This window comes from Vidua chalybeata, chromosome 2 (assembly GCF_026979565.1).
Source record: "Vidua chalybeata isolate OUT-0048 chromosome 2, bVidCha1 merged haplotype, whole genome shotgun sequence".
NCBI lineage: Eukaryota > Metazoa > Chordata > Aves > Passeriformes > Viduidae > Vidua > Vidua chalybeata.
In genome coordinates, this window is record NC_071531.1 from 106,056,009 (window position 1) to 106,128,097 (window position 72,089).

The window sequence follows — 72,089 nt, forward strand, 5'->3', positions numbered from 1 at the left end:
GGAAAGAAGATAGAAGAAACAACATGTCAGGTGAAACAATTACTCTTTTTTTTCAGAATCTAAATTTTCATTCAAATAAAATTTCATTTCTTGTTTCCATTCAGCATTTGCCTAGCCTAAACTTCATACTCAGTATGCCTCTGTATTTTAGAATCTGATTTTAAAAGAAGACCTTGATGACTTCCAAAGTTGTTAATGATTTTTCTTATGCAGGCCATATGGATTTCATTGCCTAGAAAAACTTTTCCTTCCCCAAGTGAATACATTTCTGCTAAACTGATGTGCTAGAACTGTGTCTGGCAAGATCTATACTGAGTGTTTAGGTCTGTCTTGCATGATCCATATTGGCATATGGATCTTAATGCTTTCTGAATTTCTATAAACATATACCATATCTCTTCTTCCTAAATCGGTACTAGTCATCCCATTGGCATGAGGAATTAACGAATTCTGACCCCTGGATTTGCATAATCATGGCAACAACATAAAAATAGGTAGCAACCCATCAGCTGGTGAACAGCAGAGGTGAGAAAAAAGATTTGTAGCTCTGGAATTGGAATGACTGGTGTTTGGGTTTTATTTCGCTTCTACTCCCATGTTTGCTCTGATAATGTTTTACTTCAGTTCCTATCTGTGGCAAACCAGCTTAGCTCTGCTGATTTCACAGGACATAACAGTTTACCCAGTATGGGACTAAAAATGTGTAACACACCTGTATATATGTGTGTTATCTAAATGAGGAATGAATATAATAAAATTATTTAGAAGCTGAAAATCTATTAAATTTTCCTTTGCAGAAAAGTTTTAAATGCAAGGTAAGCATTAAACTTTAGAAAAAGCTCTGAGCTGAGCTTCCCCTGTTGTTTCTATACAATGTCAGGAGTCCTTTTAGATGTTTAGGTTAAAACCAAGGAAAAAATGTATATTCATCACCCTCAAGGCATCAGAGATAAGACAAAGACCCAATGTTTAGGCAGTGCTCAGCTCCAATGTAGGTCAAAATCAAGATGTGGTTTAAAAGGAGAGACAAATGATCTGCTTGTTGGGGGACACACAATTGCATTGGAAACTGGTGCCTGGAAAGTCAGTGTGTCCCAGGTTCCTCCTGCTTCCCCTCAGGGTTTTAGCTGTCTCTGCACTCTTAGTTTGTTCTCATGATTATCTCCTCTCCCAGCTGACAAAATAGTGTCTGAGGAGGAAGGAAAGGAGAAAAGAACTCTTTTTCTTTTGCATCTCTCATTGTCTTTCTCTGATTTCTTTCTCTCATTCTCTAAGTATTGTGGGGAAAGATTATTCTTTGATTTCCTACCATAGTCCTTCCCTTAGTGTGAGGGATCTCTGGCTCTGCCCCTATCCTGCCATGACAGCTTTTGGACTGGCTCCTTGTAAAGGTCCTGGAGGTCATTCCTCAGATATGACAGAGTATGGAGGGGAAAAGGGAATAAGGCCTATGTTTGCTTTAAGTTCCCATAAAATCCCTTAAAACTTTTCCCCATTAACTATTTGCCCCATTTTAGAAGCAAAGTCCTTTTTTTTTTTTGACTTCTCAAAGCATTGGAATATTTTTTTTTTCAGGTGCATGAATGATTAACTATAGGGACTTTGGTCCCTCCAAACTTTAGTATCAGTTTAAGACCTATTGCACTTGCTTTATAAAAAATTCAAGTTTAATGGAATTCTTTTGAATTTTAGTGATTGTTACCTCATGTCTTCACTATCATATATAATCATTGATATAATTCTCTTTTAAGCTTCCAAAATAGTCTGGTTATATCTGTTTTCATTTGCTGCACTACATTATGCACACAAACAAGGAAATGCTGAGAGAACAACATTATGGGGAAGCTCTTTTTCTGCAAAATCAGCACAAATGAGTGTCCTTATGAAGTGCCTGATGCACACAGCATGGGGAACAGACAGGAGGAATTAGAAGTCTGCATGCAATTGCACAACTGCAGCCTCAGGATCACAAAACTAGGTGGGATAGCTCACACAACTCAGCTGTCCCGGAAAGTCCAGGGAATTACAGGCTGCTACTCCCAGGAGTGTGATGGAGCAAAGGGCACAAACTGAGATACAGGAAATTTCACTTAACATAAAGAAGGCACTCTTCTAGTATAAAAGGTGGTGAGACGCTGATGAGCTTCCTAGAGAGGATGTGAGAAGTTCATCTTTGGTGACATTCCTGTCAGGAGATGGACATATGCAACTTGCTCTGGTGGCCAGTTCTGAGCAGGAAGATAAACTAGACAATCCCCAAAAGTGCATTCCTACTTCAGCTGGTCTGAAGTAGTTTGTGATTCTGTGTGCCATGGGAAAGGCAAATTTACAAGCAAGAGTAAATAGCACAGATGAACACCTTAGATTTTTTTTTTCCTCTAGTTGAAGGAAAAAAAATAGAGAAAGCAAATAAGTTTCCCTGAGTGCTTCACAAAAAGCTTTAATCCTTCTCCATTTCCTAAATTGGCATTCATTCATTCCATTCATTCTGTAAATGCTGGAAAATGAGGCTTAAAACAAAAGTACAGGTTGAGGGATATAGCATGAGCACCGCTGCAATAATTGTACCTTACCATAAAAAGTGCCTTTATTTTCTGCATTTATTTTTTGTACCTTTGTTCTTATTTACTCATGTCTAGTAGGGCTCCCTTGATGGCTCGAAGCCTTTGTAGCATATTGGGAAGGATATAAAATACCAAGTAACTCAGTCTTTGGGCTAATACATTTTCAAAAATGTTTCATGCCTCATTTCTCACATAAATTCTTAGGTTGCATTCAACCTTTAACGTGTCATTCATATTCATGAAGGAAAAAGGCCAATGTTCCTCACTTTCCTGCTGAGCTGTAGGCACTGCCAGGCTTGCCCCCTAGGGACTGCAGCAGTGCCCCAGGGAAGGTGTATTCCCCTGGTGCTCCTCTCCTGAGGACACTGTGACCAACAAATGGCTTATGGACAGATAATCAAAGTGTAAATAGTCTTGTCTTAGTTCTCATTTCCTCCACATCGTCTCATTTTCTCCACATTGCTAATCCAGTTCAAATTCACACCCTTGGTGCTCAACATCCCAGGAAAAATGAGGTGAATTAAGCAAGACCCTCAGCTGCTGAGTGAAGTCTTCCCTGGCTTTCCTGTTCACTGAGCAAGGAAAGACAAGATCCAGGATGAGATCCAAGGTTCCTCACTATAATGCACAGCTCTGCCCTGGTACTGCTTTCACTGTGATGTCTCCAAGACGATACTGAGTCCCAGATAACTGAGGAAATCAAGACAGCCAATACCAAAACAATTTCAGTGGGTGGCTGTTGGTGTATGTCAGTATTTTACTTTCATATCCACACAGTGCCAGCCTGAAAAACTGCTGAGCTCTTGTCTATATTTAATTACATGATGCTAATTATGCTTATTCATCTTATGTAAGTTGTAATTTTTTTTAATATTACTTTTGTTACTATCTAGGTGATAAACTATGAGCAATGGATCCCACCACGAGTTCACAATCCAGGTGTGCCTGGTAACAGTGAAATGGTGAGTTGCCATGAAAATTGTTTATTTTTTTTCACCAGCAGCTGGGAATAAGAGACTTGTTTTTCCTGTGTATATGTTCCTTCTCCAAAAGCTGAAAGATCTTTATCCATATCCATGCTATTAATCATGATATCTCTTTGTCTTCTGTAGAATACTTTATTATTGCTCTGCTATTAATCATTGTATTTCTTTATCATCTATCGAATATTGTATTATTGCTGTGATTCCCAGGACAGAATCTGCCTATTATCCTAGGCTGCTTAGTCTGCTTTGCACTCATTTTAAGCTAGTTGGAGTACCAGACCAACATCATGGGAATATTTAAAGGTCAGATAGGGCAGGAGCACATGAAAGTCTGCACAGTGCTTCTCTATACCCTGGCTGACCATGCCTTATTGACATTTTTTAACAGAAAATTTATCCAAATTTGGTGTGTCTTACAGAACTCTTTTAAACAGAGCAAGAAGTTGTCTATCATCACATACTATTTTAATATTAATTATGTGCAGCCATGTTATTACTGAAGCTTCTCAAACATTTTTAAGGTGCCATAACAATTAGCACTGTGGACACAGTAAGCACACACTAGCATTTGTCTTCACAATATTACACTGTACTCTGAATTTAAGTGCACTGGTAGTCATGATTGAATCATTGCACTTCTTTGGGAAAGGCAAAGCAGCTGAAGAAAAATCACAGAGATTAGACTGTGCCAGGACTAAATTCTTTATGCTGAGAGGTGACATGCTGCGCAAGTAGTTTTATTGAAATGAATGCACTTACACCCAGGAAAGAGAGTGCTCAACAGGACTGAGATTGCAGGAATCTGACCAGCAGTGTTTTACACTTAGCTTCCAAACTGCTGTATTGCTGTCACCAGGTTAATCCTCATAACATCTCACTGTGCAAATATTTCTAAGGTATATAAAATACCTTTGTATAAACTGGAAACGGTTTATCAGACACAATTTAGGTCTTTCTTCTGTAATGCATTTTAGAATGAATTTTTAAAATGTATATTTTTTTGTGCTTGATCATTCCTGCACACTTCATGCAAATTATTGGCAACTAAAAGGCAGCCTGTGATTTATTTTTTTATACAATTCATTTTGATTTGTGAGGTGACATGATTTTTTCATCACTAAAACCCATTAAGCAGGGAAATCAATAATATTCTTGGTTCTTGTTCATGCGGGAATTCTTTCCTTATAGATAGCTTTGCTTATAGATTGGGGCAAAGCACAGTTCACCTGATTGTCTGGTTTCTACACCAAAGAATGTTTCGATAGGCAGATAAAAATCCATATTTGAATGCTTAGGTAAGCCAAAATAAAATACTGTAAATTTAAAAGCTGTCTCACCACCAGCTGATACTGCATGAGCTTTTTTCTCTGTGAAAGAGAGTTATTGCATTTATTATTTAAGCACTTATGACTTTTCCTTAACAATAGACTCTATGAAATGAGTGCTTTTAAGGAAAAGAGGATTAGAGTTTGCCATTAATGAAATTATCTGAATAGATTATCTTCCATTTATCTTGATGTCTCCATGATGGAAATCCCAGATCATAAATCAAAGTCATCATGTTGCTTTTGTGTCGTTACTTATAAGTGAACAAATTATTATTGCTACAAGAGATCTAATGTGAGAGCAATATTAGCATTTTAAACCACTGTGATTTATTTTGTAAAGACATCTCATAATGAGAGACTGAAAAAATGCACCTCAGTTTCTCTCATTAGCTAAGGTAAAAATGCACTCCTGCTATCTTGAATTTGGAAGAGGAAAGAAATCTACACACAGGTGAAGGACAGAAAAAGCGCAGCAGAACAGTTGGTGCTGATGAGCTGATGTCTACACTGTGTCCTATGGAGGGTCTACCTGTGCTCACATCCTGTCTGTTGGACACCAACCAGAAGCTGGAGGTCATCAGCTGAACTTCTGGAAAGTGTCTTTTGTTTTAATTTCATCTGTAATGAGTTCAGTTTGTGGCACTTTGAGACTGAAGTGCAGCTTTCAGGGATGGCTGCGAAATTCACCGCAAAACTATGACGCTAATGAAGCCATGACTTACAAGAGACACTGGAGACATGAAAAGGTGTCAGCTCTCTGGCTTCCTGCTCTGCTCCTGTGGTTGATTCCCAGTTTCCAGAACACTGCAGATTTTATGAAATATAGCTTGCTGCTGAGAAGGAGGGAGTCTAAACCCAAGTGCTGTCCACTGTGGGAACTTTTGCATTATTGTGATTAAAGAAGGAGGACTCTTAGGGTCCAATCCTTAAGGAAAGAGCTCAGCATAGGCTCCATCAGCAGCAGTGTGATTTCTATCACCCATGAAGGTAGCCCTGAAAGGTGTATCTAGACACATAATAAAAATAACAACAACATCAATAATAATAACAACAATAATAATATAATAACACAACCAATAATAACATTAATAAATAATAACAATAATAATATTTTACATAACTAAGAGTATATTGTCAGAACAGTGCCTGAAAGAATAAAGCAGTTTCAGATTTTTTGGGGTGTGGGTATATGTTTATTTCACTAGGTCCTGCTTGTATTCAGTAATGCTCAGGTACTCAAGAAAAGTAATATGCAAACAGCAATATGAACACTGGACTAAGCTTGATGTTTCTTGTGACTTGCCTTTTCCCCTTTTTTTACCTATTAGTCCAAAGCAAGGAAAAGCCTAACTTTCAAAACATTGTGTCAGTGATCAGTTCTTTGAATCCAACACTTTGTTATTCTGAAGACAAATATCATGTTGCCCTTAGATTTTATTTTTAGGGTTTGAATGATTTTAATGTCTTTCTTGTTTTGTTTTGGTTTTTTGCGTTTTGTTTTTTTTTTTTTTTTTTTGGCAGGGTACAGAACCAGACAATAAAGCTGAATCCAGGGGAACATTAAAAAGATTGCAGAAATTGGTCCGAACAAAGAAAACAAGTACACAAAGCTTGGAAGATGTCAAGCACGTTCTGGTTCCCCTCAGTAAGTACAGCATCACATCAGCATTCTTTCCAACATTTGGCAAATGACACTGGATTGAACATAACTGTAAACAATCCTGTCCTGGTCTGTCATTCACCACCCACGATTTTCAACCCCCAACTGAGATGTTACTGTGATACCACTCCAGCGCTGACTTCCTCATAGTGTGAAAACCTGTTTCCTGTCACACTAGCTGGAGTTTTGTAACAGTATATCTCGCAAGTGGGGATTCTAGATAAATAAAATTGTATAACAGCAGGGCCTCCGTGCTGGGGACACTTTGGGTTTCCTCGTTTTGTATCACATTGTCAGAAAGGCAAAATTCACAAATGGGAAGATAATTTCCAGCGCTGATCCGTGGGTCAGTAGCATCTGCGAGTGCCGGAAGGTCTGAGGTATGATAAGCAAGTCGGTCTCTCATGGTAGCTGAGTGCCCAGGGCTGTAAGACACAGGAATTCTGAACTGATTCTGGCCTCAGCTGATTTTCTGGACTCTCCTATAGATCTCTGATCTGACTGTGCAACAGCTCTTCCTCTGAGCTTGTTTTGCCAACATTGTTTTAACAGCGTATGCATTGGTTGTACAATGCCCTTGTTTGTATGATTATTTATAATCCATATTAACAAAATGAGTTTAAACTGTGTGTTGAACTACTGCTCTATCTGAATTACTGCTTGGGCAGAAACACATGAAAAAATAGGGATTTTAGCAACTACTTTGTAACTGCAACATACATACGAGGGATGGGAGAGCAATTGTCCAGAAAGCTTCCTGAACTTTTCCAGCTCAACTCATGCTGTCTGAAACTATCAGCAATATGACATTCAGTTTGCAAATTTTCATGGGCAGAACTAATAAAATTTTCCACACCTTTGAGGGAACAAGAGGAATATACCAAATGGAGGATAAATCTCACTTTTGGCTCAGATGCCTGACCCAGTAAAAATTCCTTTCCATCTCCCTAATTATCATAATTATTTGGTTTGTTTTTGTTGGGTTTTTTTTTTTGCTTGTTTGTTTGTTTTTGTTTTTGTTTTGTTTTGGGTTTTTTTTTGTGTGTGTGTGCATGTGTGGGTTTTGTTTGTTTTTTGGTTTGGCTTGGTTTGTTTTTTTATGTGAGCTTTTTTGTTTATAATTTTTTTTAATGGAGTCTTTGGCTTTTTCATTTTATAAAGTGAAAGACAGCTATTAAATTTTAAAAAAAAAGTGCTACTTTCTCTATGAATTGCAACATACTATAACAAGTGTTTGCATTTTTAAAGATACTTTAGAGGATGCTTATCTCTCTGAAGAGGATGAAGAAGTGCTAACTTCTTGCATGAAGCTGACAAAGCCTCAGGAAAAGAAGACATGGAAAGATAACACAAGAAGAAAAGAAGAGACTGAGACCAGGACAGATTTTATTTCTGCGTCTCTGGGCCGCTCATACACTTCCAGACTTAATAACTTAGGAACTATTTCAATTCATTCTGAAACAGAATTTCACTTGTGGAGTGAGTGGAAGCCATTTCCTGACAACCAGCTCTGTCCTTGTGACTTTTTAATTTCAAAAATAGAAGAATGGGAAAACTGTACTTGCTCTTCTCATCAGCCACATCTTACGTATTCCCTAACAGATATGGATCTACAGTACTCCTGGGTAAGTGGAAGTGGTTTCTTTTGTGCTGATATGCATAAAAATTGGAAACTTTTTTGCTCTGATTCAGCATTAAAGAGATACTGTCATTTTCCGTGTGGTTATGAAATGCTATAAACCAAATTTAGATTTCAGGTAAATGGATGTGAATCCATTGCTCAGGCTAACACCAGGGCTTCATATAGCCCTAGGTAGTTCATTTTTAACCATGCAGACATCAGCAGCTTAGAGATGGAAGGCTCTAGGCTATTCTGTTTCTCATCAGCACACTCATGTTTTTTGGCTTTTTTCATCTGTACTATGCTCATTCTTTCAGGCTTAGAAAACTTTCTGGAAGTCTGGGCTAAGTCAGTAAGGGACAATGAAGCCAATGGACTTGGAGCAGGCTCCTAGAGATCACTGCAATACTAGTAAAGGACACTAGAGTTATTTAGGCAAATGTCAGAGGTTGAAGAAGTATCTGTGTTTCTGTCTTGGTCAGCTTAGCTGGGGGAGCCTATTTTTGCAATTACCCATGTGGCAGAAAGAAGATTCTAGGGACAGAAACAAAGAAGCAGAGTTTAATCTTGTTCTGACATTATCTTCCTGGATAGATCTCTGGAGGAGGTTTTCATGTGTTAATTGCAGGGTTTTTTTAAAAAGGGATATTCAAAACTAGAAGAACAAAACCAAGAGAAACTCTTTTTGGTGAGATATACAAAATATAGGCACTGCAACACGGCAGAGCAGGTCTTCTGGCACTCCACATAGGGGTGAGCACATGGAGGGTGACTGGTAGAGTGAAGTACATCAGGGAAGCAGTAAAAAGTAGCCACTTTTCCCTTTCTGCCTGTTCCCTCTACAGTGCTCCAGGGACAGAGCTGTCTCTCACTGTGGAATAAGACCAGCTCCAGGAAAGTACACCTAAAGCACACGAGACACCTGCTGAAACCTGAGCCAGCTGAGTGTTCAAATGTAGGCCTGAGCAACCACAGCCTTAGATCAATGTCCTGCTGAGAGCAGCATGATCTCAGAGTGCCCATATAGCATTAGAAAGGTAATAGATGGGGGTCTGTACAGCAGCCATATTTCTGAATTCATGGAGGAGGTAATTCGGTTCCTTTTCAGACACAGTAGCTGACATACCAAGCAGGACATGAAATGTGGGATTTATCTAGCTGTAGATTTTCCTGGGGTTTGACATAGAAAACAGAGTCTGAAACTTTGACTGATGGATAATTAGAAAAAGAAAGAAAGGAAACTACCCCTAAAAAAAGCTGAGGGAGGTGCAGCATTGAAACCTTGGACAGCCTCAGCCCTGCACACTCCCAGGGAGAGCACCTGCAGACAGATCTGCAGGACAGAGAGTTGGCAGAAATGGGCTGGGAGCCATGAACAAAGGCTGTGGTCTGTCAGGGGAGTCCCCCTGCATGCCAGGAAATAGAAGTCTCTGCAGGAAGTGAATTGTGTCAGGGATGCTGGCCTCCATCATGTGCCTGGCTCCTTTATGCAAGCAGCTGTCAACATCCAAAGTGAAAGCTGAAGTCCCAGGTAAAAACAGTAATAGAGGTGTTGGTCAGATTTATGACAATATAAGTGTCAATTCAAATAATTTTATTTAATTTTGTCACAAACAGGCAGTTAATGTTCCCTTCCCTGATGAGATTTGTCCTACCCATGTTACTATTTAGTGCCAGCAGGGGGTTTAGTGCTTTTTTTTCCTGAATGGTTTATTTTGCCATCTGCCTCCCTGATGGGCTCTCTGACTTTAATGTATCTCTGTGGGCTTAGTGTCTTTAGATTTAGATTACAGCCAATGGCAAGACATCTCATTCTTTGCATCTGCATTCTACCAACTGGCTCAATTGAAGATTACAAAGTCTGGATTTTCAGTTTTGCTGTTTAAGGATCAAAAAGCGGACACTGGTGGTTTTGCTATGAGAGGATCAGACAGAGGGGGTGGTGCAGATGTTCTTTCTGATGTTGATTTACTTATTAGAGTAAAACAAATATATTCCATAATACTCTTCCCTATTCTGTGAGAAAGAAGGTATGGTTTCATTTTCTTGACTTGGTAACTCCTCCATTGCCTGTGCTGCAGCAAGTTGTGGAGGAGATAGCTGAACTATCAAAATGCTTGTTGGTATGTCCCAAATTGAGACTAAAGTGGTAGATGCAAGACAAAAATCCAAGACTCTGCTATTCCAGCAGCAAACTGCTGCTGATCTGGCTTGGGGGACAGACAAATATCTAGATCAGACAAATATTATCCAGACGTATCTCAGCAACGCATGCAAAGCTGATCAGGCCTGGCCTTTATTAAAGCTTCAATGGCAGATAGTGAATTAAGCAGCGCTCTCCTGTAATCACAAGGAAAGACATGGATCTCTCCATGATGGATCGCTCTTTAGAGAGACAAAATATGAGTAATCCTAATTCCCTTCCTCCAATTTCTTCTGTAGACACCTTTCTTCTCTTTACTTCTTCTTCCTTTCTTCTGCCTCAGTACTTTACACAGCCTCCCTTATGGTGCTTCATATTGCCAGTTTTTGTCACCTAAACCAGTAAAAAGGCTGACAGAGTTCATCTGGGCAAGGACTGTGGGAACAGACTCCAAAAACCATATCCATCTGCAGCTCCAACAGGCTCCTCCAACAGCCACTCTTCCTTCAGGCCCCTGCAGTTAAGCCCTCAGTAACCACCTGCATTAGCTGGACAGCCTCTGGCACAGGGATATTGCAGACCACCCACATTTCACCCATGCTGCCATGGTGCCACCATTAGATTCTTTGTGCAGAGTTAACTTTACTACAGGTGTTATATATATATATATATATATATGTTTTATCATTCAGCTTTTTAGAATATAATTAGTGGTTGGCCAAAATTTTGCTAGGGGCAACATAAAGCATTGCTTTTTTTGGTGTGTCAAGTTTACCTTGTGGAATTATTGTTACTGGTATTCTTTCCAGAGACATGTAATTTATAAATATTTCTTCCTTAGAAAGTAGAAGAGTATATTTAAAAAAAAAAAATACAGAGTACTTGGGGGGGGGGGGGGGAAGAAAAATATTCTTGCATGCTTGGATAAAGTAACTACTATGCTGCATATTTTTCTATGATCACAAAGTATATTGAGGATATCTGGGCTGATGTTTGTGATGTTATGAATCAGCTGAAAAGCAGACAGAGGATAGAAGAAAAGATTGTCCAGACACCACTTTAACAACCACTTGACCCCAATGGGAAAGGTCATTGGGTTTTTATACTTCTTTTTATTCCTCGGGCTTAGCCCTGCAGAAAACAGTTAAGCTGTCTGTGTCAGACTAGTTTTTTCTCTTTTTTTTTTTTTTTTTTTTTTTTTTGTGTTTACTAAATGCTGCCCTTCTGTCATTTGTATGTTAAGATACTCACTACCCTAACAAAGTAGTATACTTAGAAGTGCCACATCCATATGACTGACAGAAGCTCTTTCAGCCTTCTGTTGCTTTTTATCAATCTCTGCAATTGCATAAGACTTTTGCAACCTCATAAGGCAGGACAAATCTACAGTCAGAAGGTTGTAAACTACAGGAGCTTGCTAGGCTTGAATGGACCTGAAAGGCACAGTGGAGCACAGTGAGGTCACAGCTGAGGTCCTCTTCACAAAAGGGTTCCCAGACTATCCTGGACAGTCTGAGACAAAGAGAAGACAAGCAGATGAGTCCTTTTCTCCTCTCCCTCAGTGCTTTAACATGCTGCATCACTGACTGACCCATCCACTCTCCCAATATCTGTGAAATATGGAAGATGCATTTGTAGAATCACACAGGCCTCCTTTGCAGGAAAAGTAGAGGAGACAACATCCTCTGTTGGAGACAAACCAGCAGAGAGTTACTGGAAGTGGGTTTCTCTTCTTCACACATTTTAGCAGCATGGTTAAGTTTTACAGAAGAAGGATTTAGTCATTGATACCATGAGAATATTTATCTGGTGCAACCTGTGTTTGGCATTCAGTGACAACGAAGTAAGAGGGACATTTCCCAAGACTAAAAAGACCTGGGATTTTGAGGAGGAGAAAGAAAAAAATCTAAAGGTACTGCAGAGGAAGATACATTTTCTGTCCCATTTTCAGATTAAGAGGAGATTAGAAAGCTTCAAAAGATTGGTTTCTGATATAATGTATTGCATTGTGGTGAATGAACAATAAGTTTGGGGAAACTGCAAAAGACTTTATGCCAGTTCCTGTGTTCATTCTCTCCATATTCCTCTCAGGAAAGTGTTGTGGTCTTATCACAATTATGTTTGCCCTGCTGTTACTTGCCATGGTTCTCTGCCATTTCAGTGACCTTGTGGCTTTTTCCTTTCCTCCTGGTCTGGCTGCTTCCTAATCAGACAAGCCATTTCTCAGCATCTCCCTTTGACCCCTGGGAGACATGGCTAGTTTGGCACTCATTTTTTTGCCGAAGAATCACTCTAATTGTCAACCCTGGTTTTGTACATTTCCTCACTCCAACTTTTCCTGACACATTATGCATAATAGGTTTTGACTACTGCTTGCCCTGTCACAGCCTTGCTTCCTCACTGTGGTTGCTCTTACCCTGCTCTCTGCACCTCCTTGCTGCCCCTTTTTGGTTCTCAAAAACCTGCTGGAGGTTTTTTATTGTCTGGAGGTTTATGCAGGTGTGGGGTGTCTGTGATGCCAGGGACAGACCACTGCTCCCTGGACTAGTGGAGCGGGGAGGAAAGGTACGGACAGCCGGTAATGAACAAATAGGGCAGAGCGTTCTTCTCTAGCAAAATGTGCTCCAAAGCTGAAAGTTGTGTTTGCACTGCCCAGAGAATTGCTGTGGGAAGATTTCTGCTCCATTTCAGCCAGCAGTTTCTGCTACACACCAGAATGCTGTGGGTTTTAATGGACTTTCTGACTGCTCAATTTTCTTAAGCAATTTGACTGTTTTCTGCAGTTTTTCCTTTCTTCAGCTAATGTCTTTTTGTTGAGAGACACCTGAACATGCCTTAGAAGAGCTTTCTCAATTGCATTTTGAATCCTCATTTGGCACAAATATAGCACTAAAAAGAATGCCTGGAAATCCCCAGATTGCTTTTCTAAGACACCAATTTTCAGCTGCTCCGGTCACTCTGGCTGCTTCACTGTCAGTAATAAGTGATCCTTTTAAAAGCTATGGCTCCTGTTCCTATTTCAGTGACAAGGTAGGAAGCCAGATCCTCACCAAGTATAAATCTATTTTATATGGGTGTTAGAGAGTCCTGCTCAGCTGTAGCCAAGCTGAAGCCCGAAGTCTTTGCCCGGGGAAGAGATAAAGAGTAGCTGAAAAGCAGTAAACAAAATCAACCAAAACCATGATATGCATGTTCAGGTGACAAGCTGTGGCTAAGACACGAAAACAGGATTTGTTTCCTAAGATATGAAACTGTCCCCAGCTGCTTCTCTTTCATCTTGTCATATCTTCATTTACAAGGCCCTCAGCAGGTTTCCTGTTGCTTTTTTTAACATTCTAGGTAATTTTTGTGCTCTCCCCATTAGTCCACCAGCTCAGCCCATCTCCCTCTGCATTCAGCACCCCTCTTGAAAGGTAAAGAGACAGCTAGAAACACCCTCATGCTCCCCAGACATGAGATGTACAAGAACTGATAGACAAAAAGGAACAGTGGTACAAAGGCACTCATCTTACCCCCGTTCAAACCCCGTTCCAGAACCTTGTGAAAACTTATTTGAATTTTAAGATTTGTGCATGGGTAGGGATTGAGATTTATGCAAATCTATTGTAGTAAAGTGCTGGTGACTTTTGAATGGCTTTGTTTTTTAAACTGATGAAAAGCCAAGAGCCACAACTAAATTTTCAGTGTTTACTTTTCCTGGAAATATGAAGAAAAATACGGACTCAGAAATAAAAGACACAAATACTAGTGAACTTAAGGACACTCATTTTCTTGAGGCTTCTGAGTCTGTAAAGTTTTACTTTTTCTACTGTCACAGGGACCTTTATTCAAGAAACAGTTACAGCAACAAGTTGGTAAACATTATAGGGCCTGCTTCAGTTAAATACAAAAAGTGAGAGAAAATCACCCCTTAAAGTGCAAGGCTTCTCACAGGTTTTGTGCTGGGAAGACAGGAAACAGGGAGGTGTCCAGCCTCTCTAAAGATGCACCATTGCACTGTGCTGATAGCAAATATCTGCCACTACTATTCCACTTCCTACAGTGATTTTTGCTATTTCTTGCATAGTAATGTGAAAAATTTGGTGTCCTCATCTGTGATGACTTTGACCATGCAGTCTTAAAGCAAGTTTTAAAAAACTGTGAAAAATCTGATGCGGTTATTCTTCACCATGGTAACACTTGTCCTATTTTTTGTTTTTAATACCTGACTAGAATTTTCATACTTCTATAGGGAATGATATAATACTTTCCATTAATCTTAAAGGCATGTATAACTAACTCTACCAAAAAGCTTCCCAGACTTTTTCTGCCACAAACTTCTGGGCTATTTTGTGAAGTTGGATTGCTAGTATTTGCTAGTATATATGAGGCAGAATGATAATGAAGTGAATTTATTTGCACTAAAAGATATTTTAGAATACCACAACATTTTTAATATCATTACAGATAACTGCAGAAGAACATTGCAATTCACCTCAGCAGATTTCATGGGTTTGCTTCTGACATAGCTGCTAGGTCCTGCAGAGCTACAGCTAGAGAGAGAAATGAAAGATTTTGCATGAGTGTCGTGAATGTAGTATGATCATTGAAATTGCAGGGAAAACTCAGCACTTCCTAGACTTATTCTTTGTAAATGGCATGTGACTTCTCAATGGAAAAATAAGAGTGCCACCTCCTTCATGAAACATGATTAAGAGTCAAAATATAATTAAGCTAAGTGAAGTTGTTGGTAACAAACTGTCTAGTGAAAGGATGACTTCCTGCTTGCCTACTTTAGAATTGCCAAAATGATGCACTTTTGCATACTGCAGGAAATAGATTGCATTGCCTGTCTGCTGCTTTATTAACCTACTCTGTCACATACCATCCTTATGTGGATCTGCTATCAGTCCAGTATACAACACATTCTTCTTGTTGTTTTTTATTTAACAAAAAATGTATTTAAGGCTATAATTTCTTCCCATACACCATACAAAGAAAAAAAAAAAAAAAAAAAAAAGCTGAATGAACCAGCTAATACAGGCTGTGTTTTCATGCTGTGTTGTGCTAATGCATTAGCACCTGGCAGGGATATCTTGACCAATGAAACCATCAGGCAACTTTTAAAATTTTTTCAGTGCAGTTTATCTCCTCACACAAAGTAATGCAGTTTTACCTCTGTGTAGATTCACTTTTGGAACATAAGTATTTTCTAGATCTCGTGCTTGTTGATTGGGTGACAAGCTTCCCATTTGTAGCCAAAATGTTTAATCTTCACTGTGCTTGCAGTAGCTCAGTGCACTCTGTGTGTGTGCTCACCTTTATGCAGGAGAACGAGCAAACAGCTTCAGGTTCCCTCAGAATCCTTGATGAAACTAAGATTAAAGGGCTAATTAGTTAAGGATTTTGAGGCTTTGGTAAGGAAGCCACAGCTGAAGATGACTCAAGGATCCTCACTGACCTTAAGTTACAAGAATAGCTAAGTTGTGGCTAGCAGTGAACACCACAATGCCTGATACTCCCTGTCTTCTCCTCTAGCTGATTCAAATGGCTCTTCTTTTGGGGACATCAATTTTCTGGAAGTTCTGAGATGGCTCAGAACCTGGTTATGTTAGCTTGCTTCTTTTGTGAGTGTAGATTAAGCTTGTTATTCTCTTCGGTAAGTCACTTTTGTATACTTTAAAGTGCTCCCTAAAGCCTATTTGTGAAATAAGCCTTTCATAAATCAGAAGAAATTAGTTCTGTTTACATCTCCTTCACACAGAAGTGAAGGGAAAGTCACATGATATCAGTGCTCAGCAATGGCACAAATGGAAGAGTGACGATTTTCAGTGCCAGAAAGGTATGAAGGTTTCCAGGGCTGCAGCATTATTATAATGAATGCGTTTCAAAGCCCTTTAAAGGAAGCATTTCTGTTGTGACATTCTCCAAAAGCAAGGTATGTCTTACATAATTCCAAACTTGTTTTTGGAAACTGAAAATTTAATGTGAAAACTGTGTGTTCATGCAACTTGGAAAAAATACTTGCGGATGAAATTAACAAGAACAGGGCCTGAAAAATAAGACTGGAAATGAAACAATGAACACAGAATGGACACATCTGTAATTCTGCTATTTAAATACTCTCAGATAAATGGACAGATCATTGGAAGACAAAGGCCAAGGCTTTCCAGAAAAAAATGGACGGTGATTTGTATCTGGGTATTCGCTTTTATTTTGAAAGGAATTCACCTATGATAATGAAATTTCTGGACCGCTTTTCTGTAGACATTTAATTGATTGAAGAAGTTCACCTTCCCTAATACATAAGGAAAGCAAATTGGAAACTTGAACTTAACATAATTCTTGCTGGAAGTGCTTACACTCCAATCCATTTGAAAAAATCTGGCTGAATAATTTTTGCAGAAGAACCAAATTAATTAGGTTAAATGACGTGAAACTTCTTGTTCGCTTCTACCTACAACTTACCTTTGGTAGCATAGCACAAGAAATGATGACAAACAGTGTGTGGGAAGTAGGAAAATCAAGAGTTCAGATAGTTTAAGATCATGAGATAGAAACTTTTGCAGATATCTTGAGGGTTTCTATATTTAGTTCTAGATTGTCTAAGTGTTTTAATACCTAGATTTCCTTCTTCACATTTATGCTTCAACATAATTCCCCTAAGAATTATGGCAGTATAGTATTCAGATTTTCCAATCTGAAAGACTGAAATCAAACTCCCCCAACTTTGCTTGCAGCTATATTTGCTCAAATTTTCTGCACACCTAACCACAGGGTCACACCCTGAGAATTACATGCAGTCAATGATCAATTGCAAAGTAAATAACTTTTAACACAATTTCTTAGTGCTCCCCTGAACTAGAAGGCCAAAATAAATCCTTACTCCACTTCCTTATAGCAGCATAGGTTATTTAAACCAATGAATCATGATCCAGTGATTAAGGCTGTAGATAATGCAGATTCAACTCCCTGCACTACTACAGACCTCTTGTGTGAAATTAGACAAATCTCTTCACTTGTCTGCCTCGGGCTTCATTTGCAAAACAGGGATGGTTGTTGCACGAGCAAGGATACACATTCCAGCCTGTGCCCCAGAAGGGCAGCAGTTCAAACACTTTATTTGCAGGTTCTGACACTGTCATTCAGATTCATAGTTTGCACTAAATTAGACAGACACTCAATAGAGAAGGTGTGGTAGATGTTAAAACTGCCTTATTAAAACTGTCCCATGAAACACACATGGGGGTGAGAATCAGGTATCACAGATAGCAATAATTCTGCCCTTCCTTGGCTTCAAAAGTTTGTTTTCTTCCTCTAATGAGTCTGGGTGTGTATTGTATATAAGGGTGCTGATTTTTTAGAGGTTTAGGTATTATTCTTTCCACCTGTAGGGGTGTTTGAACCCAAAGATATTTCAAAGGTTCTTGTGAACTTTCCCCTCACAAACCAGAGGAGCATAATATCAATGTTTCTCTCCACCAGTTTCTACATATATTAAAAAAAAAACCAAAAAACTTGTAAACTAGAAGGCCTAAATCTAGCTTTCAGAGTTTCCTCATAGAATAAGGATCCTCTCCAGTTCGCTGTCTGTAGCTCAGATCATGGAGCTGTTTGCAGGAAAGGCTTTGTTGCCTTTTCATCAACTTCTGCTTTCTGTAGCAGCAGTAAGGCAAGGAAACAGAAACCACACAAAATAATATATGTGATAGAAGAAAAAAGTATCACATAAATGAGAATAGATGGTAAAAAACGTTCTCCAGAGAAGAGGTATGCAAGTTGTGAGTCAAAACCTCATACACTGTGGGAAATGAGAGGGGAAGGAGTTGGATAGTAGAATGGAAAAAGGTAAAGATTGGTGGAAGGAATATGGAAGGAAAGGGGAATGTTTGTGAAGAGGCAAGGCATTACTGTCCTTCTACAAAGCACAGCTTTGGAGACAGCTTTCCATTTCCATTCCCCTGTCTCCCCAAAGACAAGTTACTGACACATAAGTAATTGCCTTGAACATACTGAGCCCTGTGACTGTCCCTGTGACTGTCTTTAGCCTACAGCCCAATATAAAGCATGTTATCTAAAAGCCTTAATGAAATAAATTTATGTGACTGTGCTTCACTTCATCTTGTTGATGGGCTAAGAGCAAGTCCCCACCTGTTAGTGATGCTCAGCTAACCTGGGGCAGCTTAGTCAGTTGTGACCATTCAGCCACAGCCTGAGGCATCCCATGAAATCCTGAGTGAGGTAAGAGGTGCACTGGCCACGACCAGCACAGGGTGCAGCAACCACCTTGCCAGTCCTTGGTGCCAAAATCCAGCAGGAAAAGCATCTCCTGTCTTTGTCAGGGCTTTGTCAGCATGGCTATAGCTTGCCCACCCTCCCTCACTCCTGCCCTGGAGCAAGCAGCTGAGGGATCCAGGTGACTTCCTACACCTGCCAGACCAGCACAGAGCATGAGTCAGGCTGCCCTACACTGAGGTTCAGACCTGGAAGAAAGAGAAAAACCAGCCTCTCAAGTCTCATGCCCAGTGTGTGTGATTTGGCAGGTCTGATGATGGAGCTATTTGGACCCACATCCTGCCAGATTTTGAAGGAATTGCCATTAATGTTAGCACCTGAATTAAGTTTTGCTACAGTAAGACTGCAGCTCTGGTACAGAGCGTGGAGAGGAGAGGAGGGAAGGGAAGATGAAGGTTGCAAATGATTACCTTTTCTCAATGATGGAGACTCTGTGTTTCTGCTACCTATCAATCAGGTATCACATCATTTAAATAGGTAGAAATAGATTTTCAAAACCAATTACAAATAAAACTGTCCTGTTCCTCTCTGTCACTTCCAAATTACAATTTTCACCCACTTTAAACCATGTTAAAGGAGAAAGAACAACGTTTTCCTCTAGAATCAGTATGAAATCCAAGCCCTGTAAGTGAATGGATGGGCAGTGTGCTGTGCTATTCCTTTTCCTGTTAGCCTTTGCATAGCAGTCCTAACACCGTGATGGCACAGCAATGTGACACTCTGACACCAGTGAAGAAATTCAGCAGGAGATGTTTACTGGGAAAAGATGGTTCCAACTGCAGAGTGTTCTGACAGCAGGCTGGCATTAGAGTTAATCAGAATTTACTTCTGTTGATCTTGATTCTAATCAGAGACAGGCTGGCAGACATCATGTACATACCTTGAAAAAATCCCCTGCTGCACTGTCAGTGCTCCTGTGTTAAGCTGGACTTCTAAATACCAAATGAAGCATGTCATGTTTTGTGTATGAGATTAAAACAGAGAGCCTAAATTTATTTTTATATCAGTTTCCTTTATTGAAAATCTCATATCTGAGCTTTTTAAATAGATGTACAAGGCAACTGTCACTATTTATGTGTAAATGCATTTCTGGGAGGCTGAGCTTCAGCTGGATGACTATAAAACAAGTCATCCAAACCTGCAAATTCCACAGGCTAAAATGTCCTTGTAGCTGATTAGTAATCACAGCATTCACTAACGGAATCCACTGAGATGTTCTAGGTATGAGCACTGCAGTGTATTTTAACATTGATTTTAACATTCACTATGAGAAACAGTGTGGCTGCTCCCCTGCATGTCTGAACTCACAGCAGCAGCATCCTGCCAGTTGCTTTCTGCTGCTCATCACAAACTGGAAAGTGCACTCTGCTTGCAGAGTACAGGAATTGTACAGGAAAACCACCAGTGATGCACATTTCTGTAGCAAATTTTACACAGATGCTGGATAAGTCTGTGCCTTCTGCTTTACGAGACATCAACCTTGCTGACTTTGAGTTTTCTCAATAGGAACACCTAGAAGATTTAGACACAACTTTGGCTCTTAGTCTTTGAGCTAATAAGAAAGGGATTTGTTCAATAGGTGAAAGCCAATCTCCTTGAGAATCCTTATGTCACAGTAGTATAGATTTTTATTAGTGTTACGGCTAACCTGACATAGTGTAGGCATGACTGATCTGTTCATCTGCTGCTAATGCAAGAGAATGTGTTGGGATCAAAGCTTGAGATAAGTTCCTGGTACTTCAATTTCCCTTTAGGCCAGGTGGTGTTGGGAACATGCCAAGGACACAGTCTGAGGGCCTGGCAATGAGCCACTTTTTCTTACTCACAGAGCATCAACCACTCTTTTGGACCAGACACCTCTTTCAATTCTGGTAGTGGTGTTCTATAGCCTGTCCCTGCCATAATTCTTCATGACTCCATTGACCTTAAAGGCAAAGGGTTAGCATAAAAGAAGGAAGAATCACAGTATCATTTTTTTCAGGAAGAGAACGAAGCACAATAGTCTGAGAGGCCAAAATCCCATTTCCTGGGACACAGCATGATGAGGGTATTCCTGCTGCTCTGCACCCTTATAGTTGCTTAAACAAGCTTTGACTCCCACTCTTTGTGGTGTCTTATGCCTTTACATTTTATGTATGTCATTAAAGATCCACCCAATGTAAATGACTGAACAACAATTAAGTTTTTGAAGTACAATTTAGGTGTTAGTTATTCCCTTGGCTGCATAGCCAGGTTTCATAACTATTATATTTTGTATGGGATAGGAGTCTTCTTGATATAGGGTCAACACAGCCACAAATCTAAACTGTAAGCTTAAAATATTCTTTAATCATGTCCTGTCTCTCTAAGACTCTGTGGTTCTTTAGCTTCTCCATTTTCTATTCCTGGTGAGAAAAGCACATGGGAGCCTATTCAATAGGAAATCATGAACCTTGTTGTGTGAAGTCCCAAAATATTTTGGACCAATTTTCAATACTAAGTTCTGGATGAGGAGTTTTCAGAGCGTGTGGGAGTCTTAAAGATGGACTTTAAGCATCCAGTTCCATTCCCCAGCATCCCAGTGGAAAATCACAGCCTCGATCTTTGCCATTAAAATTAAAGTGAATATGTTGTTTAAATAATTACAGCCCAGCCCTCAACCTCTGTCTTCTTTCATGGGTTGTCAGTAGAAAGAGGGCTTGATTTCAATTTTCCACACTTTTTCCTTTTAGTTTCTGAAGAGTCTTTGCTGTGGCAGTTTATGGAGAGAGCTCTGCTGAGGATTATCAGTGGCTGTAGCTGTGGCTGGCTCAAATCAGACCAGGAGAGGGAAGTATCTAGCTAAATTCTGGCCCATAATTAATACATTTGAGGAAATTGTGTTCTGCTCACGAACATTCCTTGAGGAAATAAAGATTAAATTTGTTGAGTAAATTATTCACTGCAAATTATTCACTCAGCTTCACTTGCTATTCTGAGATTTCTGCAATATCTAAGTGAGTTAGATGGCACAGGGAGACACATGGCCATAAAATCGCAGGCTGAAGGCAGGATTCCTTTCTTGTTCAAGATATGTCTTCTTTTAATTAAAATAAACAGACTGAGACACTCTGGGCTTGTTTAGTATTAGGGAAAGCAATGTAGAGCCCCAAGGTATCTTTGAGTCTCCAGTTAAACTTGGACCAGTTTTGTCTGACAGACAATGAAAAACGAGTTGCTAATACAGAGAAAGTCTCATTTCATTTGCTTTTTGACAGGTGGCCAGTGTGCTAAACACTTCAATCTACTTCACGCCCTACTTTCTAGTTTTATCAGAATAATCAGGTATTGAAAGGATAAGTTTACTCTTGCAGTTTAGTCTGGAAGTGATCTCTCCTCTCAGGGAAGGTAACTGGATGGAGCCCCTGAGGGAATATGATACCATGTGGGAGGGAGGCACATAAAGCACTTGAACATCCAGGACCATTCATCACGGTCCATTCATTAAAAGTGAGTAATGATAATAATAAGCTGTAAGGGATGTTGCCTTTTATAAATATAATGACAGTGAGAATCATTCTCATGGGGTCATCTTAATTATTTTTAAGTGGATAGCCTTTTTGCCTGTAAGACTTTCCAGATAAAAGAGTGACATTGCCTGGTTGTTTCAGGACAGAGGAGTCAGTCCAAGCCCCATAAAAATTACCTGAAAAACTCCTATTGATTTCACTGGGATTTGGATCAGATTCAAAGTCCAGCAAGGAAATGGAATAACTTACATGCAGTCCTGTCTAACAGAATACTAAGTATAAGAATTTTTCTTTAAATTTTACACAGGTACTCATTCCCCTTTGAAAAATTAGCTTCAAATACAGAGGATATAAGCACAAAGCTTATTATTAATTTTTAATTCAAAAGGGCTCCTTTTGAAACTTAATGGTTAACTAATTTAAATGAACTTAATGTTATATATGTTTGATTTTCTTCACTTTGTTACTTTTTAAAACTGGTGGGTCAACCTTCCAAGGGCAAGAACATAATCAGGTCAGCCCTCAAGCTGCTATAATTTTTCTGATATGTGGATGAGGAAAGGAAATAGATATGGGTGGGTACTATATCTCTTGAAATAGCCTCTTTCTTCCTGTTTAACAATAAATATTCTACAGAAAGGAAGCTCATATATTACTCTTCAGCTGAGTTCCCATTTTATTAATCATGAAGATTTTAACAGTGGCCTGAGACAGGAAATCACAGTCTAATGATCAGCAGAGTCTGATTTAATCCTCACATTTGGATCAGATTAAAAAGAAAACCAATATACTGCAATGTAAATCTATGGAGATAATAATCAAGTTTAATTACTATTAAACATACATGCAGCTTTTGTAACAACTTATGGCCCTACTGAATTGCTAAGGCTGATTAAATATCCATGGTAAAACCTCCTTCTGCTTAGAAACTTAAACTGATGTTTCAGGTGGTCTTTTCAAATACAGAGAAAAAATATCCCTGAGTTAACCACTATTATTAATTAATTAATTATTAACAATCTCAATAATTAGGAACACTAATAGATATGTTATTTCAATAATAAAACCCTCACATTCAACTTTGGTTTAAATTAGTGTTGTTCTGATTAAAATGTGAAGTGAAGCTTCATGGGCTGAAGTTCAAAACATAGTCCACTATCCCAGAGAGTTTTGGGCCTGCATTTGACAGAATTTTGGTACCTTAACCCCAGTTCCTCCTCCCCTTCTTACCAACCCCCATCTTTGAAGGCCTGGAAAGGAAAACCTCATAATACAATTAATGCATAACAATTATTCCTTCATCAGTCAGTCACAGTCTATCCAGCTGCCCATCCATTAGAACCCAAAAAACCCTCCAAAACTTATTTTAAACATTAAAAGAGAAGTCCAAATAGCAAGCCAAAATGGGAATTTGTCTGATGAGCTTGTCTTATCCCTCCTTGGAATATTCATATGGTAGAAGAGAAATAAGAGTATTTTAAAAAGAGCTTTTATTTATGCCAAAATTATGAGTTAAGGCTGCTTAGAAAAAAATAATTTAAAAAATAACAAAATTTTGAAAAAAAAATTACCATTTTTTTTTTCTTGACAGTTCATCCTGAACCTTTTTCTTGCAACTTATTAAGATATTTCTTTTACATATGTAGTAATCTTAAATTAAGATTTAATTGAAGCTCTGTGAGGAGTCTGAAAATTTGGGGGTTGAAATTGAGAATTTGCCTCCATTGCTTAGCAGAATGTTGGGACTATTTCATAGTTTCAAGGTTTGTGGCCTGTGATTCACAACAAATAAATTTTACTTAGGATGCTGAAGACTTTTTTTTTGTTTTGTTTTGTTTTTTTTCTCTAAGATAAAAAAAATCAAGCAAAATGAAGCAGGAATTTAAGCTTTTTTAATGGCTCCACTTTCTTTTACCTTTTGGAATGGTTTTCAAGAGATTGTAGAAGACCTTTGCCATTTCTCTCAGCCTCTTTGTTTAAAGTCTTCTGTAAGACTTGCCTTTTCTCCCAGTGACTTTTTCAGCAAATCAAGGAAAATGGAGGGTTGAAAAGTGCTGTTTCAGGGAGTCCCAGTTCTGTGATGAATGGCAAAAAAAATTATTCCATCATGCAAAATAAAAAGATGGCTTTAGATAATTCCCTTCTCTACCAAACAGCAGCCTTTAATCTCAATGCTTTTATTGCATTGCTGGAGAGCCAAGAGAGGATTGGAAGAGTTAGGGGCCAATTACACCCACAGAGCAGCTCACATCTGATATCAATAATATTTCTTGGTCCTCTGAATATCAGCACGCCTTCTTCACACACAAGTCTCAGCACAGGTGGAAATAAAGGTGCACTTAGCCCCATAAGGCTGAGAGGGAAAAATTGAGAGAGGAAAAGAGAATTATTTTCTTGAGGTTGTCCAAAACCTTACTAAGGCCTGATGGTGACACAGCAGCAAATAAGTTTTAAAGTATTTATATTTCTACTTTGACCCTTGCCCTATTTTTCAACTCATCTCCTTGGTACACCTTTCTCTTTCTTGTCCCCGTCACTTCCTCCCTTCCTTCCTCACCCCTTCCCCAAAGGAAGAATTCAGTTTACTCCCCCATGCCACAAGGCAGCCGTGTGAAGTCACATCCTGATAGAATAAGGAACTGCATAACCCATGCACACGTCCAGAGTGCCCTCCCTTGCACTTAGTTTGGTTACAAATTCACAGCAGTTGCACGTCCAGTGGATTAACCTGAGTTAAACATGCTGAAGAGAAAACCATCTAATGTGTCTGATAAGGAGAAAAGTCAAAAGCCAAAGGTAAGAATGTCTCATTTTTGTCGCCAATTAATAACAACAGGAATTCTTAACAATTTTTAATACGAAGGTTTCCTCTTAAATCCTAGCTGCAGGAGTTTCTTATGTGCTTGCAAGTACCTCGGTGCTATAATCTCAGGAGTCTGTTTGCATATACTCACTTTATAATAGTAAAGATCCAATTCAAGGAATCTCATTGTGAAGCTGCTATAGCTGTGCTAAAGAATTCTGGTGCTGGACTTCGTTGTTTTATGCTCTGCATCAGTCTTTTAGCAGATGAGCACACAGAGTCCCCTTTCTCCATTTCATCTATGATAAACAAATTATGTCCCAGAAAGGAGTGTGAGAATCAGTGAAGAATTAGAAAAGCTATTAAATTTGTTCCTTATTTTAATAAATTTGCTTTTGTATCACCATAACCACAGGAGAAGAGGGTACTTGGCAATAGTGCTTGTCATTTTAATTTCTCTGGGAATCATTAAAATATCAGCCTGAGAGAAATACTCTAAGCAAATTGACTATGTGCTACACTGGACACTTTCCACAATCTGGAATTGTAAGAAAGGAACTGAATTTTGTAAGATGCATAAAGATGCGTCCAATGCTCGAAATTTATTTTCAGTCCCTGCACTGAGTGCAAAATGACCTCTGTGCATTGTATTGTACAAGTATTGTAGAGTATTGCAAGGCTGCAGTGCAACAGCTACTGCTCAGCCTGAGTACTTCAGTGTCCATTTCTGCCTCAGTTTATCAGCACTGAAAATTTAACAAAGAGATTAGAAAAGCCTTTTAGTATTTCTCTGCTCTCAACAACTGGTGTTTCCCAATTTATAGATCCACCTTCTCATTGTTTGGGAATAGAGGTCCCTTAGTGACTTCTGTGTCCTAAGAGATTACTGCAGACACTGTTTCAGCAAGGAGGCCTTCTGATTTACACAGCACTGCCTTTTGTAGATTGTGCTTGCAATTTTAGACCATGACTCATTAACAGTTGAAATTAACGGCTTTTTCCATAGATTTGAAGTGATTTTGATACCATTTTCCCCCACATTTTAATTTTTTTTAAGGATTGCACTGGTTGGTTTGGTATGCATTTTTTTCTGCTCATTTATTATACTGTGTTTTAATGGCAGGGAAGAATTATAATTAATACCTAATTATATTATTGATTAAACAAGAAACGACTATGAAAGACTCTGGGGATAGGCTTTGTTTCCCTGTCTGTATAATATTTTCAAAAGCCAGTTTTGGCCACTCTCTTCTTCCAAAAAAAGTCATTCCTTAACAATTGTCTGATTTTTATTTTTGAAGGCCCACTTTTGTACAGAACTGTGTAAACTTTCCACAAGGGGAATGCCTTTGCTGAATGTGCTGCTCACAGTCAGGGCAGGGAAGCAGACAGCCCCACGTTGCATAGAATAGGAATCTTAGCACGTTTCAAAACTTGTCCCAGGGAAGCAACGTAAATACTCAAGTTGCTTAATGTTGAGTTGGGTAAGATGGGACACAAGTCCTCAACTCTTGGAGAAGTTACAGGATTTCACAACTGACCTCTGTAGGTCATGTCCTGGCTGGCCCTGCTCTGTGCTGGCCACATTTGATACCTCCTCATGCTCACATGGCATGATACCATTGCCACTGGACAGGTCTTGGGCTCCCTCACCTTGCCTTCAGGCCACTCAGACATCCCAGTGTCTCCAACACATCCACACAGACCTGTGAGAGAGCCATAAGGCCTGTTTTTAATTTTAAATGAAAATCAGGTTTGCAGCCTTAGACCCTCAAAGAGGACACCAAAAAGATCTTTTTAGGTAACTGAATCTTAACCATGGTGACGACTTTATCAAACTGTACGAATTTCTGTGTGTTTCTTAGAGTGTTTCACCAATATTTTCTTTTTAACCCTTTTGGTTTTATTACTTTCTAATGTGAAGAATACTGGCATGAATTGATGCCTTTGGATAAAGACGAATGAATATCACAGAGGGATGGTGTTAAAGCCTTTCTCAAGGCAACTTGCTGTCCCTGTATAAAACCCCTCATGGAGGTGGGCAATTCAACATCCAGTGCAAGAGTAATAGAGGTTCAGTATCTCACTGTTCACTATGTGCAATGCATTTACCTTTGTTATTGTGGTGCTTAAGGGACTTCTGCAGATGTGTTAGATGCTGCATAGACAAAAATCTATTTTAATGCTCTCAGTGTGCACTATGAAAAAGTTAATCTATGCCACAAAAGAATAGTTTTGCAGGGTTTTTTTGTCATGCAGCAAGATTTCAGTAGTGCTACAGCCATGCTAATAACTTCTTTGAATTGTCTGGCAGCTCTTGTGTATTCCTGGATATGCATATAACTACTGAATGCATTTATATAAATAAACATTCATTGCTAGGCAAAAAGACATCTAAACCAGGTGTCATTCCAGAGAAAGCTGGGAGAGAAATGAGGTAGAAATGCATTCAAAAGAGATACTGGAAGGATTCTGATCCTTTGAAAATGTTTATTATTGTAGCTGTTCATACTAGTGCACGTTTATACCTTGTATAACAGCTTAGGAAGCTGAATTATAAAGGAAAAGTCTAAAGGGTTAAAAATACCCTGCTTAATGTTGAAGAAATTCAACCAATTGAAGAGCTAAGCTCTCTCTTCCAAGCCTATCTAGTCTAACCGATGTGTCTCTCCAGGACCTTAAATGACTTTCTATCACAACAGAACGTGTGCATCTCCCATCCCTCCCTTTAGGGAGTCCTTACCTGCCCTCCTTTCATTTCTGCCAGATGAGACACGGCTTGGTTTACACAGTGTAGCTGCTCAGAGCTGCAGAATTATTTGTGGGCAGGCGAGGTCAGACAAAGTAGGTCTTGCACAAAGCCCTGAGGTCCATGGTCACGCCGATGGCTGGAGTGGCTCACTGCAGGGACAGCGTGTGGCTCCTGCACTCCTGGAGCACGGCAGAGAGGGAAAACAAGTGGGAAAGGAAGTGTGTCCTAAATGTGCTTCAGCTATGGGTCTGTGCAGTCTGTCCCACCATCCCCTCAGAGAGCTGGGGAGGAGGAGAGCAGTTGATTTGGAGGATGAAGGGAAGAGCCCTGAAGTCACCTGGATTTCAGCCTCTCTGAGCCTTATGATGTTACAGATGTCAGTGCATCTGGGGAGTGGAATGAAGCAGACTTAGAATGATGGTAAGAGAAAAACACTCTAACAAATTATACAGGTTCTAGTCTTCTCTTTTGTACACCCTTCAGGCAGCACCACACAGATAAAACTCCATTAAAGCACTTCACAGCTATTCTGCATTCCACTTCACACTGTTTTACACATTTGTCCAGGTGCAAATAATCTGTAAAACATCCCTGCATTGTCTTGCCCACTTGCCAGCACATGTAATGTTCTGGGCAGAACCTACTCCTTTCTGTCTCTCTCTCCTCCCTATTCCTCTGGATACAGCAAACTTGAGAACTGCCTGATGACTCTTGGCTTTACTTCAACATGAAGCAAAGACAACTTTGTGCCATTTTTTCTGGCTTGACTGAAGAAAGTCTTGTGTCATTATTCTACATGACAGTTGATCTATGTTTATGCTAAAGGTTTGAGACGTTTTTGTTTCCTTATTCTGCTTCCAAATGCACTTGGTGCTTTAAACTCAGTTTACTTCTGGTGTGTAAGACAATTCAGGGTCAATGCCTCTGCATTTTTTTTTAGGCAAAAAGATGTCCAAGCTTCTAAATAAATCAATATTCGCTTACTTAGGTGATAAACCATTATTTGTTTTCAGCGTTATGAGAAAAGCATGGCAAATCCAATGGAAGGAAACATTTTAATATGCAAATTTGTTCCCCAGTACAATTTCATACCAGTAATTTTACTTTTTATAAGCTTAAAATGAAACCCTGACATTGCAGAAATCAATGCACATTTTTGCCATATTCTTGAGGCCAGAATTTCACCTTTTTTATATTTTCTTCACAGAAAGCCTGATCCTGATTTTGACTTAAATGAATAAATTAGCTGTTATCCCATTGATTTCAGCAGGATTATCTGAGTAAAGTTTATTGCTTGCCTAAGTGTTTGGAGCCTGTAATGCAGACAGATACTATAAGCAAGTTTTTTGGGGCTGCATTTTTCTCGGATGGTGGCTCGTGCCTCTCCAATAGGGACTACTTATTAAAGAAAAGAAAACAGAAAATAGGTATAGCGAACCTAAACACCAAAAATAATTCAAGCCATAATTAGAACTTCTGTAGGACAAGATCTGCAGTGAAGAGATTGCTTGGTGTTAATGAATATTAACTAGGATTTATCCTTGAGTGGGAAAAGCTGAAGGTTTTAATTTTATTTCAAAGGTGAAGATTGGTAGAGTTATGAAGTTTTACATTCTTTTCTTTCCCCCTGAAATTTTGAGTGCATAATAAATGAGCCACTGCTAATGTCACAGATGCTAATTTTCACAACCATGACTGAAGTGATGTTCGTTTCCATTTGCATTTCATTCTAACAATGATGAGAGGTGATGAGTTGATGATAAGCTGTTTTCACCGTACTGCCCGCTGTGCAAATTTATGCTTATAGGCAAAGATGACACATAGTTCTGTCATTAAAGGGCTTTACTGCATTGCCTCTTGAGCAAAGACTGTTTGTCAAAATCCATTTGAACTCTGGTAAATAAGCAGGAACAGATGACAACATCTGGGAAGTATTTTTAAGAACCTGGTTTATGGTGTAAATACCTGTGGGCCTTTAGTGGGGGGGTTCAGAGAAAAATAATGATACTTGTAAAAACCATGTGTGTGTGGATGGGGAAAGGAGGGATTGCAGGTGACACTTCAGAAGGTGTTTTCTGTCTCCCCTAGGCTTCATAAAATACTGGAACAAGGTCAGAGTGAACCTTGGGTTATTTTTCTTGTGTGAGTGGGTGGTTCTACAATCAAATTACTGTTTCTTTTACTTCCGCTATTTTTTCTTTATTTATATTATCATCATGCTTCCCCGTCATCGGCTAATTATTCTGTATTTTCATGAGCCACTTCAGAAAGTTGTGTCTTAATATATATGTCAACATATTCTTCTAGAAAGCTGTTGAAATTTGAGGAATTTTGCTTTCTCAGTGGGAAGTAAAGGTCCAGAGTGTGGGGAAAGAACAGTCATCTCTCACCTGGCCCTGGGCAGGAGGCTGATTAGGATGACCAGACTCCCCATTTTGATGTTCACATCTAGACATAGTCTCATTGAGGACTCTGACAACTCTTGGCTAGCTTTTGTTACAAAGGAAAAATTATATCTGTGGCCTGTTCCAGTACTGATGTAATTTGTGTGTTCCCTTGATTAAAGCATCTTTTGACATTTTTGTCAACTTTGCACAATACTCATTTAATTTCTTGTTTCTTCCCTATCTTGGTTTCCTTTACTAGCCAGGCTTAAGTCCTTAAGAGCAGAATATTTTAAAACAAGTGAGAGCAACCTTCTAAAGGGAATATTTACACATTAATATTCATTTTGCTTACAGTAACAAATCCAGGGTTTTGTTTGTTTTCTTAAGCAAGTAGGAACATTTCAAGAAGTCTGCCTGAACCACCTTATCCAGGCATTTTTAGAAACCAGACTATCAGCCACAGCATTTATAACTGTGCTCTCTGATAAATACCATAGCACAACTACCAAGGTGACATAAATCAGCATTAGTTGCGTCCTAATTCTTTAAGAATTGTTTAAGAGCAGTTGACTTACTCACTGAGTTTCTAGGAAAACCAAAATACCTCAAAGTAAACATTGGTCAGGATACCTGTCATTGCTGGGAAAAAAGCAGGTCTGGCAGAGGATGTGGCCTACAGTTTCCTGTACTTCCATATTCATCTAGTAATCTATGTCACAACATAAATTCAGACAAATGCTGTTACAGAGCCATCACTTGGCAGCTGTAAAAGCACCTTCTGGGTGGCCACAAACACTTCAGCCAGAAGAATCAACCCCTTGCTATGTGGGTAGAACCTGCTGGGAATACCCACTCCTGAGAAGGGGAAAAAAAGTCTTCTGGGCTCTGTAATCACAATATCCTTTAAGCTTTCTCTTCCGAAAGGCTGCAACAAAGACAGCAGAGTTACTCCAGTTGTTAGAAACAGTTATACTCTGTTCCACAAATTGGCAGTGTCAGTGGTTTTGCTCAATATTTGCTGCTTGGCACCAGTCTACAGATTATATATGCTCTGAATATTTAGCATATCATATATCCTTTAAACCATCCAAATGGAAAACTATTTCATGAATCAGAGGTGTATTTTATGCGTGTTGTTATTCCACAGGATGATGAACGATCAATTATCTTTTTTCTAAGTAAAATCTCTTCTGTATTCATGCTTACTCTAACCCTTGTAGCTTTTTTAAAAAAAATTATTCCACTTACAGTGCACCCAAGAGCATGTTCTTACTATTTTTCTTCTTAAACCTGAGAGTGAAATTCTAGCCTGTGGAAAAGTTTGAAGAGTTCTTCAGGGAAGCTGCTTCTTTGAATATGCACAATATATACCCTTCTGCCACTTTTCCTCTCCATACTTTTTTTAGTTTATTCCATGGATACGCAGCAATCTGGATAATGACTTCACCTGCACAGAGTCTTCAGGCTGCTTAATTGCCAGTCATAACATCTTCTGGCCCCTTTCTGGAAAGCTGAATGTCAAGAGCAAAGGGTTTTCTATCTCATCACCCAGCACTGAAGCTGACAAGTGTTCTCTGGCAAGAAGCTCTAGTGACCTGCTGGTTTGCACCATTATGTCTTCTGGGAGGAGTTTTAGCCCTTTTCCTATCCTTCTATGTCTTCACCTCTTTTATCACCCTCACTAGAACAGCCATGTAATCTAACACTGCTGAACTTGATTTCCATGAGGTGCTGAATGGTCACTTCCTTGAGAACTGTAAGAAGTGAGAGCTCCTCCACTTGTCCATGCTGACCTCATCAGAAGGTGTGGTAGGTTTGCTGCTCTTCCAGGTATATTGAAGGACAAATGTGACATGAGTCCCTGAATACTTGAGTACTTGGCTTTAGGTTTTTCTGCAGTGTTCCTCATGGCTTTTTCAGGGACAGGATAAACACCAAAGGAGCTCTGCTCAACCAGAAAACATGCTGCAGTTTCATTCCTCTACCATTATGTTTGAGACAGAGATGGGGATGTGTCACTGACAGGCTGCAGCCATGAGATAAAGAAATCAGCTTCACTTAGTAACAGCACAGCCCAAAGCAGATGTGTAAAGAGGGGACAACACAGTGGCCAAGCCAGCCATGAGCTCTTGTGGCCTCTCTGCTGCCTGCACCTGTGCAAAGGGGATGCTCAGCTCTACCGCTCCTGAACGGTTTCACTGGCCACAGCTGTGCTGTTTTGCTCTTACACTTCTGCCTCCTTCTTTAAGATCAGATGGAATGTTCAGAAACCACTTCAAAAAGCTGGAAAGAGACATGGTTCATTGATGGTTAAGCTCAGAATCTGTGGAGAGGATGCATGAAATGACTGATGATGGTAGAGCAGGCATTCAGCTCTAGCACAAGCATGTGGCAAGGCTCTTCTCATGTTGGCTATTGGCATGTTAACGTTATTTTCTGCCTGTCTCTGTAATGGAGTTTACATTTGCTTGACTAATATATATTGGTTATTGTGGTAAAATGTTTGAAAATGTCTTTGTGTTTGCGATTTTAGCCAGTATCTGAAGGAATGGGAAGAGGCAACATCTTCCTACCCCTTCATGACAGCTTAAAAGGATGTAGTTGGTAGAGTTCCCTTTGCAGTGGTAGGGCTGATTTCAGTAGGATTTGGAGTACGTCCTTAAATCTGTGGCTCAAAGAACACCTCAAAGCCCTCGCTGCTGTCTCTGCCTCAGGAGCAGCACCTCACTGGTGAGCGTCTCTCCACTGCGTGTGGTGCTCGTGGAGGCTGCAGGAGCAGGGGAGGGGGAAAATGCTCAGTCTCACTCTTCTCATTTGTCAGAATGAAAACACACTTCAGGCACCTGGTACACTTGTTTTTCATGAAATGAAGATGTAGTTTTCCACTGAGCTGTGATGACAACAACCCATGCCACAGAGATATTCAAATGGAGAGAGGGGAATTGATTACTGGGTACCTTACTGGTACCCCCATGAGCCATTAATTGTATTCATTCCTTTTCTGGAGTGACCTGAACAGAATCAGAATGATATCTTCAGATTCCTAGATTTTTTTTTCCCCCTAGGATTGCAATTATAGAGCTTACACTACAAAGCAAACATGGAATTTAATACGCTATAACTTGTGCACTAAGAAGGATTCTGACACACTCCCAAATCATATGGAAACCCTGAGCTGGCAACCTTCTTTCAGCTTCCATACAAAACCAAAAACTTGCTGAACTTATGAGTTCAAAATTCTCAGAAGCATATTTAGGATTCCCAGGCACAAATTCTGTGAGCATGTCCAGTTTTTGAAGCCTGAGAAGCTGCAATGAAGTGCCACATGTGCTTTCTTCAACTGGAAAATAAGGATAACTTTGGCCTGTGGATGACAATAAGCCAATGCTGGAACACAGCCATTTGACAAGGGAGGACACAAGAAAGAGCAAAAATGGTGACCTAGTCTACATTTCAAGGGAGTCAAAAGTTAACGCACTCTAATGAACAGAGTATTTTATTTCTTTGTTGGTTTTTTTGCTTTGTTTCCCAATATAAAAGTGATTTAAATAAATGGACAGATAGATCTGATGAAGCACTCAAATTCACAGTGACTGATGATAGATACTGCACTGAATTTTGCTTCTCTACTGTAGTGCATCTCCATTAAGGTAATTTCAGTTAATCTCACTATGGATTCATTAATCAAGTGTAGTCAGGATGTCTGAAGGGAGATAATGAGCGGGAACAATGACCTATTGTTTGGATCTTATTCTTCAGCTCGTTATTTTGTTTATCATGTTCCATAACATTTGTACCCCGATAAATAAGTTCCAGTTGCAATTAGTTATCATAACAGATGACTAGGACATCTTTATTTACAAATTAAAAATCATTCCATAAATAGATCAATTCATTTTGTGCTCTCTTTACATCACATGCCTATACAGTATCAGTTTGCAGTGAAATGGAAACAAGGTGGACCTGTATATTTTAAAATTTCCTGCCTTTATCCAAAGATGCAAGCATCCACAGAGATAAAGTCCCTAATCCCAAATCTTTTTCTCTAAGCACTAACATCCTGCAGTATCAGCAGTCCTTAGTGTCTTCCAAAATTTCTCCTCTAAAATGCCCAAGAAAAGATTTGTTCATTTTTTACTTACTTTTTACTCATTTAGGATTACATACTGTATATCTGCCCCACATAAAGCTGTCACTATATTACTTTAAAAAAAAAAAAATAGTTGAGGTTCTAACAGCCCGGTGGGTTTGGAGACTGCTGAAGATGGGAATGTTTATAAGCTCTGTGATATTAACTGCAGCACTCAACCTCAGGTGACATAAAGCATGCAAAAAAGAACTTTCTGTCAGTTTTATTATTTCTAAAAAGGTTCCCCTTGAAAGAGAAGAGTGACCTTGCTCTGCTGAGCTGACATATGCCACTGAATTAATGGCTAGGCTTTGCTGTAGGGAAGCTTGCAGAAACATTACAACTCCAATGGCTGAGTTTGCTGCGCACATTAATCAGAGGAACCAAGATGATGTATCAAACACTCATTTAAAAGTAATAAAAACTAACTCTCTTTCTGCCCCCCTCCCCCAAGTTTCTTAGAATTAGCTTATTGTTGGAGATTACCTGTTGTCAAGGGTAAGACTGCAGTAGGGCAGTGAAACTCGTGTAAGGGCTTTCTGAAGTTTGCTTACTCTTCAGAAAAAGAACAAACGAGCTTTTGGGACGGTCAGACTTGACCGTGGCTTAGAGGTTATTTTTTTAATCTTGTTTTTATCTGGAAAGTCGTTTGAAGGAACACCTTCCACTGAACAGCCAAATTCCCACCTCCTCTGCCAGGGTCATGCTGGTTGCCCCACTTGTGGGTGTGCTGGCCAGGCGTGGGGGTCCCTGTAAAACTGAACCTTTGGGGCTGGATTCTTCTCAGCTCCTCTTCAGGCATATGTATTTTTGTCTTCATTTAAGGCAAACATGTTTGTGAGTAATTTCTCTCACACAGGAAATCCAGCAAAACCCTGCAAGGTCAGGACCTAGGTAACACACAGCATTATTAAAATCATGCTGTTTAAGTAAGCAGGAAAGGACTTTAATTGAAGCTGCTAAGTGCTTTGGTTTTAGAATGTGAGAATTCGTCTGTGAATTCAGCGGGTTTGAAGAGGAGGAAGTTTCAGGAGAGGAAAGATGTTGGTATTTAAGGGATTAAAGATCAAAGCCTGCAATGCTTATGTAGTGTTCAACCAGCCTTTACTCAGGCAGCGCTCCCCTCTGCTGCAGTGATGGTTTTGTGGAGGGTGGATTTCAAGGCTCATCCCTCGGCGTTTCTGCCCGTGTGTAAAATGAAGGGTAGAAAAAGGATGGCAGGGAGGTGGAAGCGCACATCATGCCAAATCCTTAACTGTCATTTTCATAGCTCCTCTGAGTTTGTCACACATCCTTAACCTTCTTTTAAAGTCATTTTCTTTTCATGGTTTTGTGTGCCACTGAAAGTCACTTTTAATTAAATGTCATATAAATAATAAAGTCTTAATTACAGAATTATTGCAAATACCTGTGTGCACACTCCCAGAATTGGACAGACTGCCAGAAGAGCACAAGGAGTGACTTTTCTCACTGGCAACTGAGAGTGCTCTGCAGCAACTGGGCAGGAATGATGGTGCTCAAAATTCAGGGTCAATGTGCATTTAAAGAAAGTGGAGTCAGGTCCCTTCCCCTCCTTGCACATTTTGCAATACTCACTTGCACAAAACTTTCCGAGTGTTAAGACTGGCGTTTCCTAAATTGCTTCCTTACTTAGTCCCTCACAAAGTTGTTTAATCAACACAGCACATTTTTTTTTTGCCAGACCAAACTGCCTCTTGGCTCAGATGTCCTACATGGTTCCCCCCTCCAGAGGAAGACTTACAGACCTTGCAAAAAATCCCACCCTCATTTGACTTGAGTAACAGCAGCTGTGCCCTTCTCAGCTGCCCCAGCAGGTGCCTGCCCAGGGCAAGGTGCCCCTGGAAAGCACTGGAGACTGGGTTTCTAGTGGTGACTCTAACTGGGTTATTGGGAACTGCGTGCCTCGTGTCAGCGGGGATTTAGGGCTGAGAGACCGAGGCTGGTACCACTTAAAGGCACTGATAAAACAGCTGCTCAGTGTTTACTTTGGAGAGTGCAGTTTGTTCACCTGGAGGAGTGTTAGTTATGATTAACTCATTTTTTAAATTCAGCTTTGCTTTTCCAGTCCTTTTCCACTGTTAAATTTAGGGTGTTTGATCTGAGGCCTCATGGTGGCAGCTCTGTTCAAAGTCCACTTTGCTTCCCCTCTCTCCCCCACCTCCATGCAGCTACTGAACACCAGGCCATGATAACAACCAGTCTTTTATAGAGTCATTTTTAAGCCAGTTAAAAATGCCATTTTAGTAGATTGCTCTATTTGAGTTAGCAGGAACAAGCTGTATCTTTTTTATTGCTTTTGACTGGTGAAGTGCAAGGTTTAGGCTGTGTTTCATGTGGGCTATAAAGTTATATTAATGTGTTGGTTAGTGGTCAGAAGTTCTGTATGTGTAACTAATGTGTAAATAGGAAAAATTCCCTGTGGTACAGAGGTCATGATGTTTTCTCTTTTGTTGCTTCCCTTACCCTTTGGAGAGTCACTTAATCTTTTACACAAATTCTCATTTTTTATACAGAAGTGAGGATTTTTTTGGTGGTGTTTGGTTTGTGGGTTTTTTCCCACAGAACATCCAAAAAGCTATAAATTGCTATCTTGCCATCTGGGAATGTAGGAGACAATTCTTTTGATTATCTATGCAAGAAGATAAGCTAGCAGAGTGGAAATATTCATCCCTACTTGGTAACTCTTTCATTCTCAGAGTGGTCTCCTCCGTCTGAAGGGACTAGAACCATCAGGGAATAGAACAAATGAATCAAATCCTGATCTCCACTTATCTCCATCAATCAGAGCAGCAAGAACAGGCTGTTCTCTTGAGGGCTGCTGTGTCTGCTTTCAAAAAAGAGGGAAGAAGACAAGTGTATGTGGCAGGCAAGGAAATTGAGCAACATGCTGAGCTCCCTTTTTGTTACTTCCAGTGTCCATGTTCGCCCCTATACAGCTTACATGGTTTGGGTAGTCTAAGCATGAATGGAAGGTAAAAATTAAAATGCATGGAGGAATTTGAAGAGATTCACATGTGTGAGAGGGTCAGTACAAAGCCTTTGACACATGCAAGATTTAAAAGATATTTTGAATAGGACTTGAAGCAAAATATAATGGGCCAGAATTTATGACAGCAGGCAAACACATTGCTGAGCAGTGTGAATTGTCCAAAGAAAAATATGGGATGAACATCTCCCATAATGATTATTTATCAGGATAACTGCAGTCAGTTTTGGCTCAAAGGTTGTTTTTTAGACACCAGGGAAGTTCTGACTAGCTTGTCACAGACAAGAACTTCTCCTGTGATATGTCCTACAAGGGAAGGATGTTTCATAAGAGAAAGACATGGATTGCAGAAGCTGTTGTTTTATTATTTGCATACCATACCATATTATTTTCTAGGGAAAATTATAGGCTATTTACAGCCTAAATCAGACAATCAACTGCAGACTGTCCAAATTAAAATAAACAACTATTACATAGCACTTATCCCATTAAAAGGATTTTTTAAAGTTCCTGGATTTCAGGGAATAAATGATATAGGAGAAGGAAGAAGGTTTTCAAATACTTAAAAGTATCTTTGATATTTTCTTTTATGTTAGTTTGGAATACTGAATGGGAAGAGAGGAAAGTTAATACGTTGATTTATAGAAATTATTTGATCAGCCCTTGTGCAGGAAAACACAGTTGTTTCTCCCTCTGCCCGTGCCTCCATTAGATTTTACTGAGCAAATTCGTATTTGCTTAACATATCCCTGGGTAGCTCTTGCATGAATTGAGCCAGAAAAACCACTTAACTTTATAGGATGCTGAATCCTGGTATCAAAAGTCAATAGCATATTTTCTCTTAGTAGCTTTGCATTTACTTTAAAAGCTTCCCTTCACCTGGAAATAAGGCCTGTCCATATCTTCACAAAGTAGGTGTTCCCTGACACTAATGCAGTGACTGACACTACTGAAAGTAATAGTCCCATTCCCTTTGCAGCCAGGAGCTCCTAAATCTGCTTTTCGTTATCAGTATAATGGGGTTGGATACATTTTTAAAAGGTGGTGCCTATTGATTACTTAATGGAAAAAGTTAGTATAGAGAACTGCTGAAGCAGCCCTATTCAGTGCTCTCCAGTGCAGCAACACCATTATCTAGAACAGTGGAAATCATCCTGTAACCCTTATTAATATTTAATGAGGATGAAGCAACACTGAAGTACACTACCAAATAGCCCCAGGCTCCTGCACATGTAGGATATAAGGTTGTTTCGAGGGTCAAAAAAGAATAACTGCTCAAGCTGTTTATAGGTAAGACCAACACTAAACAATGTTTTTCCTCTTGTTCCTTTTAAACTATTTCCAGCACATCTGCACTTTAATATACACTTATTCCTACTAGACATATTGAAGTGTTGGAATGCAACAGAAAGGTCAGTGTATGTTTAGAGATTGCTGAGACAATTTTATACTTTCCCTTCCCGGTATTGCTGTGAATCCCAGGCTCCCTTCTCCCTCCTGCTCTGTGCTGCAGGGCACATTTGGCTGGGCTGACAAGCTAGTCAAAGGTGTTAATCCTGTCTAATAGAACGATAATCCTCAGGGTTGTGTTTTTATATCATACTATTGAGCTAACCCCTTGTCACAGGATGTTCTTCATCTACTTAATAGCAAAGCTTTTTATGGGAATTTTAGATAAAATTAAATGTGCAATACAAATTGTAATTTTCAGTTTCACAATGTAAAAACAAACAAATAAACCACAATGTTTAGACAACAGAGATTTTACAATCAATTAAAAGGAGAGCTGTGTGATTTTTATCTGTTCTTTTTTTTTCCCCTCAGTGAATAGTAAATGTCATTATAATTGTCCAAAAATATTCACAAATCTGGGTCAGTTTCTTCAAGTAACCTTTGGCTGGAAATATTTTTCAGGTTAGATGTGCCCAGAAATATTGGGGTGGGGGTGGGTAGGGAAAGAGAATGTTATTCTTTTAAGCTGCACCGCTTAGAATATGGAGCCAAAATGTGTAGACTTTTCCATCTGACTCTGCTCAAGCTCCCATTGCTATGTCCACATTCATTTTTTGGGGGAGGTGGCAGAACTGGTTAATAAATAAGTTTGGGGAAGCAGGGAAACACATCAAGGAGGGATTTCTCCTTAACTTCTCTGGAAGCTGGTCCATGCCAGCATTAATGTGCCTGCAGTGTGAAGGCAGGCAAAGGCACTGGCTCCCAAACCAGTCCTTTGCTCCTCCTCTTTTGTTGCCCAAAGGATGTTCTACCTCTGTTGCTTCTGAGGCTGCTTCATGCCAATTCCTGCCTGGTGGAGAAGATTGGAACTCTGTAATAGGAAAGCTGGGAGCTCACAATCCTTTTAAGGCTTGTGAAGTTCCTGGATTGACAGCAAAAGGAGGGAGCTGGAGATGCCAGGTGAAGAGTGCACAGGGGGTGCTTTAGAAATCTGGGGGAGATGAAAATATGACTCATGTGGGTGGGGGTGGGGGAAGAAAGCAATGGAACAAGGAACTAGTTTGGCTGAAATCACATGGGTAAGGTAAAAGGATGAATAACTACAGGAAAAGCTGTAGCCCAGATACTCTGAAATCACTTATTAAATCAGACAGAATGTAATTATTTTGTGGTTTACTATTTTAGTTCAGTGCTTTTTTCCTCCAGAGGGAATTTTGAATACTCAAAAATAGACTGAGATTTTATTGCCTCATGTATAATAGTGAACCCTGCTCAAGAACTCTCATACTGCATTAAAGATTTTCATTTAGTATGGAAGAGAGAAGTACTTAAAAAACCTGAAGTCATTCTAGAGCTAGCTGTGAGTATTGGTGAAGACATAAAAGCAAGCTTTTAAAAACATTATAAAGTGAATAGATGTCCAAATTCTGGCTGTTTCTAGGGCCACACTTAAAGGGATGCCCAACTTGGCATCAATGTAGATTTTATGCATTTTGCCCCCATGGGCAGTGCAGTGTCAGGCAGCTCTGCCTGGGCATGTCTGACAGGTGTTTCTGTATGACCCCACTCCTCAAAATCTGCTGTGCCACTTCCCTCCTTTCCATGTCATTTATCCATGTGCAGAAAGAGTACAAACTAGAAGGAAGTCAAAACAATCTATTCACTGTCTCTTAATGAGCAGCTCAGGTGATGCAGCTTTCTTAAGCCAAGTAAAGCTGTGGCATGGCAGAAAATTGTACCCATTTATGTTTAAAAATTGGAATTTCTAATTGGAACACTGGGAAGAAAAGCACAAGGCTGCCTGATTATTCTGTTACTTACTCCCTCTGCAATGTGTGCATTTTGGACAAGAGGTATTCATAATCCTCATTCATAATCCTGAGTCCTTGCTTATTCCTGATGGTAAAGAACCATAAATTGTCTTCCCAGCTGAAAAAATGCATTGTATAAATTGCCACAATTTACACCACCAAAACCAAGTCTATTGCTTGTATCATATTTATGATGACACCTTTTTTTTTTTTTTGAAACTCATAAATAAGTCTTTCTTACCTGCAAATAATGCATGTTTATTTACCTACATAAATAATGTGAAATGGATGTAAAGAACTCATAATCATATCCATTACCTAATTAGTATTTGAAGTAGCATTGTTTCTCTTACTTGTTTTTCTACTTCTGCCTGTACAGTCATAATTTTTTCCCCTACAGTCACCTCATATTTTGTTTCTACCTGGATGTAGCAGTTCATGGTCCACCGAAATGGGAGGGATTTTTAACACCAACAGGTGGCTCGACAGTCTTAATAACAGAACAAAGTAAAACAGCACCAGTGAGTCAAGGTTTGTCTTCTCTTCTTTTACAGCGCACGAGCAGCTTTGGGAGCTTTGACCGTTTCAGGCATCACTCAATATCAAAGACAGATGATTCAGCTGAGGTCTGTAGAACACAAAGTTTGAATTTCTGCAGTTCACTTTCCCATGACAGTTATGCAAAAACATTGGAAAGCTATTGTGTAAATTTTGCAGTGCTGAGAACTTTACTTGTATACCTGCATCTCTTCACTGATTGAGGCCTTGACAAAAATAACCAAGAGAATCACACCTAAACTAAAGTGCTAAACTTTGGCATTTTGATGTGAAAATAGAAACAATTAAAAAAAAAAAAAAAGTGCACTTCACATCCGTGCGTGCCCAAAGTACCCAGCACTTTACAAGTAACCCACAGATGTCTCACTTCTGTTTTCAAGACCTCTGCAAAAATTCCCTCAATTCTTACTGATCTTAGGGACAATAAATAATGGGAAATAACATTACCTACCATAAAATATATTTTCTTTCTGTCATTTATACATAGAGTATTGTGCTGCAAACCTGTTTAGGTACACAGTTTCCAAGGAAAATGCCCATGACTGAATATTGTCATGCTAACTGTGTTAGTGTCCTTAATATTTCCCCGTAATTTCTGCTTCAGCTTGCTGTGTTTTATTTTCGTGGTGAGTTATTGCTTACTTTTTGATTTCAAAACAGATATCTGAGCTGGAGACTATAAGTGATATTGGGGAAGCAGTACAAATCAAAGCAGCAAACAATGGAGGAAGTCTGAGCAAGAAAATGAGAGCCATTTCACTTACCATGAAGAAAAAGATGGGTAAAAAATACATCAAGGCACTCTCTGAGGAGATGGTAAATACAGCCTAAGAGCCTTGTGTTTGCTGAAAATACATGTGAAGTAAAAACATTATGTGCATTTTTTCTGTTCATGCTTCAGCTGTCCTCAGTTGTGACAAACCGTAAAACCAGGGTAACAACACATACTGAATTAAGCCAGCTTTTGGTATGTACCTGTTCCTTCATGTGCATTTTAGTGCACATGCAAATCACACAGTAAGGGCCCAAGAGAGTCATAAAACTCTTACTTCATTTAATTTTGTTTTTTCATCAAGGAACATTTGTATGAGCATGTGTGTATGAGCACAAAAACCATCCTCATGTGTGGACACAAGGGAGTATTGGTTAAACCCAATCATCAGTCTGATGCTCAATTTGTACAAAAAGATTAATTAGAAGAATTTATCTCCCAATACAAGAATTATTTCTGAAGTCCACTTTGTAAAGGTCAGCCAGCATCCTAGAGAATTCCAACTCATACACCTTATCTCCTTTTACCTTATCTAATCTTAGTGAAACTATCTTTATTAAACATAAAAAATATAATCTTGCACATACTGCAAACCCTGTTTTCTCAGTACTTTGTATCAGTAAGTTCCAAAATTTAAAACCATAAGGAAAAAACTTGTCACACTTAACAATCCTAAAAAATCTAGCTAGTCTGCATCCTATCTCACATGTCAATATCACCTAATATCACTAAGTAAGGAAAATCAATGAGGAACGTCACAAGTAGAAAATAATTTTCCACAGGATACCTTTAAATACCTTTTGGAGGACCAAGACAAGGATCTGTATTTCATTTGTTTAGGGTTTTTTGTTGTTGTTGTTGTTGTTTTTCTAAACTGCAATCAATGATATTTATATTATATTTTTATATTTCCTTTCTGCACATTTAAAGCAACAATTCCCATGACAGAAGTTCAATGGATTATCTGGTTGGACACACATGTAGCATGATCTTCCTTCCTGCAGGAGATGATGACAATCAATACCAGCATCCTGATTAATCTGTTATGCTGCTGGCTGGTGTAACAAGCACAATTCTTGTTGAAAACCAGTATAGTTCTTCATTTCAGTGCTCTGCCTGACATGTATAGATCTCTACTTCACACATGCACTGTCATCTTTGCTTCATCACCTCACAAGTGAATAACTAATTTTTCCCCAAATACAATGTGCTGAAGGAAGTTTCAGTTGCATCAGGATATCACATGCACTGGCAACATGATGAATTCTACTGAAAAATCCCTCTCTTTGAAAGATCTATTTCATTTATCTGTTACATTGTCTCTAACTTAACTGTGACTGAAATATGGATCTTATTGTTTTGAGCAGGCTGTGATTCCTGAGGTGTGATTTATTGGGATAAACTCAAGGGGCCAATTTCATAGACCATTAGACTTTGTGAGAGAAACATGTACTTGTTAATTCTGAAATGCCCTGGATTTCGAGGACAGGGTGAATGCTGGGCAGTGTGGTGAGCACGGTGCTAAAACATACCAGTGCCCTATGTGTGTGCAAGCTGTCCCCAGCCTGCCACCAAGCAACCACCATCTTCAGAAGTTCAGTGTAAAACACAGCTGTGTCAGCCAGCTCTTCACCACCTGCTTTCAGAACTGAGCTTTATATTTCCTTCTCTGAGACAAGCAGACAAAATCTTATCAGGCTGCCCACAAATTTCCCATTCCAAGCTTTCAGCTCTGCCATGGTATGGTGTAGTCTTCCTAGCTTAGCTGTTTGAGCAGGGAAGGGATGAAGTGTGTGGGGCAGAAACAAGAGGGAATTTCTCTAGGATCATAAAATACTAGGGGTGATTGTTGGGCATGGTTAGTACCAGGCATCAACTTCTAAAAATGCCTTCTCTCACAAAGGAGTTCTTCATAAAGTGCAACGATCAGCTGATCTCCATTGTTGCTTTAAAACAAACAAACAAACAAACAAATTCTCTAAAATACATTTCTTGGGGGTTAACATTTGATTTTTGTGTTAAAGAATGAAGAGGGAAAAGATGACAGTGATCCTGGTGGTGGAGCACATACTGAGAAGGTCTCCCTGAAAACCAGTGACTCTTTGGAAAGTCTCTATAGTCTGAACAGCGGCCAGAGCTCATCTAGTAAGTACAAGACACCTATACTTCTTATTTAGTCACTGGATGAATATAGTTATTGCTTATGGCTGTGGAATCAGAGCTGGTGATCAAAAATGTGATGGTAGAGAGCTCTTCATTCTGGCAGACAAAAGTGTAATTTGGTTAAATGGGTAGCAGCTAGGGTAGATATACATCTATCCAGAAATAAGCTGAGTGTTTTTAAGAGTGGAAATAGTAACAGAAGAAAAAAATTAGCATGAATTATAGGACATAGTGCTGGTATATATGCCATACATTTCATTATCACTGCCTTAGTGCTGTGTTTGCAATCACTGGGTGCAGCCACACAAGCGTCCTCTCCTGGCGGACTGGCTGTGAGTTCACCCTTTGCCCTGGAGATGGGAGGCAGACAAAGTCTCTCTGAGTTGATGGGAGATGTGGGTCTGACCTGGCAGCTTTGGGACATGATGCAGAGAGACACAGCACACCTGAAACCCACTGAAAACCCTCCCCCATCACGGTAGTCTTGGTTGGAGGGCAGAGGAGTCTCTGATGAGAAATGTGCCTGCACCTCTCTCTGTGTTGCCCTGCTGTGGATATCTGCTGGGTGGCAAGGCACAGCTATCCCTGGTTACACTGTTGTGTCACCCTGCGGGCACTGCCCGAGGCCTGAGTGCAGACTGGAGCTGCAGTCCAGACCATTTGCACTTAGAGTTAATCTGGCCCTGAGATGGAACTGTGCACTTAAGCAATCAGCTCAAACAAAACCATTTTTATGATCATTTTCTGTGACGTGATTTGTGAAAATCGTATATGGGAGTTTACTTCCAATACACTGCTGTTCTTATCTAAAAACATATTTGGATGGGATATTGCAGAGCTTGCTCAAATTTGCTTGAATTACTCTGCTGATATTTTATTGCTCAACTTGGATAAAATGACAGGCAGAAATGTTGATAAGATTAAAATTTCCCTCTGCAATGCAGGTTCCTTTGATGTTTCGGCTAGCTCTGGAATGAAATAAAATAACTTCTACAGTACTTGTTTTCATTTCTCTGAATAAACAGGAGAAGTTCAGCAGAATTAATTCCCCAAATTGCTCTTTTAGGGTGCATTTTATTAATCTGCAGAGGTAATATTTCAAAAAGTCTGTAAATAAAATGTGTAGTCTATTAGTATCATCACCAGAAAAAGATTACTTTAGGGAAGATATTAATGAAAGATCTCCTACCCATTTTGTTCTGTCTCTTGTAGCATGATTTTTATTGAATGTAGTTATCCTGGAACGTGTCAAACCCACACAGAATACGCTCTGTCTCTGATTCTGTGGTTTTGAACAGTTTCCTTTGGGCTGCTGTGCAGAGCTGCTGTATGGGCATCTGGTGCAGGGCTCTCTCAAGCTGCCTCTCTCCCAGGTGGGGTGACCAGCTGCTCCGATGGCACGAGCAACAGGGACAGCCTCCGGTTTGACGACGAGGTCCCCTACAACGGCCCCTTCTGCGGCCGAGCCAAAGTCCACACTGACTTCACACCCAGTCCTTACGACACCGACTCGCTGAAAATCAAGGTGAGACAACCACCAGGATTCCTTCTCTCCCACTAGCAATGCCAGGGGGACCATTTTTTGCATGTAAATAATACATTTAATAATGAATTTTTAATTGCTTAAGCATGTGGAACAGTTTAAAAGCAAGGCTGATCTGGTTTTGCAGTGCTTCTATAAGGACGTAGTTCAGACAAGGCTGCAAAGCCAAGTGTTGCTAAAAGCTTTTTAAGGCACAGATTCCAGGTAGGAACCTCTTTAGGGTATCTCCCTACCTACCCCAGCATTCCTGAGAGTAAAATACGTGTTGCTTCCCACATACATGGTCTGGAGTAAGAAAGAATTAAGTCTCATGGGATGTGAAGTTGTCTCCCCAAGCTTTCGCAGTCACAACTAGGATATATCCAAAGCTCAATGGCACCCAATGCCTTTAATAAAACCAGTTTGCCTTTACATTGAACCTTTCTTTAAGCCTGTGTTTGAGCTGTGAACATTCCTCAGCCCAGACATGGCAAGGAGTGTCCGGGCTGTGTGAGGAAGAGCAACAAAGAGGGCCCAGTTGAACATTACTTAAAGAAATAGCCCTTCGGACTCTTTTCTTCTTCACATCTTCTTCATTTTGCCAAATCCTGTATCTCACACAGACTCCCTCTCCTCCTCTCTGGCCTACATGAGAGCTGGTGCTCTGCTGGTACTTGCAGTCTTCAGCACTTGCCTTCCACTTCCACCCACATCTAGGGCATTTCTTTGAATACAGTTTAGTAGTTTTAACTATTTAACTGGTCATGAAATGGCAAATATCTGCTGGCTCATATGGGGTTTCTTTTAGTCATTAGGGTGGTGTATTTTGGAATTATAAGCTAATACTTAGGGTTGGAATCCCCTGTATTTATCACACAAAATTTCAGTACCCTGAATCTGAATTCAAAGTGCATCTGCAGCTTGGCTTGGAGCCACTGCCTAATCCTGACCTGCAACCACATCTGAAGCTCCTGAGCCTGCACGAGTTTGAAGAATAACACGTGCTTATAGAGCTTTAAATAAATGTTTGTTTAGTTTCCATTTCAAATGATCTCCCACCTCTGAGCCCCATGTTCTAACTAAACCAGGTCACCAGCTCACAGTCAATTCTGTACTTGGGTTTGTACCAAAACTACAAGTGGGTGACCACTTGACTTGCTGTCCATGACCAAACCAGAAAAGATGTACCTCATGGAGCTGTGGACACATCCTAACAAACTGAGTTTGATTTCTAACTTTGTAACAGAATCCCAGACGAAGCAGGTATTTGTTGGATAACTCTTCAAAGGCTTTCAACATTTTTCTGTGATATGTGCCAAAAAGAGAGGGCTCATTTTTGAGGTCCTTGGGAGCAAATTGTGTAGGATGCATGACTTTGTAAGAGTCTTTTTACTATGGGTATTACTCAGAATGACTGTTTTCCTGAGCTCAGACCTTGGTTCCCACAGTGTGGCTGTGAACACCTGTACCAAAAAGCCCTCTTGAAATAGCTGTGTTGTCACCCTTTTAAGCACTCATATTTGTTGCGGGAGTTAAATGTTCTTTATTATCTTTGAGAAATGCAGACATTGATTATTCCTATAAAATGGGTAGGAGTCCACCTTTCACACAGATCAGCTATCTGTTTTTGAAGACCCTTCAGATGCTACACAATAAGATTATTTTGTAAATGCTATGGTACATATTTTGAAAATAACCTTACAGTAATCCCTTGCGTTTTTTTGCCAAAACTATGCCCACTCCCCATGACAAAAGTTAATTGCTGATGCAACCCCATCCCTTTTCAGGGACCAAGTGGAGCACAAAAATAGTGAGAGGGACTGCTTATGCTCACCTCTCCTTCACAAGGTTTGGAGATAAGGACTAGCTCCACTTTCTGTAATTATTTTCCAGGGATTTTATAAAAGGAAGGGCACTAAATCTAGGTAATTAAAAAAAGTTTCTTCACACTGACTAGTGCTGGTTTTGGTCCACAGAGGAAAAGCTACATATAACAAACCAGAGGTGTGCTTTTTTTATTGTTCTAGAAAGGAGACATCATAGATATCATCTGCAAAACTCCCATGGGCATATGGACAGGCATGCTGAACAACAAAGTAGGAAATTTCAAGTTCATTTATGTGGATATTATCTTGGAAGAAGAAGCTGCACCCAGAAAGATAAACCCACACAGAGGAAGCAAAAGGACCAAGCCTAAAACATTGCAAGAGCTCCTGGAATGTGTCCAGCTGCAGGTCAGCCAAGGCATTTCCCATTTCTATTTGAAACGTTCCCTTTCTGTGCGCTCGGGTTTGAATGTCATTTACAGGCAGGAGGAGAAAGGCAGGTTTCAGCAGTTTTGATGTCAGCAAAGCAAAGCAAAGCAATCTTGTGTCTGTCTTTTATCTGATGTGAGTGATGCCAAGATTATTTTTTTCTTTTTATATACCTTTTATATAACTTCTATGTAACCTCAGTATTCTTAGCATGCATAATTGTAATTCCTTAAGTCTAATAACTTAGCATAGTCCTGGTATTCTGTTAGGCCAGGAGACCAAACATCCTAAAGACCTCGCAGTAGGAGGCCAGAAAACCCTACGCTCTTTTGGGAAACCAAGGTCCCCTCTAGAACATATCCTGTAAATTAGAGATTTGGCCCATTCAGGGGGGAATTCCACAGATAGGGGAATATCACACCATTCATCCAGGCCTCTCACTGGAGCATCCTTGTTAGATATGCTAATTTGTAAGGTCTATAAATTGTTTACACAATCAATGGTGTGTGCGCACTGCGGCACATTCCACCTTGGCAAAGTGGTTCACCAAGAAAGATCCTTATTAAATACCAAGGTAAAAACCCCTTATCCCCTAACCATGTCTGGCTCCCAGTTTTTAAGACCAGGAAAGGCATCATGAGCAGCTTATAGAACTGCATTTTACCTCATCATGTGGCTGGGCTAGGAGACTCCAGTCAGAGAGGGACACTGGTGACTTGTCAGGTCAGCCTGACTGCAGCTGTGTCCCTGAGTATAGGAGATCTGTGGCTGTGGACATTTCAGGGACTGGGCTGCAGTCTGACTCCAGCGCCAAAACTGAGAATTTGTGGTTTTAATCTCTTGTGATCTTTAGGGAGCAATAGTATTTTTGCACTGTGCTCATGTTGCGCCTCTCTCCCTCTCTGCAACCCTAGATCTTGACTGAGTGTCAAAGTGTAATGAGGTCATGATTTACAAGTAACATTTTTAATAAGGGTAATTGCTTTGCTGCTGATGCAAACACTCCTTTCCCTGGAGCATGCACAGAGTTTTGTACTGAGTCAACACACAGCTCAAGAGGGACCTTGTGTGACACAGCAGGGCCAAGGGCTCCCTCTGCTTCTCCCCTTGCTTGTATCGAGGGGTTCCTCCCAGGAAAAGGAAGAGCACTCCTTCCCTCAGAGGCCCTCCTGGGCTCAGCGTGGGAGACACTCATGGGGTGACCCACAAAAGTCCAGACACTCAGCCGATTAAATAATTTCTGACAGAGCTCTGCCCTGGCCCTGTTTGCTGCTGGGCTGTGCTAGGGAGTTCAGGCACAGATGCTGGCATGGCCAGGAGGACTCCCAGGCATCTCTGCCTCTGTTCCCTCTTGTTCTCCACCTCTACCAAAGGTAAGTCAATTGCACTGGAGAACAGAGCCCATTTCAACCTGGCCAAAAAGTGAAACTGTGCCTATTCCTCTACTAAACATAGTGCTTGTTTCCATGAGAGGATTTGCTTGTTTCCTTTCATAGGAATATGCCTCAACCCTCCTGCTGAATGGATATGAAACTCTAGAGGACTTAAAGGATCTACAGGAAAGCCATCTTATTGAATTAAATATTTCGAACCCAGAAGACAGGGCAAGATTGTTATCAGCAATTGAAAATCTCCAGGACTGTGACAGTAAGTGTTTAAGATTTTTCAAGAGTATGTGCAATAGAATCTTAAGCAAAAGAAAGCTTAGGTCAAACACCTCCAGTAAAGAATTTTCTTTAATTTTTTACAACAACATTCTGCAGATAATTACAATTTTCTTCTTCCTTCACTTCATCCCACACCTTAAATCCTTATACAAATTAGCTTTTTTTTTTGTAGGAAAGTATTGTAAAAAAAATCAAAATATACACTAATAGCTGGTTTGCATTCTTCTCTCAAAATTAATCTAACTTGTGTTTCTGGTGAGCTTCCAAGAGTGAACATATGGGGTGTATATATGCATGTGTATTGATCACCATTTTGTTTTCTTCACTTGTTCCTTTTGTGGGGAGTGGAAAAGCTAGGATATGGAACAGCAAAAACTTTTCTCATGCTATTTTAATGATATTTCCAGTCTGACTTCAAATTGTAAATAATTTATGTCAATTTTGTAGAAACTACAGCTAAGCATCTACTTAATTAGGCACTCAGCCAAAACAGGAGGGGTTTTCATCTTCATTAATATTTGTGCATACTCCCCCTATGCTGAGCAGTCATGTCATCAAATGTGCACTTCCAATTGAGAAGTATAGGAAAGAGAGAGAAAGCTAAACAATGTCTTCCTGGGATAGGTTAATATCAATTTTTGTCAGGCATCCACTGACTATCTCCTCAGGCAGATTTCCATTTTTTTTCTAAATGTTTGGGCTTTTTTAAGAACCTATTTGTACATTAAGTTGTTCCTGTTCTTATTCAGCTTCCCATGAAAGGCTCTTGCAAATATCTTGGAGTGCCATTAGAAAGGTTTTCTTTGCCCTCCAGGTTCAGAAGTTCTTTCTGGTCTATAGCTTTGTGAGATGACAGGTTTGAAAAGAACTCTTGAAAGGCTGTCTATGTAGCAGCAATGATTGAAGGAGTGAATCCAGAAAAAAAAAAGGGTTACATTTTGCACAAGTTTTATTGCAGGGATCTGCTAGGAAGTCACCTGAAAATGTATATACTGCATATAGTGTGTTTGTTGTGGGAACCAGCCTTGCTGTGCTCTCTGCACCTAATTACTGTGAATGTTTTTCCACATTTCACACCAGAAAAATAGCAAAGAAAAATGCTAGATTGTTATTTTGCAGTTTGCATCACTGTGAAAGCCAAAACGAAACATAATGGTTTCTAGCAGACCACACGAGTGTCGAACTTTTCTGTAGTGGTGAGAGTATGGTTTGCTATTTGTATTTGCTGGGTAACAAAAAGCAGAGCAAGCAGCTTTCGATACTGAATGTGTCTTAATGTTCTGCATGCACCTGTGCAAGAACCAAACCTAACAAAGTCCTTACATGTCCCATATTCTGAAAATGAATATATTCACCCTTATTATCCAAATTGAGTTCTTCCTACGTTGGCAGCATAGGATTAAGTCACTTCTCCAGGCAAAACAGTGTCCCTGATGTTATCTGCATGGTTTAATAGTTCAAATTCTTGTAACAGCTCTGGGAATAATAACATTAAATCTTATAAAGGGGTCCATGCTTCAGTGATGACACTGTAGTCTTATTTCAAGAGATGAAATGAATATTTGTTTCACATGCACTTTAGATAGGTATAGCAAAATTCAATCAAATAATTTCCTTATAATTTATGAATACTCACAGGGACCAGAACCACAACATCTTTTTGTGTCATACCAGCTATAAGCATTCATTTAAGTCTAGTTAAATTTGGTAACACTTGTGTATATTTTAAGGTAAGCCATGAATAAATACTGTCCTAGTTTGATTCTCGAATCCTTGCCATGTCTGGTTGCAAAGGGATCAGAGCATTTGTCACATGACTGGTGGGGACAGAACTGAACAACCTGTTCCAGAAAGGAGGATACTAAAGACCAAAATGGAGAGAAGCTATCTGTTAAGTTGTTATAATAAAAGACAGGGCGTCAAGATGATCTTGGGGATAAGCTCCACACGAGTCTGACGTGTGAATCATTTGACCTTTTTGTCCTTCTGTCAATCAGATTGGAAAATTGGGTTGAAAGAGCTCGGTACTACTGTGAAAGTGAATTCTGCATCTGGACTGAACTTTCCTGGGTCAATATTTTTTTTTCCTAAATGGGCATGGCTCAGTCCAGCATAAATGATTTTTTAATTAAAATTGATTTTGTGCATTGCTTAGAAGTGAGCTGCATAATTACCCACAGCTACAATGTAATCTGTTTACTGGCCAAGAGAATTCTAGATAGAATTTCAGCACTTTCCAGGTAAAATGTTCACTTTTTAAAAATAAGCTTTATGAAAAAGTAAGCTAAGGCCATAGACAGTATTTACTGTTCTAGGCCCATCTTTCTCACAGAGCTTGGAAGACTTCCATGTCTCTGCATTCCATTCATGCTTCCATGAAGCACGTATTTGATTAATGGATGGAGAGGCAGGTATGGCCCAGAGTTGAAATACAAGGGTTTCTGAGTTTTTGTGACACTGCTATTACTCAAAACAACCAAGTGTGCTGGAACATAGCCTCATTTTACTAGACCCTCCTATAAATGCAGTAAAACAAAATTTCATATTTTTTTTTTAATGTGAAATCTGATCGTGTGAGATGTCCAGAGGTTTTTACAAGGCTTTTAATTTCTTTGTCATTCCTTGGCTTTTTCTTGACATTTATTGTATGTTATGCTAAGTAATTTCTTCATGACACATACTCGTGGTGTATAATTCATCTCACAGAATAAGCATTTATTGAGCTTTCTAACCAAAAGATCTGCAGCAGTAGTTTCCACATTATATGCTACTTAAAGCCATGCAAAATATAGGATTTCTGGCAATGACATTTTTTAAACTTACATTTGATTTAGAACTGAATGAATTTGAAAGAATAAATTTTACCCATCTTATACCATGAATTTAAAAAAAGTAAGGTTTATTTAGTAATTGCTGCCACACAGTGTTTTTAAAGCAGATTTTTCTATTACTGCACTATCTTCTTTCTCCCTTTCCTGGGAGTCCAGGCCCAAATTCATCATCTTCAAGTATTTCATGTAGCAAAGCTATCCTAGAACTGCAAGGATTTGTAAGCTCCTTATGACCTTCCCCCTTCTCAGACATTTTTTTAGATTTTCTATAAGTTGGTCAGACCTATATATTTGGGGCAAAAGTCTTGGTTCCCATGAATTCATGGCTGTGAGGAAAAAAAAAAGGCTTTTTCATAAAGTATTTCTTAATAGCTTTCCATTCTTCTCCCAGATGGCTTCTAGACAGGAGATGGATGTCTGTGCTTTTGTAGGATGCTATTTTTAAAGTGAAGCAGTTGCTGGATGGTTAATGAATAAAGTAATAAAAGAAGTTTGGAACTTCTTTTCTTGACCGCTTCCCAGGACACACGTTTCTGTCTGTGCAATATAGGCTTGATTCTCTTCTCACACAGATTATTTAAATTGAGAGGTTCATCCCTGAAATCCACTGGGTTACACTAGTCCAAAGCTATTCTGGGCTAAAGAAAAATTAGACTTCATTGGATAAGTGCATACTGGTCAATTTATGGAAGAACCCCAAAAAGGTGAATATGTGCAATTTGGGGGATAATATTTTCCACTTATCTCCCCAAATCCATTTCCTTAGCTTACTTTTCAAATTTAAGTGCAGATCATACTTTAAATTCCACTACTAATACCAAATAAGGTTTACTCTTTATTTATTGTTCTTGGAAAGCAAGATAGGGGTAGATAAGGACAGAACTTTCAGTTCTCAGTCACATCCCTTACATGAGAATCAGAGACCAAGAGTTCCATTTTACACTGGGCAGTGCTTTTCAACACATGGGATCATACAGCATCTTGTCAAGGTAAAATAGTGCTCAAAGACAATCTCCCCTTTTGCACTGTGGTACAGCACATTGACCTGAACATAATAGTTCCAGATTTCCCAAGGAAGCTCATCCTTGCATGAGTATTAGTATTTTTCACTTTTTTTTTTTTTTTCAAGCACATCTGTTTGCTTCCAGATTTTAAAAAAGAAGCTTCTCATTTCTGTTTTCACCACAAGTTCTCAAATCAGTTCAATAACTTTTTAATCCCACAAAAGCTGTGCCACTGATTTCAATGAATGCAATATTTTAAGTTGCGTATCTGTAAATATCCACAAAATATTTAGTCTTTTGAATGTCCAAACTATTGCACAAACCACTTCAGGTTTCTCTGCATCTTTTCCAAAAATTACTGCCCTTTACTGCTTCAAAATGATCTTTTCTGAGTTTGATGCATTATGAGTTCTCCTTTCATTTTCACACTTAGATGGTCTAACTGGTACAGGTGATACATGGCCTGTGTACATACATAGGAGGTCTGGCTTCATCCTCCAAAACTCACTTTGTTCAGTGGGGCCCAGTGACAGGGCAAGGAACAATGGCCATAAACTAAAACACAAGAAGTTTCATCTCAACATGAAGAACTTCTTTACACTGAGGGAGGCAGAGCACTGGAGCAGCTGCCTAGAGAGGGTGCAGAGTCTCCCTCTCTGGAGACATTCCAAACCCACCTAGACACGTTCCTGTGTCCCTGCTCCAGGTGACCCTGCCTTGGCAGGGGGGTTGGACCAGATGATCTCCAGAGGTCGGTTCCAAGTATTCTGTGATTCTGTGATTTTGAGCCTTTAGTTATTGCAAGGTGCTGCTCAGTATGGCACTGCTGCACCTCCCAGGAGGGCAGGTGAGTGACAGCCTAAACCAGAGTGCTCCTAGCCCAGCTGACAAAACTCACAAAGGCAAACTCTCAGAGGCCATACTCATGAAGTTTGGTTTGCTCTTGGGTGACCTTCTTTTTGCCCAAGACAAAATCCAAGCCCCCTGCCACTCATCTGGTTTAAACTGACAGAACTGCACAGGAGTCAGAGTGACCTCTGTGCATTCTTGAGTTGAATTCCTTTAAACCCAAGCTTAAAGTGCTTCCCTAATTAGGACTTTAACCTCATTAGAAAGGGGAAAAGTGCTGGTGAAGGAAAAAAGAAATCTATCCTCGCACGTGTCGTGCACATCTAAGTCATTGAATAACAAAAACTCATTTTAAGGGTCTAAGTAGTGAGGAAGATAAGGGATGCATCACACATCTCTTACCAAGGCTAAAGGCTTCACATTTTTTTCAGAAGTCTGAATATAATCCTACTGTCTAAAAGAGTACTGGAATATATGTGTCAAAATGATGCATATCTTGGGCTCTTCTGGCCATATCATAGACAACAGTGACTGAGAGCCATTTATCTTTTGTGAAACTGCTTTACTGTAGAAAAATGATAGGACTTCCATTTGTTGATAAGATAGTTATTTCTGATGATTCTGCAACATCTAACGGCAGTTTAATTTTATCAATTCCTGTTTTCTGTGCAGCATGGCTTTCTTCTGATGTCCAAAAGATTAAGGCAGCAAACCTACCTTTCCTGATTAAGAACTTGAGCATGAACATGTTAGAGAAAGGACTTAAGTAGAATGGAATAGAAGAGCCAAAATTAAAAAAAAAAAAATAAAAGAACAAAAGTTGCTTTGCTCTTCTTATAAAGCAACTTCTAAAACTGCATGCTATGTATTTTTATAATACTCAAGATCCTGTTCAAGTGGTTTAGTAGTTATTGCATAATATTTAAGACTGCTTTAAAGAGAAAAAAGGCACCAAAGTTTGCTTTCAGTCTTTTCTTCATAAAAATGGAGGGGGTGAGATGTTCTTCCAACTTTTTCTGCTTAGAAAGAAAAATAGAATATATATTAACATTTTTACTGTCTCAAACACCTGAATATTTTTGGTTTTCAGTTTTTCATGTAAGAAAATTCAACTAGCTTTACAGGAAGTTTTACATATATGTATGTCTTCTAAATAGAAATGTCTCATTTTTCTAATTGACCTAAATTCAGATTAAAAAAAAAAAAAAAAGAAAAAAAATCTCAGTTACAGGCTTGTCTGTGACTTTTTCCATGAAACACACTAGGGAGACATTGATAAAAAAAAAATTAGGATCTGTTGTTCACATAGGAACTGCTCAGATTATATAGACAACCAGTTACGAGACACTAAGACAGTGACTGAGACTGCATTTTCCTTTTAATCCACTGGTTACTCGGTCTTCTTTCCATTGTAAAACAAACAAAGTGGATGGAGGCTCCTCTCTGACCTTGAAAATGTAAACAGGATTAGCACTTTTTAGGTCAGTGCTTGCCAGGGCAGCAGAGGATCTGGAGCAGCAGATAAAAGGGCAGCGAGCAGCATTAGGCGGCCGAGGGGATTAGGGGGATGCAGCAGGGCAGGAGGGCTCCCAGTGCTGCACAAGCCTTGGTTCCCTTGGCCCGGTGGGCTGGTGCTGCGGGGAGCTGAGCGCTCCCTCGGGACAAGGCTTTGCTGGGGCATCGCTGTTATTTGTGCCGAACGACTTCTGTCGCTGCCAACGGCGGCGGGAATGCCTTCACCGCTGCGATGCCTTTGTAATTCCTTCCTGACTTCAGTCAGAAATCAATTGGACCCTACATGATCAAATATTTTCCTTGCAAAGAGAGAGATAACATTTGACATGACAAACTGTGTTCTGTAAAGTGAGAAGGAGATCAAACAGTTACAGATATCAATTAAATCTGCTGCGACGTGTGGTCTTTCACGCAAGTGCAATTAACAATTAATTTATTTGGGAACAAGGTGGAACTTTTATTCCTTGGAAAATATCTAAAGTAATTTCTTTTATTATTCTTCGAAATACATCTAATTATGCCTATACCCTCAGACTTTATTGAAAAAATAACTAAGCTGAGACTTTGAATTCTTTAAAAAAATCAGCTTAGTTTTACAATTTATTGGCAATTGGAAGTTAGAAGATATTCGGCAGATTTAATCAGGACAAACAAATCTACAAGACTTCCATCAAGACCTCAAAATGCTTCTCAATAAATCAAAATGCTTTGTGAAATAAGCTTGTTGAAATCGCACACAATGAAAAAGGTCTCCAAAGAAATTCTCCTGCTGTTCCATTTCACTGTAAAGGAGTGAAAAATTTCAGACTTTCATTTCTAATTGAATCTGTGTTATTCAATACAAGATAGAAAAAAAAGTCAAATTTAAAATTTTTCCCATTTTACCAAATCTTATAATTTCCAACAATTGAAATAAAAGTCAGTATGAATGTTCTCTGTGGAAATTTTAAAATTCTAGGAACTAAAATAGATTTAAGTTTTGACACAGCATTAAACCTTTCATATCTTTGGACTTCCATTCTGCCTGAACTTGAATTCAGACAGTTTGAATATGGCTAAAGATCCAGAACTGACTGTTTAACCAAGGAGTAACAAATTAAGTGGAAGAAGAGAACTTTCTTTGCAAAAGCAAAAAGGTACCATCTTCCTGAAGGGCTGAAAATCTGGAGTGGAACCATCTGTTTCTCCTGAGATGTGCTCCCTGTACTTTGTTCAGAAAGCCAAATACAGTTTGAAGTAAAACTACAGCTACAGGTGGTTGGTAACAGCACAAGAAAAAAAGCAGGAAATTGAAAGATTTATATTTTATAGCTTATTTTCTTAAGAAATTTACTGTGAGTAAACATGTACTTCACAGCTAGAGAACAGGAAGAAGAAATTTAAAACCAGTATATATAGGAGTCATTATATACTTGTATGTCCTCTCTTGTTGAACTTTTCTTGAGAGGTCTGTTGATACTGCCCTTGAGTTCCAGATTTTTGAATTTGAACAGATTAGTCATACAGCAGCTAAACAAGGGCAAATTATTTGCAAGATAGTTTGCTTCTACTTAATTTTGGAACAATGTTCAAAAATCATACAGCAGAAATTAGGCATCTTAGCTTCCTCTGAGGTTTCTGTGTTTTGGAAAATAACCTTCTGGATATCAAGCTAAGCTTGATGGAAGTTTCCATGAGCCACCCACTCCTGCTGAAAAGCTCGGTGCTTTTGAAAAGCTGGTTACCGCAAGCACTCCTGAAGGGCAGCACATTCTCTCTCCTGCAGAGAGCACAAGAGGTGGTGGGGATTGCACTCAAAATCTGGGGTGCAGTGTGTTATAAACAAGGACAGTGGGCTCTGTGGTTAATTCAGTGTCCCACTCTGCGATGCCCGAGCTCAGGAGGGGGAAAGGCTCTGTCTCTGCTGTGGGCACAGTGACCACGCTCAGTGACTGTGGCACTCTGCACAGCCTGAAGGACCTCAGCATAAAGGATCAGGCCAAAGCCCCCAGCATTCATCTCTGAGAAACATCTAGAAGGAAAAAGACCAACCTCATTCTCAACTCAGATGTTGTTACACTCGTGTAATCATACTTTTAATTCTCTGATGCTGAGGTTTCTGTTTCTGATGGACAAAATATATTGATGTAGTCATGTGTTGATTACCAGCTCTGTTTCCAAAGTCCTTCAAGATCAGTCATGCTGCTACCTCAGCTCTTTCCCAAGGTACTTGTGTTGACAATTCTTTCTTTCTTTTTCTATTCTTTCTAGTTGAAGAACAGCAGAAAACTGAGGGTGGTCAGGAGACACAGAACTTAAGCCCTCACCAGAGTTTTGACAAATCACAGTTAAATGACTGTCCAAGAGATTCTGGCTGTTACATCTCATCGGAAAATTCAGATAATGGTAAAGAAGAAGCAGACCCAGAAGCCCTGTCTGACATGGTGCAGTCAATAACAATCAGTGAGTCAAACTGATTCAGTCCTGCTGCTTTTCTGCAGATTTTCAGAAGAAACAATCACATTTGTCAGTATGATGGCACAGAAGCAGAACACAAAATATTTTCAACACTGAAAATCTACTTTTTTCTGATTCATGATGCTCTAAGCTGTTTCATATGTGGGCACTTGATAGCTAGATGTTAGTTGATAATAAGGATTTCTCATGTTTTTCTTTTCAATGAATCCACAGGTATTTCCCTGAAAAAGTTTATACAGAAGTATTTATAAATATTTGTACAGCGAATGCATTTTCTATAAAGTAGAGAATTTTTTTAGGTAGTGGTTCATAATCTGGAGATGTTAATTTCTGGAACTGTCCAAAATGTAAATATTGTACATATTTATTTTAAAAATATATGGATTAATCACACTGTCTCTATTTTCAGCTGTGTTTTGCTGATTTGTGTACAGAATGTATTTTCATTGATATATCATCATCATAAAAAGGTGGATACAGTCACACCCTACTTTGAAAAGTACCAAGCCAATTCTCACTACTATAAAGCTCTTTCACACCACTTTTCTCCAAAATGAGCTCTAAAGTAGACTGTCATTTTTCCTGGAGGCATGAGAGCACTGGGGTGAATCTGAATTCAGTTCTCTGTGGTCCTTATCTTGTGGAAGAACAGAGCCATCTGAATGGCTTATGCAGTGGCAATTCTTTTATGGTTCTTTTCACACCTGTTCTCATTTGTCCCAAGCATTATACAGAGAATTCAAACTCAGAGGAAAAAGTCATCAGGATCAATGCTATGCTTTTATGATTACGTTTTGTGAAGATGTTGCCTTTTGTGTGTGGTGTGAAGTTTGTTAATAGAGTATGTGTTTGTATACAGAACTCGGAAGCTAACATGGTTACTGTACATGACTGTCTTTCATATGAGATTTTATTGTCTTTTCCCAGTATATTTCACACTGGAATACACTTTTTAACTGCCTGTCTTCTTTTAGAGTACTTCCTTCAATAATAAACAGAATCATGTGTTTAAGCCCTTTTAAAATACTTGATTTTTAATGTGGTCATTACATTTCAAACACTGCTCTCTTCTAAGACTAACACAGTAAATAGTAATTCCACTGAGCATTTTCAGCATGCATAAGAATCTGTGTATCAAGTCAATAGGGGGACTTTTTGCTCAGTCATTAGTCACAAAATTTTCATAATTTAAGGAATTTTGCATTTATGTTAAAGAGTTTCCACATGTTGCTGACAGCTTGAAAGAAAATGACCTTCAGAAGAGATGAAACACAAAAAGTTCCACCCCAAAAAGAGTATTTCTGAAGAAGCTATAAACAAATGGAAAGCTTTTTCTCCCTTTCCTTTTCTTTTCCCCAATGCAAGCACTTTCTGTACTTTTCATGACTTCTCAAAAGACTGCTGCTGTCAGACTCCTAACACACAAGCCTGCTTTGAAGGCTGTAGTATAAAATTGCAATTTTAGAAAATTGCATTAACAAGATTTCAAAGATTTGGAGTAAATAAACTCTGTTTAGAAAAAAAAACACCAAAAAGGGAGCTACTATGATTTGTTTCTGGTTTTAACATACTTTTCATACCAGCAACAAATGTCATCATTTAGCAGCAATAGCCCCATACTGCCAGGCGTGGTGGGGATGCAGAACCCTTGGTGGGATGAAGAATGTGAGAGCTTGCATCAAGCAGCTGTATTTGTTTTTTAATGCTTTTCCAGCCAGTAGTGCATCATGACATGCAGTACTGACATTACTTAATATGACTTAGCTTCTGAAATAATGGATTTGAATTGGCTTCTATCATCTCCTCATTCTAGAGAAGGACTAAATTCAGCTTGAATTCCTCTCAGAGGGGCTTATCTTTTGGCTTTTGTGGCAGATGCACTTAGTCTTCGGGTTCTGAAGACATCTGCAAAATTGCTGAACCTATAAAAGTATGTTGAGGTGAGCTTAAATATGATTGTGACTGTCAAGAAAGAGTTAGGTTAGCTGGGTCAAGGACTAACAGCCACCAACACCAGAGCTGTGCCCTAATATAAATGTTCTGAGAAATGTTAATTTGCACAGGTTTGCAAATGAAAATAGACCTCCCTAACCACTTGCAGTGAGACAGGCAAAGCTTTCAACAGAGCAAAATACCCAACAGCTGCTATATTTTACAGGAATTAAACTCTGACTATTGGGCTGATGGCAAGGGGATACAGGTGTAAGGTTAAGTAGTTGGGAACAAAAGGCATGAGCTGTAACTGCTCTGATCTCTAATCAGTAAGGCTTTGTCCAAAGGGCTTCATATTTAGAAAAATACATCAACTGAAAGCTTGTTTGAGACTTTTGTAGCTTCCTGCAAAGGCAGAGCAGATTAGATCTCAAACTGAGACACTTCCGCTCTCTCACACTGTTCTGAGAAAAAGAATGAGGAAATTTTGTGCCACAAAGAAAAAATTGTGTTTCCTACAAGCAGCAGACCCAACTTGCTTTCTTCTCTTGGTGGCCTCATTAATCACCTTGATCACGGATTAAACTGTTTGGAATAGCAGAAACATTTCTCCAACTGGTTTAAGTACTGGGTAATCTGAATAAAAGGTTATTCTAGGAACTCTTGGAAAAAGTCTGCTGGAGATCTGAATGACTTTCAAGTAATCCTTAAAATGTCCCTGAGATAGAGAAGAAAGCAGTAGAGGTTTTGTTCCTCTCTGTCACTTGCTCAAGAGTGTCATGCCCCTTTTCCTCTACATTTAAGGAGGATTAAAACATTTGCAAGTCTCTTATTTGGAGCCTGTTCCCTGCAGTTACAAAGAGATGCAAAACCAGTCAGTAAGAGCAGAGGCAAAGCTAACGAGGGCAGCCCTGCTAGCCTTTAGGCAGTGGGGATTTCCTGGCTGCACAGGGCTGTGGTGCAGGTGCAGCAGGCTCCCCCAGAGCTGACTACTGACACATGTGCTGCTGCTGCCCACAGCCAAAAGCCACAACTCAGAAAGACTTGTGTGACCCCCACAAAAATGCAGGTGGTGGCAGGCCTCCTCCTTCCCAAAGCAAATCCATCTCTGGTCAAATTTAGCAGTGTTTAACAGTGCTGCCCCATGCTCAGCTCCATGTGACTGCCATCCACAGCTGGCATCACATTAAAGGAGGGCTGCTCTTCCACCAAAGAGAGGAGCTGCGTGCCAGACCACACATGATCCATGTGGACTAGCCTGCACGTCCTGGGGGGCAGCATCCTGCTCTCCAGAATTTGTAACAACACCTCTGAAAGTCAGAGCACATGAATGCGGCAGCGTACGGGCTACCAGCAAGGAAGGGTTGGCTTTCATTTTGCTGAGATGCCCATAAGCACAGGAAGCACAAAGAAGAATTTGGGCAATTCTGTGGAAATTCTGAAGAAGATTCATCTCTGAGGGACTGAACTAACTACAGGCTGCCAGTTGGACTTCATGGCACTCACACAACCCTGCCAATTGTCCCAGCCAATTTTCCACCCACCTTACCATTCAGTCTTCCATCCCATACCTCACCAATTCTACCCCTGAGTGTCTGGTTTGTGAAGTGCAGAAGCCCACAGCTCAGCAGCTGTGATATAAAGGGTGCCTTTGTACCACAGCACTTTCTCCCACATAGTGGCAATTGAAATAATTTCTGGCATTGTCATGGAACTGCATCACACTGGTAAACCAATTTGTAAAGAAGGCTGGTGCACAGATAACAAGGCAATATTGAAAGAATAAATGGGTGCTGTAAAACAGGCCAGTTTGTAGATGTCACAGCGTTCACAGGATGAGTACAACCTGCCCCTTGCCTGGAAATCAGTTTTTCCATCAAGTCAAGCCAAGTTCTTTCTGCCCACACAAACTCTGCACAGATCTGTGGACAACACGTAAGGGAAGTTGTGCCACAGACTGACCCAGTGCCTTGGGTCACAAAGGCAGTTTGGTATCTGTCCTAAGACAGCTTTGATGGCAGTCGTGCAACTGAGTCACAGTGTCACAGAAGCCTGAGCCTTTTGTCATGTCAGAGAGAAGCAGTCTCAACACGTCTAGTAAGAGCATGGCAAACACTCTGCCTTTTACACAGCTCAAAGATGAGGTTTTGGGCTATGGTAGCTTTTGAATAGATTATTGGAATCATGCTCTGTCTGCCGGCTGCATATGTTGTAGTACTGCTTCGTGCAATGACACTCTTTGTGCAGGTCCAGGAACAGGTGACATAGGATGGGACAAGTATATCCCTTTGGTTTGAGAGTTCCTGCATGACATGTTCATTTGTGTCCCTGATCCTTGGTTCCTGGGAGGCAATGAGCAGATCTTTGCCTACAACTGAGGAGAACGTGGAGGAGGCTATAAATATGGCTGTATGGAGAATTCAGTTTATATGTTCCCAGTATTACCTGATGAACCCACCAGCCTGCAGCTCCTCATCTGCCTGTGATTTCCTGAGGACTGGCCAGAGGACTGACACAGGTAGGAATCCTTGCTACAGGCACAGGCTGGAATCTTTGCTGCAGGTTGACAACCCTTAAACTGAACCCAGCTCTGGGCTCACAGCACAGGAAGGACAGGGAGCTGCTGGAGCCAGGCCAGAAGAGGCACCAAGGTGATCAGAGGTATGGAGCAGCTCTGCTGTGAGGAAAGGCTGAGAGAATTTTCAGCCTGAAGAAGAGAAAGCTTCGGGGTGATCTAATTGTGGCCTTTCAGTACCTGAAGGGAGCCCATAGGAAAGATGGAGAGGGACTATTTACAAGGGCTTGGAGTGACAGGTGAAGGGTGAATTGCTTCAAACTGTCAGAAAGCAAGTTTAGATCAGAGCTTAGGAAAAAAATTCTTCGCAGTCAGGGTGGTGAGGCACTGGAACAGGTTGCTCAGAGAGATTGAGGATGCCCCATGCCTGGAAGTGTTTAAAGCCACATTGGATGGAGCTCTGAGCAACTTGGTCCTCTGAAAGGTGTCCCTTTCCAGGGTAGAGGGTTGGAATGGATGATCTGTAAGGTTCCTTTCAACCCAAAGCATTCTATGGTTCTATAATTCTGTGATTCTACGATTAACTGATCCTAGAGGAAGGGCTGGTCTGTTCACTGCAAAACCAGTAGAAGTGGTTTCAAACCTTCTATTTTCTCCTGGCTAGGAAAGGCCAACAAATGCCACTACAGACACATGGGCAAAAGGGGCTGGAGAACAGTAATAAATTCAGAGAAACACAGCTGTTAAACCTACAGAGTTGCATCATGTATGCATAACCAGCAGTCATTGCAATGAACATGAATTATGTATTCAGGGAAATATGTATTCTCTAGAAGGAAGACACAGGTGGGAGGAGGTCCATGATAGGCTTGGAGGGGCTGAGAGAGTAATTTTATTTTTGTGGCTAGGCAGAATTAGGTCTGACATGCTCAGAAATCTCTGATAGGCATGAGAACTGTCTGCTGACAGCAAGAGCACAGAAAATCTGCCAGTGCCAAGGAGTCATACACAAATGAGGGACAAGAGGCCTGGAGGGCACGTGGTGTTCCTTAACAGTTCACATATCCCAAAAGTGCATGTTTCCTGGGCAAAGCACACATGTCCTCAGCTCCTAAGGCCCTTTCCCCATGCCAATCCAGAATATTTCTCTGGAGGACCTCTCATGCTGTGTGCCATACAGAGGTTTTTAGGGTGGAACATCAAAGGTGTAGCCATGTAGTGCAACTCAGCACGGAGACAGGTCAGGACTGTGCAGGTTCATCAGGCAATTTTGACAGAGTGTGGCCAAGCTGGTTGACACCCTCTGGCTACCAGTCATGTCCATATAGCTGAGGGAGTGAGGGAGGGCATGGGAGAGCTTCAACCTGAATCATTCCCAAGCCTCAGCTTTCCTGCAGAAGGAACCAAATTGTGTGAATTGTAGATACCCTGAACACAAACAAACATAAAAGTGTTGAGGGTTCCTCAGTGACTTGGGGTGGAGTTTGCATGCAGTGCATACTCTGCCACCAGGACAGACAGCCTGTGCTGCTTCTATTCCCACCTCCTGAAGCACCTCATCCAGACACTACTGACCTCTTTGCTCTGATGCCCAGTACCCAGTGCAGATCTCAGTGACTGCTCCTGCAGCTAGTTAGCTCAGCCAGAGCTGAAAATCAGGCCCCAGCCTTTTGCCACTTTTCTTTGAGAAGAAACAAGGTCTTTATGCCTGTGATGCACATTATGTCACAAATCTCTCTAAAATGTTCAGCATCATATTTGAGAGCAGTCCCTTGCTGCCTATCAAAAAAAAAAAAAATATCCTCCAGGGAAGGCACTTCTCAAAATACTGTTGGCAATAACCTTAGACTTTAGAAAGTGCAAATGTAAAAGAAATGGAAATAGAAAGCCACTCATGTGGGGAAAAAACACTTTAGAGAAAAATGAATACAGCAAACCCAAGGAACTTTCACTCTTTTAAAGAAATCTCTCTGTATATTATTACCTAACTACTTTGCCTCCTAAGTTTGCTCTCATCTCCAACATGAGAGGTGAATGACTATCATTATTTACCCGAGCATATTAAAATAAAATGTAACTTACTCAAGAACAGTTATTTCTCTTTAAATGTCTCTTTGGTAAAAATATACAGCAAATACTTCCTTATTGATGTTTTGAGCTACAAGGATATTTAAAGAGGATGCTGAAGTATCAGAAGGAGCTAAAAGATCATAACAGCTAACTAATAGCTGTGCACCACTCAATTGTATGCATGTGCCTGCAGGACATCTACCTGTCTTAGCTCTGCTTTACTTTTCAGCCAAAATGTAATAGCAGTCTTTTTTTATTTTAACTTGGTTAAGAAAAGCGTGCTTTGTGACCTAGAAAAGGCTTTGGAGGCGCTACTTTTTCATTTTGCTTGCAGAGTGGAGGGAAAGCCATCATCAGTGGAAGGGGCTGTGTGACCAGTGACTTTGTCAGCTACAGTTTCATTTTGTTAGAGAAAAAAAAAAAGGGAAAATTGACTGGTTTGGACTGAATTTGTAGATATATTTAACACTTAGTTGAGGTATGAGAAACTTTGTATGTTGTGAAAAGCCTGAAGACTGTAGCTAAGTGGGTCAGCCCTACAGCTGTTTAGTGAGGTCTGTGAACGGAAAACAATGGCTGAGTGTCCAGCAGAACAGGAGCTGTGCATGAGCATAGGCAGACCAGTCACCTATAATTCTTGCATAAATTCAGTCTCTCCAACACTCTAATTTTGTTGTTTCCTCTGGCAAAAGACTTAAATCTTGCCCAACTGGCAGAAAAATTAGGCATTATTTGACAAAGAATAAACAAATTTGCATGAGACACGATTCAACAATATAAGATCCTAGATAAGAGGTTCAGGTACATACTGTACAGTACTTCATAGTTTCAAAATTGAATACAGGGGATCATTTAATTAAAACCTATTCAACTGAAAATCCTATTTATCTGAAACAAATGTTTGTCCTATCTATAATATCAACAAACTATTCACATGAGCAACTAGCAATAAACAACAGAAAGATGCACAATGAATGTCAATTAACACAATTTGCTATCAAATAAACTTGCAGTTTATGTATACAGCTTTAGCACTGTCCTGTGTATCCATTATAAAGGTCAATTAACCTCAATTGCAGCTAGTCAGCTTGTTCTAAAACAAAATCAACATAAGATATCTTTTATTTTTTTAAAAATCAGCATCTCAGCAATTCAGTTGCCTGACAATGAAGAACTTCTAAATTGCTACTAGTCTTTGCAAAAAAGTTTTATGTTAGCAAATGTCAAAAAAAAAGAAAAAAGAGAGTGAGATTGGCTGAAATTGTCAAGGTTTCACAGTGTGGCTGCATAAGGCTTTAAAAAAATATTCATTATTCAGCACATAATCATGGATTCAAAACAACAAAGAGCTTTGGTATGTGTGTGCCTCAAAGGATGAAAATCTTCCTAAGTAAAGCTTTCGATGCATACACTAATCCAAGACTACACTAACAAATCTCTTGAAATGGAAATCCTTGCTGAAAATGGCCTGTGTGCTTTAAACACTATCAAAAGGGGTTCCCCCCCCCCCTTCCCTTTGGCTGCAGAATGTCAGCATTTATGATAAAAGTCAATCAGGTGCTCACTTGTTCTGCTTAATCAGGAAGAAGTGGTACCACGTGAGCACTGGGAGCTCTCATTTGGAATTGCACAAGCATCACTAACTCAAAGGACCATCAATGTTGTAGAAAGCAAAGGCAAGTGGTTAGAAGTCTGACATATTGGTCTGTAAAAGAGGCATTAAATATTTGAAATCACACTTGAAAATACAGATGAATCCCTGGACTTAGAGAAATGCTGGTTTTCTCAAAGTTAATAATTACACTGTTAATTAAAAAAAACCAAACAAACAAACAAAAAAAACCACAACACCCAAACAAAACAAAGTAAACAGCAAACAAACCTGAAAAACAGCACAGACAAAAATAAACCCCAAACCAAATCCCAAAAAACTGATATGGATTATTGATCACTTTGCAGGCCATTCTCCAGCCACCAGCAATTGAGTTAGGCTTCTATCCAACCTGTCAGTGTTTCAGAGGCTGTTTAACTCAATTCTTAAAAAATAATGGGCAAGGTGGTGGCTGAATGATGAATCACAATTCTGGCCCCGCCAGATGCTTCTACAGTCTTTTTAAAGCTGATGATAGTTACAAAATGACTACAGGAGTGTCTTCTCTCTTTAGCAGAAATCATAGGAGACTGCACAAAGACCTAAGGCAAAAAAAGATTGCTTTCTCGGCGCATACAAACACACCTTCTTTCTCAGAAGGTTAACAGGGGCTCTGTGCTTTCTATGTCCTTTATGAACTTTGCCTTTGCTGTAGGCAGACAGTGTTCAGTGCTATAGAGCAATTTTTCCATTGCTACTGCTACTGAGGCTCACAGAATATATAAAAAAAAAAAAAAAAATCCTGTAACTTTAGAACATAATTATACTAGACATAAACCTGTGGGAAAAGGCTTTGTTTTCTGGGTAAAATTCACCTGTGTCCCTAAGGCCTATGCAATACTTGCCTACAATTGTAGTCTGAAAACTGCAGTCTCTTAACTACTTTAGAGTATCCTGACTCACTGCTCCATTCTACTTCAGTGCTTAATTCTTCCTGGAGGTGATTTTAACTTACCCCTTCATTGCTACAGCAAACATCAAACTGCATTACACTGGTTAGCTCATCAGGATTACAGCAGTAAAAAGAAAAACTAGCATTCATAAAAAAGTAAGAGTCACTTCTCTGGCTGATGGGTGCATGCTTTCAAAGCTCAGCTACAAACATGAACACAGTTCATGACTAAAGAAGCAGCAAGAATTTTTCTTTGCATTTTTTCACATTGCTAAAAGAAGCCCTCCTGAAAACAAGTCAGTTTCTGAGTCTTAGCATTATGGTTTCAGCATGAGATAGAGTGAAAACAGATGCTTGGCTTGTCTAGCTAAAGATGAATGGGTGATCTGTGCAGACCTGGCAGAAATCTTCAGATACTCCTTAAGTTTCATGTACAAAGAGAAAATGTTCAGTTATTGATATGTGGGGATGTTGCAGTTCCTTCAACTCAAAAAAAATCATATTTACTATGATTTCTCTCTAGCTGATAAACTTTTAAATCAAACTGTTCTGGAACTTGCTAGAGGAAAGCATGCCTCATAAATCATGGGGCTTGGTCTAGTAACTTTATAAGAAAAAGACCATCTGAGTCAGCCAGCTTGGTGTAAGGTAATACCTCCTAAAAGGCATCCTAAACATCATCAGGGTCTTGTGAAACAACATTTTGATTAGCTAAGTGAAAATGAATCACAAGTGTTGGCATACAGCTATGCTATCATTTTATTCAAAGAATCATCAATCGGTGGCAGAGTGATGAAACATTAAACAGACAGATCAATTCAAGACATTATATTCTTACAAGTCTCCTAGAGCCTCTACTCAAGATCTGATAGTTTCCACAAGACTTATCAGACAGGGATGATAATTACAAAGATATGGTAATTGAGGGCATTATATCAAGCATGTGAGCTGGATCTGCTGTCACAGCAAGAACTTCTTCACTGAGAACTGGCAGAGAAGGATTTTCTTCCTCTGTGATGGCACAGCGGGATCCTCATCCAGCCACTGGCACAGTAACAGGTTCCACTTTAAATCTATCCTATCTACACCCTGTTGAAGTAATTCAGTTAATTGTGTGCATCAGTCTGGGGAGAAATCTTTCATACTGCTAGTTATGTCCTCGGATGAGTAGGGGAGCAATCAAACGCTGAGGGGGCACTGCTGCCTGCTAGACCTGGAGCCACTGCCTCAGAGCCAAGAGTCCACTTAAGCACCAAGGAACCGAGCAGCCCACAAGATCAACTAAGCTTTTAAATGCTATAAATTACTCAAGAAGGGACATGGTGTAAGCATAAATGTTCACTGTGGTGCACAGCATGGGGGAAAAGCTAGCCAGAGTATGACTTGGCAATTTAGAGAATTTGATGCTAATGTTAGTTTATTAAATTTCTTTTTTTTTAGCTTTAGGGAAAAAAAAAAAGTAAAAGGAAAGAAAGGCTGAGTAAAACTAAAAGAATTGCAACAAAGGCCAGACAAAACATTCACCCTGACAGCTGAGACAGAGTTCTTCTCCATACTGTGCCAATATTGACTTCCACATAAAGTCCTATTTTTTTATAGAAGAGGTTAACCTTTCACAATTTACTTACTCATGAAATATAAGGTGAACAGAGACACTAATGCAAATGATCCAGTATATTAAAAAATGCATTGAGCCAGGAAACATTCAAAGTTCTGTTATAAATTATCTTTTAAGGTCTGGAATAGTAGACATAGTGGCTGTGCCAAGCCCTATTAACTGGAATAGATGGATTTAGAAAGAATCTTCTTTTAGGGCCGGTCTCTAAAAGATATGGGGGCTTTCTGTCCCACTCATCCTTCAAAGATTATTTTCAAAAAGGGTTATAGATAGCCCATCATGTTGTTAGGACCTGAGTAGCAAAGTATATATGGGCAACTAGGAGTATATATTTCAAAGGAGCAAGGTATAATAATAACAGTTTGATCCTTTCCTATCCTATCCCATAAAAGTTATCACTATCATTTATAAGAGTGGGGGAGAAAGAGGCTGCTTTGGCTTGGTCAACTTTTGATATGAGCTGCAAATGATAGGTTGTGCTGTTCTCCTTCCCCTACTGCCCTCAGACTGTAGTCAGAGCAGTAACCAAAGACAAGCAGCTGATCTGAATAACAAAGTTTTTCATCTTCTCTCTCCAGCCTGAGACACCAGAGAGATAAGTTCACACACCACTACTTTACTTTTACTACAATTCCACTGACTCAGAGACTTTTTTTGGTAATGCTGGGAGTTTGAAAGAGCAAGAGACTACAAGGAAGTTCCTCTAATTTTCCTGCTACGTGGGAAACTGAAAGGCCTGTAGGTGTTACCTAAATCTTGATCACATGAAATGGCAAATGTGGGGTAGCAATACTGTGCTAGGTCTCTGTGCAGACAATTTTATGTGGCTGTAGCAATTTTTTTTCCTCTTTATGAGGAAACTAGGGTTTTAGGGGAAGTTTTTGTACAGTTCAGTTCCAATTAAACCCCAGTTACAAACCCCTTGCACTTATTTCTTGGTGGAGGCAAATCTTCACTAAGAAAAAATTGCTAAAGCCCAGAATCAGAGAGCTTAGAGATGGGATGAATCCTTTTCCCTATGGATCTGTCCTTTAGTAGTCAGGTTTACAACTTGCCAACATCTGCTGAGATAAATGGAAAGGTTTTCATACAGACTGGGATGGGGCAGTCTTTAAAATGAACTGTACTTTTCCTTTAAGTATGACTAATGTGCTAGCTGGTGAGAAGTAAAAGGGACAAAAATAGAAAGAATTAAAAAAAAAAAAATCTTTCCTTGGGTATAATATTTGATCGGGAGATTTTTGCTACGGAGTCTGTGCTGAAAACCCTCTAACACTTTGGAGGGACCATTCTGGAGGTAAACTATGGAGGGACCATAGTTTACCTGCTGTGAATGAGACAGAACAGGCTTAGTGTTGAGGCAGCAAGAGAAAAGGATTTCCTCTGGCAGGTGTATTGACCTAGCTAACAAGAAATGCCAAAGAGATGCTGGATGTGATAAGAGATTCAAGGATACCTTGCTCTGGTGTCCCCAGCTTCAGTCAGTTTATGTGAATCCAGTGTTGCATACCTTAGCAAAGCCAAAAGAGACAGCAGACTATGCATTCAGCTGGGGCTGGGTTTCACAGTTCTTTGCTCAATATGTGAAGCTTTTGTGAGGGCCATTCAAGTTCAGCAGTCAAGCATGGAGCAACCCAGACACCATGTCCTCACATGTTCAGGTACTCTTTACAAGCTGCAGTATTGTAGTACTGTATGAAGTGCTACTTGGAGCCAAAACTGGTTCCTCCACCTACCAGAAGGTAAATTAGCAATAGTGATTTTTCATAACTACAGTTTCTCAGTTGTTTTAAAGTCAGTCAGTAACTCACGTGGTTACATTCTTAGCAAGAAATATGCTTGTGCAGTATCTGCCCAAGGTGCTTGAACTATCTGGCATTTAATCATTCTTTTTAATTTAACGGAGAAAGATAACTCCTCGTGTCTAGTCTCTTCAGGAGGTGACTTACTTCCTGTGTAATTTCCCTTCGTGCGGCATGAAAAACAGCTATGCTGTTCATCTCTTCCTGTCTCCTCATTTTTAGCTCTAAGGTACAGAGCTGGGTACTATTGCACATTATGCCAGAGGTCTATTAAGCAGCATACTGGTGCACCGAGGTGGAAAAATGTAGCAGGCAGTGATGCTGGCTGCATTCAACACGAGCCTCGTAAATCCTGGGCACATTCTCTGCATCGCCTAGGAGGTGCTGAGGTAAAAGAGAAAAGCTGTGCTACCTGCATACATGATAGATTGCCAGCACTGAAATGTCCCCTCACACTGCGCCGCTGCTCCTTTGCCACCTTTGTTCCAAGGCCCATGTCAGCACAGGAGGCAGAGGCAAGAAAGGGAAGGAAGGGCAAGGGGATCTGCCCAGGTTAAACCATCCATAATGCATTGGGATTAAGGCCTTGGACATGCTGTTAGATGCTACACGGGAGCAACTCCACGGCTTCCCCAGCCTGCTGTGGGCTGGCAGCCAGACACAGAGTTAGGAAGTCATAACCAGTTCCTCACTCTGCTTCAACAAACGTGGACTCAGCAAAGCTGAAGCTCTGGCCCAGTGCCCTTGCTGAACACGTAGCCTGAGATGTGGGTGTATTTTTACCACTCACATTCTCTCTTGAAGTCTGACTGGAACATTTATGCAGAATTCATTCGCTGAGTTTTTAATTCTTTGCAAGCAAAACAATGTGTCAGCAGGTATCGTCTTGCTCTCTGAAAGAAGTAATCATCTTCAGCAGCACTTCCAGTTAGAGGGTCTCCAGGGTCGACTTCAAGCTCTGCAAAGTCAAAGGAGATGTTTGAAAGAGAGGGCTCTGGATTTAGCTCCAAAGCCTGTCAAACATTTTAAGTGTCACATGGCACTCATTGGAAGTTATCGCTGTCCCTGTGTTTTGGGTGTAAATTGTAACATAAAGTGACACATGTTTTGCTACAGGCTCCTACAAAGTGGTGGTGGCCAATGTTAAGAGTGATATCCCGTGTTTGTCCATGTTCTCCTTGGATGATGTACCTCTGAGGGCATCAGCACCTCAGCTCTCACAGGGGTGAGCCAGCACAGAATTGGAAATAATTTCTTAGCTTCCATCTGCAAGGGAGCTTTGAATCAGTGCCTGCCTGTCACCAGCACTGAGCCATCCCTGTGAGGCCATGCTGCCCCTGCAGTTCTCATGCTCCTGCAGTTCCCATGGACATCCTCACCCCCTCAAGCCTTAAACACCAAGTGCCCAAACAAATATCAGAAATGACCCTCCAGCAAATTGTTCCTGCTATGGGCATGAAAACGTAATAAAACACCTTGCCTTGATAATTCTTTTTTAAGTTATCCTCCATTCACAGAATGAGACTGAAAAAATTAACGTGCTCTTCCTCCTCTGACCCTGCTATTTCTGGTGGCAGCCACACCCCACTCCCCAGACCTCTCCTTCCCACC

The 72,089-nt window shown here is 39.9% G+C and overlaps 1 protein-coding gene across 2 annotated transcripts; it reads left to right on the forward strand.

The window, feature by feature from the left end:
- The first annotated feature begins 8,108 nt into the window (after positions 1-8,108).
- Positions 8,109-59,024, forward strand: SAMSN1 (SAM domain, SH3 domain and nuclear localization signals 1). Of its 2 annotated transcripts, none has more exons than XM_053934968.1 (8): positions 8,109-8,163; positions 40,960-41,031; positions 41,624-41,779; positions 43,760-43,880; positions 45,272-45,423; positions 47,448-47,654; positions 49,172-49,322; positions 57,792-59,024. In XM_053934968.1, exons 1-8 carry the CDS (start codon positions 8,143-8,145, stop codon positions 57,995-57,997), a joined length of 1,086 nt encoding a protein of 361 aa, XP_053790943.1. In that variant the 5' UTR covers positions 8,109-8,142; the 3' UTR covers positions 57,998-59,024. The 2 variants fall into 2 exon arrangements, with proteins under 2 accessions (XP_053790943.1, XP_053790942.1); XM_053934967.1 differs by lacking the exon at positions 8,109-8,163 and adding an exon at positions 24,766-24,860.
- Positions 59,025-72,089: the final 13,065 nt, after the last annotated feature.

What these genes read in the sequence shown, in the direction of transcription:
- SAMSN1 (XM_053934967.1), top strand. Translation starts at nt 24,804, where the DNA reads ATGCTGAAGAGAAAACCATCTAATGTGTCTGATAAGGAGAAAAGTCAA. An exon ending in AGACAGATGATTCAGCTGAG is followed by an intron (nt 41,032 to 41,623) that starts GTCTGTAGAACA and finishes ATTTCAAAACAG; the next exon opens with ATATCTGAGCTGGAGACTAT. An exon ending in TGGAATGTGTCCAGCTGCAG is followed by an intron (nt 47,655 to 49,171) that starts GTCAGCCAAGGC and finishes TTCCTTTCATAG; the next exon opens with GAATATGCCTCAACCCTCCT.